This window comes from Lutra lutra, chromosome 6 (assembly GCF_902655055.1).
Source record: "Lutra lutra chromosome 6, mLutLut1.2, whole genome shotgun sequence".
Classification (NCBI taxonomy): domain Eukaryota; kingdom Metazoa; phylum Chordata; class Mammalia; order Carnivora; family Mustelidae; genus Lutra; species Lutra lutra.
Genome location: NC_062283.1, coordinates 61,714,842 through 61,786,273, shown reverse-complemented (window position 1 = coordinate 61,786,273; position 71,432 = coordinate 61,714,842). Strand labels below are relative to the sequence as shown.

The following is a 71,432-nucleotide window of genomic DNA, read 5'->3' as shown; positions in this document are numbered from 1 at the left end:
CCCTACTAGGGCTTCAACTGCTATCTGTTCTGTCTGTCCCGTCAATCTCTGTCTTCTTTATCTATGAATCCGCAGGCCAAATAATCAACTCCCAGGTATTTGGTGCGGGTTGGCTTCGAGCTCAGAAGCCTGTCACTTCCCAGATGGCCCCTTCCTGCTTTTCAAAATCAGCCCAGCTCTGGGGATAGGCCCTCCCTAGAGAGCTGAGGCTCTGTACTCCGGAGCCGGTCTTTCAGCTCTGCGCACAAAACAGCCTCTGGCCCCAGACTTCAGCACCACAAATAGGGTCAGTTCCATCCTAACCCTTCCCTTTGCTTGGACTGACCCAGACCCACTCTAATCTGCTTCCGGTGGGTCCCCCTAGCAGGGAGAGCTGGACCTTTTTCCAGCTGCAACAGAGCTAAAAGAAAGAATGCCATCCTAGCCCTTTATCCCTGAGATCCCAGCTCCTCCTGCCCAGGGTGGCTTCCCTCTCTACATGGTGAGCCATGCCCTGGTATTTGGACAAGAGCTCATCTGACCAGAGTTTGAACATGAATTTTCAAAATGCAGTTCCTTTTAACACTGTTTCCACCGTGGTGCCCACCAGCTGGTGCCCCTCTGACCTCCCCGATGGGGCCCAGCTGTGATGGTCTGGGAAGGACTCCACTTCCCAGCCTTGCACCTGTCCCAGCTCTAGATGCACTCCCGAGTGTAAAGCCATGGGTTCCTTCCTTTCCCGGAGTTCAGGATACCCAGCCGGGGGCCCACCTCCTTGGGCTCACTGCTGAGGAAGGATTCACAGTGATAAGGCCACTGTCATTTCCAGCCGATGCTCCCTGAAGCAAGGACTCCATTCAACTCTGCCAGATTGATTCAATGATCAAGTGTTGGTGCCGTTGTGGGACGGCCCCTGCCCTAGGCACTGGGAACATAGGGGATCATGCTCCAGCCTTTGCCCGGGAGGAGCCATGTAGAGAGTGGGTCACCCCTGGCCACCACGCTGGGTTGGGGATCAGGCTGCAGCACCAGCCAGGCCAGGAGGCTGGCCGCTTCCATAGGTTTTTCTCTCCTCCCGGAAATCATCCTCCTATCCCACCAGCTCTGGGTTCATAGAACTGCAGAACCTTTGTCTGATGGGGCGATGTGAGCATCACTTCTATTCTCAAACATCTTCAAGAGAGGTAGGAGCTATTAGGCAGAGCCAGGACACAAACCTGGGTCCTTAGGCCACCCAGCCCAGTTTCTGTGAATCCATGAGCAACTCGAACCCCGCTCTACTCCCCACCCCCTTGCCCACTTCTGTCCTGCTGTTCTCTGGAAGGGAGACAGGGAGGAAGAGCTAGCTGTCTATCTGGCCCTGTGCCGAACAGACTCAGACCCAAGTCCTGCTTCCCCTGGGCTTGTCTCGATTCGTGGGGGGTTAGAAAGGTGCGTTAAGGCCTATCAGTCAAGGGGAAGGTGAGCTGTGGCGAGGTAGGAGGTATGGTTCCTGGACATTCAAGTTCAGAGGAGAGTGGCCCCCCAGCTGTGAGAGGAGGTGCACTTGTGCATGACACCCATTTGCAAAGCACTTTGCTACCTGGCAGCTTTCCTGGACCTTGTCCCCTCATCTCCCCGGGGCAGGACAGGCAGGAAGGCAGCGTCCCCCACTCAGAGAGGGCGGCTTTCAGCCTCCTCCGCCAGGGCAGGAGACCTGAGTTCTGACAGGCCCAGTGGGGCCTTCCTCTGTATCTATGGGTCCCCCAGATCTGTTCTCTGCCTGCAGGAAACCCATTCGCAGATGACCAGGTAGGGGGGTGGGCCTGGCCCTGCTTATAGCTCCTCTTCCCAGTGGACCCAGCCAGCCCAGAGGGGAAGGCCAAGCAGCAAGTGCCCAGCAGACCAAAGAAGCAGCAACATGCTGGGGAGATACAAGCCCAGCCAGAGACAGGAGGGGCCCTGGCTCTCCCAGCTCCTGTGAACCTCAAGCCCAGTACCCAAGCCTTTCCTCTGAGAGGCAGTGCTGAAGTTTGTCATGCTCAGCTTGGGCCTCACAGGAGATGGGGGTGCCTTGAGCTAAACCCCTCTGCTTGGCCCACTCCAGGGTAGGGGCAGGAAGGGGCATTTCTCTCGGTCTCCTGTGACCCCCCGCCATCCAGGAAGGGCACCTGGAAGAGCCCCCAGACAAGTCCCTCAAACTTTTTTTTTTTTTTAAAGATTTTATTTATCTATTTGACAGACAGAGATCACAAGTAGGCAGAGAGGCAGGCAGAGAGAGAAGGGGAAGCAGGCTCACTGCTGAGCAGAGAGCCTGATGCAGGCCTCGATCTCAGGACCCTGAGATCATGACCTGAGCCGAAGGCAGAGGCTTTAATCCACTGAGCCACCCAGGCGCCCCAAGTCCCTTGACCTCTTAGACTCCCAGTCCCTTTGACTGGCACATGGAGGCCTCTGGAGCTAACGGAGACAATGCAGGTGGTGTGTTGAGGGCAGAGTTGGGCCCACAGTTGGTGCCTGATGAAGGTGAGCAGCTGCTTGGTTACCTTTAGTGTAATTACTGGGCTCTTAGCCACTTCCCACCACTGCCTGAGCCTGGGGTCATTTGATTGAGGCCCATGAGTGTACGGCAGCTCCCCATAAGTGGTGGCCCCTCTGATTGGGCTCAGAGAGGAAAGAGAAGGACCTCAGACTGATTTCTGGCATTAACCCCAGAGGGGCTGAGTGTCTGAGATGTGAGTGTACTGGGGTGGCCAGTGCGGGGGATAAGTGGGGGTAATTTGGCTCAGCCACAGCGACACCACCCAGGAGTTAGCAGAGACACCCCTGCAGGAGACCCCGAGGGGAAAGGGGAAAGTGAGGCCTGGTTCTCTCTGAGTGTATTGCCTTCAGCATTTGAAACACTCCAGCTGGGTCCCTGCTGCTATGGGGAATGAAGGGACAGGGCCTGTGTCCATCATTCATTCCTTCTCTCTTGTTCCCTTGTTCCTTCTCGGCATCCATGTTTACTGTATGGCTAAGGGTCTGACAATGGCCTGCCAGCCTCTACAAGATCTGGTCCCTCCTACCCCTCTGACCTCATTTGCCACGACTTTCCCTCTCACTGATTTCATGCTGGCCCTTTTGCTGTTCCTCAAACGAGCCAATTCTGTGACAGCCCCAGGGCCTTTGCAGTACCTATTCCCTCCCTTCCGTGGAATGTTTTCCCATCATAAATGTGGCTTCGCCTTTCCAATCTTTGCTTAGACATCATCTTCTCCTCGTGGCCTTCCTGATCTTTCCATTCGTATTGCATCACTCTGTTACACCTACACTCCCATCCCTCAACCTTTCCTTATTTTTCCCCAGAGCATTTATCATCACTCTCTAATATATTCATTTTGCTGACTGTTTTCACTGTCCACTAGAATGCCAAGTCCATGTGGTCAGTGACCACAGTCAGTTTAACTCACTGTTGTTTCCCTCGTGCCTTCAACAGGGCCTGGCACACAGGGAAAGGGAGGGAACACCTAGAGAGCTACATGCCCCAAGGAGACCTCAGCACGGATGGCAGGGGCAAGAGGCCAGTAAATCCTACTGGGGGCTGACCTGCAGCCAGGAGCATGTGAATGGAAAGGTTGCTAGGCAAAGTGCTCAGAGAAGTGCCAATGGGGCCATGCCCCTTGTCCCCTAAGGGCTACCTCATTCTGGCTATAGTTTGATGTGTCTGCCTTGGGGTTAAGTAGAAGCATTTCTGCAAACCTAATTCAAACATCGTCTCCAAAGGAAGCCTGCTGTGTGTGTTAATGCCACCTGCCCCTTGGCTGGCTCTCACCCTAGCACACTTCTCCCATCCCCCAGCCATTTTGCCATGACTCCAAGTGAAACAAAGAGGAATGGAGTGAGGAGAAAGCACGTTGTCCTATCTGGGCACCAACTGTGTGCCAGGCCTGGGTCATGCACTTTCCCCTCACAGCGGCCCCATTTTACAGGTAAAGAAACCGAGTCCCAGAGAGATTATATAACCTGCCTAGAGTCACAGAACTAATAGGTAAGGGAACAGAATTCACACCCAAGGGTCAGATCCCTCGCATTACTCCCTAGCCTGGGGACAAGGGGAAGGACTCCATAGGCTGAGCTGGAGGGGTGTAGAATTTGTGATTCTGCAGTGGGGTCTCTGTGGGACAGCACTGGGTGTTGGGGTGGGCTGAAGGGTCCCGGACCCCCATGTATGCCACCAACACTCCACCGCCAGACACGGGTGAATCCCCCACCCTGGGTCGGCAGCCGGAGCTCCTCAAGGCCATCTCAGGGGTCAGGGACGGCTTGTCTCAGCTCCTGCTGGCTGCCAGCTCCCTCTGCTGGACCCAGCCCTGAGGACGAGCTCAGACACAGGGACGCCGCTGTCTGTCCACACTTGGGCTCTGGGAGCCCCTCCCTACTACACGTGGGTAGTCACAAGCAGGGCACCTGCTGAGTCCTCCTGGGGTCTGGGGAAGGGATTCACCACAAGATATGTTCTGGGTGCCCTGGGAGCCTTGCACAGGAGGAGAGAATGGGGGGTGGGGAGGGAGTTTCCAACTACTGCTACGACCGCTCAGCTTGGACACAGAGGCTGTATCTGCTGATGGGACTCTGTCCTCTCCCTCAGATGGGGAGCTGCCTGTGGGCAAGGGCGGCTGCTCACCTGGATAGAAGCCCAGCTTAGCCCCCCATGTACCTTGGGACAGCTTCTCAGCAGCCTGGCCGCGCCCAGCCCCCAGACACCTGTCCCTGCCACTCTCCCCATTCCCTGGGCTCCCTTTCCTCACTGTCAGATCTGAGCTGACACTAGGCAGCACTGGCAAGTGCCACCCTGACCTCAGCAGCCCCAGAGGTGGTGCAGTGAGCTGCCGAAAGGCTGTGCCAGGGATGGGACGTGACTGCCCCCCTGAACTCAGCTGCAGGCTCGGCCATGAGGAAAGCGATACCTTGGGGAGGCGGAGGGACCAGTGACATCAGCGTACGTGACTGTCATCCCAGTTTTCCCCTCCACCCTCCACCCCTCCTACCCACAGTGCCTGCTGAACACACTGACCTTCAGCTCATGGACACAGGCCTCTCTGCATGCCCACCCCAAGGACAGGGGCAGTACCAGTAGGAAGGGGCTACTCCCTGACTCCTTGTCTTCCAGTGAGTACCCAGGGGACTGAGGAGGCCACAGGCCCCAGCCCTCTCCAGTCTGGGCTCCTTGGGACAAGAGCCAGCTGCTTCCTGGGTGACCACCCCCCCCACTGGCAATCCTGCCCTGAGGGAATCGATCATTCTCTTGGCTCTGTTAGATCTTCCTGCTGAATGCCTGGCAGGCTTCCGGTGCCTGGAAGCTAGGGTAGAGGGCACCTGGCTCCCCACCCCAAGCCTGCTGACAGAGCAGCCAGGCCTGCAACCCTGTGGGAGCAAAGGCCCAGCCAGGATGGCCAGGGCCAGCTGTCCTAGGGAGGCAAGTTCAACCACCTTGGATGACCACCACTTGCCCCTGAGGAGCCTCCTGGAGAATTGTGTTTTTGCAACAACTCTTCTCAAGTGCCCCCCAGACCCCCAAACCCAAGGGATGCCAGTCCAGAGCTCAGCATCTAGGTGCAGCTCCCAGCCGGGGCAAACCAGTCAGAGATGCCTGAAACTAGACAGGTAGGTGCCACACATGTTTTGTCATGCACCCTCATCAGAAAATATGTTGTGCACATGACTCAGTATAGATATATTTCTTTAAAATTATATACACTGAGGCCAACATCGTGGCATTAGCCTAAGATATAATATGATTTGGAGCAAGTAACAAATCAAGAGAATGGCAAAACTTTTAAAAGGGATATCCAGTAACAAGAAAGTCATAGTGAGCCTTGATAAGCTCCCACATGTCCCTAGGGGTTGTGGGGAAGGCTGTGTGCACACTAATCAGCGGCTGAAAAGGCCCTTAGCTAGCTACCGATCCCTGGCTAAGCACACAGAGAGTAGAAGTTGGGACAGATTTGTAAACTGCCTAAATCTTGAATGTGTTTCCCAACCCACACCCAGATGCATTGGCAGGGGCTAGAAGCCTAAATGGATCAAGGTATTTAAGCACACTTTCTGTCACTGGCATAGCGCTAAGTTATGCTGATCCAGGGCAATTTCTAGGACACCAAGCTTAAAAACAAAAAGAGGAATTTAAGAAATAAACGGAGCAGAGACACCAGCAGCCTCACACTGTGAGGAAGACAGACTCCACAGAAGTAGTCTAGGCAAGTCACTAAACAAACAAACAGCAAACTCAGGAACAACAGCCCTGGAATTGGTCATGAGGAATCAGAATTCAGAGTTGCCACAATGGGTTATCGAAAATGTCCAGTTTTCAACCAAAAATTACAAGACGTGCAAAGAAACAGGAAGGTGTGATCCATTCAAAGGGGGAAGAAAAGCAGTCAGTAGAAACTGCCTCAGAAATGGTCCACATGTTGTACTTAGCAAACAAAGACTTCGAAGAAGCTATTATAAATGTCTTCAAAGAACTGAAGAAAACCGTGTATAAAGAATTAATGAAAGAATCATCAGATAGGGAATATCATGGAAATAGAAACTATATATATGTGTGTGTGTGTATATGTCATATGATATATATATAAATATGTATGATATCTATGATTTATATCATATGTATGATATATATGTGTATGTGTGTGTGTGTGTGTGTGTGTATATATATATATATATATATATATATATATATATATATGTAGAATATTTTTAAAGAACCAAATGGAAATTCTGGAGTTGAAAAGTACAATAACTGAAATGAATAATTCACTAGGAGGGTTCAACAACAGCAAACTTGAAGATAGATCAATTGAGATTATCAATCTAAAGAACAAAAAGAAAAGAAAGAATGATAAAAAAGGGAACAGAGTTTCAAATACCTGTAGAATATCATCAAACATATCAATATACACTTAAGGGATTTCCAAAAAAAGAAAGAGCCAGAAAAATATATTTGAAGATACAATGGTCCAAAAGTTTCCAAATTTGATGAAAAAGATTTACACATACAAATAAAGTCAGATAGGAGAAACAGAAAAACACCCATAGACATTAGAGTAAAACCATTGAAAGAGACAGAGAAAATCTTGAAGGTAGCAGGAGAAATATGATGCATCATACAAGGGAACCACAATAAAATTAACAGCTGATTTCACATTAGAAACAATGCAGGCCAGAAGGAGTGGGGTGTCATAATCAAAGTGCTGAAAGAAAACAAAAAAGTCAAACTAGAAATCTATATCCAATAAAAATATCCTTCAAAAATGAAGGTGAACTGAAGACACTTCCAGATAAAGAGTGAGAACTTGTTGCTAACAAGCATGCCTCATAAAAAAATATTAAAGGAAGTCCTTCAGGATGAAAGGAAATGATACTAGACAGTTACTCGGATCCATATGAAGAAATAAAGAGCACCAAAAAATGTAATTATGTAGATAAGTATAAATGACATTACAAATATATTTTCTTTTCTTCTTTTAACTGATTTAAAAGACAATTGCATAAAATATTAATTATAAAGCTGTATTATTGGGCTTATAACATACAAAAAACATTATAGATAACAAATACATAATAGCACAAAGAGTGGGAGGGAACAGAGTTATACTGGAGCAAGGAAAGGACACCAGATGGTAACTTGAATCCACAGCAGAAAATGAAGAACTCCAGAAATGATAAATATGTGGATTAATATAAAAGATTCTCTAAATATGTTTTTCTCCTTTCTTCTCTTAAAAGTTTAAAAAGACATAAGATAGTAAAAAGTAATGATTAGAATACTATTATTGGATTTATAAATAAAAGGAAATGACATACACTACAATATTAACACAAAGGGTGGGGAAGAACATGAAGTTACATGGAGCAAAGTCTTGATAATTTATAGAACTGAATTAGTATTAATCTGAAGTAGACTCTGATAAATTACATACTATAATCCCTAGAACAATTACGATAATAACTCAAAAATATAACAAAGGAATGACAACAAAGGAATTAAAAGGTACATGAGAAAAATCTATATTTAACACAAAAGAAGGCAGGAAAGGAAAAACAGGAGAACAAAAAAAATAACATGAGACATATAGAAAAAATAACAAAATTGCAGTGATAAATCAAACCATATCAATAACTACATTAAATGTAAGTAAAACAGGCTTATATGATGATTTAAACATTATCAGACTGGATTAATAAAACAAGAGCCAATTATATGCTGCCTACAAGAAGCATTCTTGATCTAAAGACACAAATAGGTCAAAAGCAAAAGAATGGAAAAATATATGCCATGCAAACAAAAACATATGCCATGCAAACAATGACCATAAGAGAAATAGAATGTCTGGTAAAACAGACTTTAAGACAAAAAATTACAGTAGAGAGAGACAGTTTATGATGATAAAATGGTCAATTAATCAGAATGATTGAGTAATGAACACATATGCACCTAACAACAGAGCCCCAAAATATACAAAACAAAAACTGGCAGAATGGAAGGGAGAAAGAGAAAATTCAACAAGAAGGTTTGAACACTCCAGTATCAATAACATATAGAACAACCAGACAGGAAATCAGCAAGGATATACGAGACTTGAGCAACACGATCAAACAATTTAATCTACCATGTATAGAACAACCCACCCAACAATAGCAGGAATACACATTTTTTTCAAGTGCACTGGAAATATTAGCCAGGATAGACCATATGCTAGATTATAAAACAAGTCTCAATAAGTTGAAAAGAATAAAAATGATACAAATAATGTTCTCCAAACACAACAGAATTAAATTTGAAATCAATAACAAGAAAATCTGGGAAATCACCAAATATTTAAGAATTAAACAATCCATTTCTAAATAATTCATAGGTCAAAAAGAAATCACAAGGCAAATGTAAAAGTATTTGAATTGAGTGACCATACACAACACAGTAAAATTTATAGAATGCCATTAAAACAGTATTAGGAATAAATTTATAGCTTTAAAAATTACATTAGAGAAAGAACATGCATACCAAATCAAAAACCTTAATGTCCAAGTGAAAAATTAAAAAAAGAAGAGCAGGGGTGCTGGGGTGGCTTAGTGGGTTAAAGCCTCTGCCTTCGGTTCAGGTTGTGATCCCAGCATCCTGGGATCGAGTCCCACATTGGGCTGTCTGCTCAGCGGGGAGCCTGCTTCCTCCTCTCTCTGCCTGCCTCTCTGCCTACTTGTGATCTCTATTTGTCAAATAAATAAATAAATAAATCTTTAAAAAAAGGAAAAAAAAGAGCAAACTAAACCCAAAGCAATAAAAAAATTAAGGAAATAATAAATATTAGAGTAGAAATCAATGAAACAGGAAACAGAAGAATAATAAGGAAAAAAAAAATGAAACTAAAATGTAAAGATTAAAAAAATTGGCAAGCCTTTAGATAGACACACGAAGGGAAAAGAAAAAAAAAGAAAAAACGTGAATTACTGAAATCAAAACAGAAAAGGGAATATCACTGCCAACCTCCCAGAAATTAAAAGGATGACAAGGGAATATTATGAACAACTTTATGTCAACATATTAGAGCACTTAGATGTTTAACATCATTGATTATTAGAGAAATGTAAATTTAAACCACAAGGAGATACCACCTCAGACCCATTGGATGGCTACAATCAAAAAGACAATAACAGGGATTCCTGGGTGGCTCAGTCAGTTAAGCTTCTGCCTTCAGCTCAGGTCAGGATTGCAGGGTCCTGGGATCGAGCCCCACATCAAGCTCCCTGCTCAGTGGTAAGTTTGCTTCTCCATCTTCCCCCTGCTTGTGCTCTCTCTCTCAAATAAATAAAATCTTAAAAAAAAAAAAAAAGACAATAACAAGTGCCAACCAAGATGTGAAGAAATTGGAAACCCATACATTGCTGATGGACATGTAAAATGATGCAACAACTTTGGACAACATTTTGGCAGTTTCTTAAAAAGTCAAATGCAAACCTGCCAGATGATGCAGCCATTCTACTCCTAGGTGTATACCCAAGAGAAGTGAAACCTTCTGTCTTCACAAGACCCATGAATGTGTATAGTGGTTTTATTCACAGCAGCCAAAAAGCAGAAACCATTCAAAGGATCAGAGGCTGGTGAATGGATGGACAAAATGTGGTGTCTTCATAAAAGAGAATACTATTCTGAAGGAATGAAATACTGATATGTATTAAAACATGAGTCGCAGCGACGTCATGCCAAGTTGGGTAAACTAGACACAAACTACCACGCGTTGCATTGAGCCCATGTTTATGAAATGTCCAGGAAACATAATTCTGCAAAGAGAGAAAGTAGATGAACGGCAGCCTGGAGATGGACTACAAACGAGCAGGAAGGTGATGGAAATGTTCTGAAATTGGATTACGGTGATGATTGCACAACTACATATGTTTACTGAAAGTCACTGAATTATACATGAAAAATAGTGAATTTATGGTATGTAAATGATACTCAATAGAGCCCTTTTAAAATTATATACATGTACTGAGAGTAAAATACACATTCACCAAAAAAGAAAACCGGAAATTTTAAAGGATGAGATAAAATAAATAGAACTTAATTTCTAGTAATTTCTGCCTGAAGCCTTCCAATTTTGGAGACCACTACACTCAGTTACAAGGAGAAGCCGGTGGTCCGAGGATTAGGGACGTGGGTCCTGGCTGCCTGGGTTTAAATCTCAGCTCTGCCACCTCCTAGCTGAATAACCTTGGAGAAACAATGTAAGCTCTCTGGCGCTCCCTCTCTTTGTTTGTAAAAGGGGGATGATGAGAATAATAACTAAGCAGGATGTCCAGGGCATCTTGGGAGGGGGCCTTCGGGAGGGGCCGCTCCCAACCCATCCCTGCGGGTAACGTCGTTCACAGGTCCATTGCCCCTTAGGAGTCTTCCTCATTCCCACCTCGTAGGCAGGCTCACCAAACCACACAGCACTTGCTGTGTGCTGGAAGCTGGAAAGAACTTCGAAAAGGGAATGTCAAAGGTGCCGTGGCGTCCTGAGCAGCGCAGAGAAGAGAGAGGGTCCGAGACGATGGGAGTGGGTGGTGCACAGAGCAGGGTGTGGATGTGGAGATGGGGAGCAGCATCCTGTTGCATTGCCCACAGCCACCAGTGACCCACAGCTCCAGCGGAGCAGAGAACACAGGTGAAGGGTGGGCGCCCTAGAATTCCGGAAGATCTTGTCCTGTCGCTGCGCTCACCCACTCACCCCGGGGCACGCCCTCACTCACCCCGGGGCACGCCCTGGGCCTGAGCTCCATCCCCTACACCTGCACTGACCTCCTCAAATCCCTGCTGGCCCGGAGAGACTGTCCAATTCCAAGTTCATTGACCCCAGATTGGAGCTGTTCCTGGGCCATTTGGGCAGACCTGACTGCCTCCATCTAGAGTCCTAGCTGAGCTACGGGGGGGTGGGGGGAGGGTGGGGGGGACAGGGGGGCAGAGTCGCCCACCTTATAAGCCTGGAGAGAGTTGCAACTGCACGGACTCTGGTCTGCTACACAGACTCTGCACAGAACCAGGGAGTGGTGGGGGTGCGGGGTGGGGTTCCAACACCTGACCTCTGTCCATTCTAATTTGCAGCCCCCTCTCCAGCGAGCATTCTCAGAGTAAACTCGTGATCACCCTCTAAAAATCCCTTCTACCCCAACTTGACTTCTAGCAGCCACTCCCCTGAAAATTAGGATTCCAGTCAGAGAATTCAGGAGGTCCCCCACCCCAACCTCCATGGAGAGCTTCCTCCTTCCTCCCAGCTCGCCCATCCTCTGTTCATTGTCCCCATCTAACTCTCCCTCATCTCCCTCTCTTCTGGCCAGCTCACAGGCAGGACAGGGCAGAGGGATTCAGGAAGACGCAGGGATCACCACAGCACTAGCCTGCTCTCCTCCCAGTTCTGCCCTTTAGTACCGTATCTTTGACAAGCTATTTGACTTCCTGTGCCTCAGTTCCTCCATCTAGGAAGTGAGGATAATAGTGTCAATTTCTTATGGTCACTGGGAAGACCTGGGGTGGGGAGTGGCATCACTATGACTCCCTTCCCCCACATGCCCTACCCACTCATTCTTCATTCTCTTTCTCCCAGCACTACACAGGAACTGCACAGAGAGGTAAGACACAGATAAATAACATTTCAGTAGAACCACTGCCATTCTGAGACCTGAGGCCAGTGCTGGATTGGACCCAACTTACTCTGGCTGTGGGCATGTACACACATCTCTTCCCAACTTCTCCTCCATTGACTTCATGTTGGTAGACTGAAATCAACCATGGTGAGAGTAATAACACCAAGGATACTGACAAACGCTACAAATAAAGACCTTCCCCAGAAAGCCAGTGGTTAAGCAGCTACCAGCACACCACTTCCCCACCACCCCCAGGGTCAGGGAATCCTGAGCCCTGGATACTATAGTGAGCCCCTGGGAAAGAACCAGAGGAGCCCCAGAAGAGCTGTAGGCAGAGCTAGCCTGACTTCCCTCCTTCTTCCTCCCCTCCAGCCCCATGGAAGCCCTGTGCCTAGACCACTAAGGTTGCCTCCTGACAGTGGTGCCTGCTCCTACTCAGCCCCCTTCAGTCTCCCCTCCACTAACCTGGCATTCGACAACCCCTCAGCCCCCTGTTAGGAGGAAGGCAGCCCATCAGGCTCTGCGGGCTCCCCCCCCCCCCCCCCCCCCCCCCCGCGCGCTTCCTTCGAGCACTTTCCAGACTTATTTGCAATGCTTGTTCCTGCCTCCAGGCACCTGTTTCCTCCACCTGGGTGCTCTTCCAGCCTTCACGCCCACTTCCCAGGCCAAACTCCTAACCTGCCTTCAGATCTAAGGGGGGGTGTGTGTGTGACCCTCCCTGACCTTTCACTCCTCCCTGGGGAACAACATTCATCACCATTTTTTTTCCTTTTTGTGTGTATTGATTGTTTTGAGTCTTTCTCGCAGAGATGGGAAGCTTCAGGAAGGGGCTAGGGTCTGGCTTGCTCAGGACGAGCATGCAACACAGGACCTCGAACATAGTTAGGGGCCTGGTAAATATTTGCCAAATGGATGAATGAAAGAATGAATGATCCAGTTGGAACACTGACTTTGGGGAGTAAGGGACAGTTTTGAAATCCAGTGGCAGCGGGGCTCCCCTTGAAGCCTGAGGGCAAGAGTCTGTCCCATCTTTGAGTCACTGCGTGTGATCTGGGAGCCCCCGCTTCCTCTTCTGTAAGATGGGATAATAATGACAGTTAGGTGCTTGGCATACCGTCAAGGTGGCTGTGCGATCAGATGTTCCAGTGGACGTGAGAGACTTCTCTGAACAGGCCAGCCAAGTCAGGAGAGCACTGGGGTTTAGAGTCCAGCACTGCGGCTAGAAGGCTGGCCAGGTGGGAGCAGGCGCTCAGTCTCCCGGATTTTCTGTCTCCTCCGCTGTACGCCTCAATCCCCACTTGCCCATGCGGCAGGAGGGTTGATTGCTCAGCCCCAAGTCTGGGAGGAAGCAAGCCTGGGGCTCAGTGGGTGGTCACCGGGACTAGCCTCTTCGTTGCAAACCCATTTCATACAGAAGCTGGGTGGAATTGCTTACGGAGAAACCGAAGAATGATATTAAGAGACCATGTTTTTCTGGTACACTTGGCCCGGGAGGACAGGTGGGAGTTTGGGGGAGAGGCCTCCCGGAGCACTTTTCTGTGCCAGGCACTGTGCATGCAGGGAGCCACTGCCATCTGGGTCGGCCCTAGGCGGTTCCTTCCACGGGAGCAGCTCAGGAAGCAGGTGAGGCTGACCACAGTGGGAGCCCCTGGGCAGGACCTGGCCACAGGCAGGCAGGAGTTTGGGGCTGTCAGGATGTTCGTGCAATGTGGATAGGAAATGTACGGTGGATGCTCAGAGCTTGGCCTCAGACCGCAGGGAAATGGGGTTTCCCGCTTGGGTAGGCCGTGCTAAGCATTTGATTAGAGTTTAGGGGAGGAACGTACCATATTCTGAGCCCCTTCTACACAGGATTTCGCAAAGCATCAAAACAATCCTGCTGGGATGTGCTGCTAGCCCACTTTCCAAAGGTGGAAAGTGAGGCTCAGAGCAGAGAGGTGATTTGCCCAAGGTCGCAAAACTCAAAATGTACTCAGCTAGAATTCTGATCCTACACCAGCAACTTTCTTCTGCCCTGTTCTATCTCCCTGGGTTAGGGGCCTGGGCTGGGGGGACCTGCCCTTGGCTATCTCCTGGGAGGGGAAGAGAGCAACAGGGCCCACAGCCCTAGACACTCTCCCCCAAGTCTCTGCCACTTTTGAGGAGAGGTGGGGACCTCTGTGTGCCTCTAGCAGAATAATATTATTAGCTCTAATTTAATGAGGATCTGTTATGTGCCAGTGAGTGTTCATTAACTCATTAAATCTTCAAAACAGCCCTATGACTGAGTCTCATGATTAACCCTGTACACAGTTGAGAAACCGAAGCCCCAAAAAGCTAGGGTTAATTCCTTTGGCACCTCTTCTTTTCTCTTAGAAAGGAAAGATATATTGTTGGGCTCTTTGGAACATCAACACAGAGTCACATAAGGACAAAGGGAAGAATGAGTTGGTCGGGAAGTCCTCCCTTCTGTCTACCCTAAGTCCCCCAGGCTGCAGGGAGAGTTTGACATTCCACAGTTTCTCTGGGCCAGGTGGCAGCCACCCCCTACCGTGTGGCCTCAGCCCCTCCTCTGCTGAAGGTCTGGAGAGGGCTGGTTCTCCTTTGTTCCCCAGGCCTCTGGGGAGCATCCTAACCCCAGAGAGGCTGGCTGAGGTCATGGGTCTGTGCCCCCTCCCCTGGCCGGCCTGGCCATGCTGGCAGCCCTGTCAATCAGGTGCAGCTCTCTCAGCAGCCAGCCTTTCATTTCCTAAATTAAAAGGGCTTGTGATTCCTGATTGAATTAAAGGCGGCAAGTTCAGCTCTGAGACCAGCAGGGAGATTTCAATCACAAGAGACTCAGAGGTAGTCAGGGTGGGCAGGAGGGAGAGACACCCAACAGACAAGGCCAGGGGCAAGAGTAAGCATGCCCCCAGGACACCACTGCTTCTCTCTCAGGCTAGACCTAGGCAAAGCAGGGTGTGAGGATGGCTAAGCCTTCTGAGCATATTAGTTTGAATCAGAGAGATTTCACTTTCCCCCTTGCCTTTTGTGCAGTAGACACCTGCGCCACTGTACCAGGCAGCCCTGCTTATCCATGTATTTGTTAAATACCCTCAGAAAAGTGAATTCCATAGTGCTTCTCACTTCCTAGTGGCAGCAGTTTCCTTCTGCCTTCTCTCCCAAACTCCTCATTGGACCTGCAGGAGACAAGAAGGTTGAAAACTTTCGCTTTGGAGTCATTAAGGTCAGTTACTCAGCCTGCTTTTCCTCCACATCTGAGATGCTACAAACCCCCCAGTGCCTTCCTAGAGACGTGGAGAGACTGGAGAGAGGATAGCAATGAACATCAAGAGACGCAGTCCTGGCCGTGTGCCCTGGGGAAAATCCTTTTTTGCCCTGGGACTCAGTTCCCCAACTGTACAAATGGGAGGCATGGTCCTTATAGGGTTTGCCAGAGGTCTTGCCTCCACGGATAGCCAGGGTTAGGATGTACCTTCTTGCATGGGCCGGCAGTGAGCCCATCTTGTGTAACCGAGGGACAAGTCAGGAATGGTAAGGGTAGCTGTGGAAGCCCATGTCTTCCAAGGACAGCAAGAAGGACCAGGCTTTATCCAGGGTAGGTGGGAGTAGGGTTAGACATCAGGATGAACTGACTTCCCGAGGGAGGGTGGTGTCTGGGAATAGATCATACAAAATCCCCCACCCCCTCCAGCCACCTCCACCCCTCAGGCCCTGTAGTATCTCCATGGGGGAAGCCTCTCCCGACGCTGCAGCTGCCGGGACCAAGGTCAGCCCTGAGGAAGGACTTACAGCATGGGATAGGTAAGGCAGTGGCATGCATCATCAAAGGCGGGGTGGCATGGGGTGGGTTTAAGGATGAGGATGGGGGTCGCGGCCCCCAGTTGGGGAGGTGACAGGGAGCTCTGAGCCTGAGATCAGAGAGCAGGGTTCTCCTCTCTCACCACACTGGCCATGAGCAGGTCCTTTCCCAGTTTTGTGGAAGGGAGGCACCCACACCATCCCAGCAAACAAGACTGGCGCAGGCTGCCAGCAGGTGGCTGGGAGACAGTGTTGCTGGAGGCTTTCCCCTATGTTTGAATTTTGCATACCCTTCAACCATGGGAACATATCTTTGGGTTAAGGCCGTGGTGTAGGCCGTGCTTTTCTCTACCTGTGTGCAGCCTGGCAGGCAGCCTGGCAGGCCCTTCCCGTGTACAGGTGCTCCTGCAAATACTTTACACGCATTTCATTCCTTTAGTTTTCTCAGTGACTATCGTTATCTCCATTTAGAGAGGAAACTGAAGCACGGAGAGATCCAGTGGCCACCCCCGCCCCCGCAAGGCTTCGCAGTAGCAGAGTAGCCAGGCTCCAGAGCAGTGCTGAGTCTTGAGTTAGAACTCTCTGAGCCCGAGGAGATGTTCTGTATCTGTGCTGTCCCACATGGTAGCCGCCGATCCTGGGTGGTCTTCGAGCACTTGCTGTATGACTCATGCAACTGGGGTACTTGATTTTAATGTCACTTAATTTTACTCTAAATAGCCACGTGGGGTTGGTGGCGGCTGGATTGCACAGTGCGATGCCCAGATCTGCTGGGCCACCAGGCGGGACAAGGGCCATCCAGCTATGCCCCCTCCCCTTCCCAGTCCTGGCCACTCCCAGCCCAGATGTCTGGGAACCTTCTTTCTCCCACATTACCCTGTGAGGATGTCCATGTCTCACCTGCGTCTGCCTCCATATTCCCCGCCTGTCCTGAAGGTGTCCTAGAGTCAGGGGCAGCACCATGCGGGGGCTGGGGCTGGTCCTCGGGGTCTGAATGCACTCCCTGTGGGACCTGGCCCTCTAGCGTGACAACCTAGATTGACACCAGGGAGAAAGTGTCCTCTGGGAGACTGTGTGAACCGCCCTCCCACACCGGGGCCTCAAGCTGGTTGCTCGTCCCTGGGTCAGACCCTCTCCTGGGGCCCTGGGGCCCTGAGAGACTCTGATGGGGTGTTCCAACACACTTCCTGCTCTGCCCCCCAGGGCCCCGATACAGCATTGGGCTGGCAGCACCAGAGGGCGTCAGGCCCCAGGCCCCTGGGACTCCTGATGGGTGGGTTGTTCTGGTCCCTGCTGCTTAGAAGAGATGGGATTCCTAGTGTACCTTGAAGAAGGAAGAGTCATTGGCTAGTGGGGGCATGTAGGAGGAAGGTATCTCCTGCGGAAAGAAAAGCAGGGCCCAAGCTGTAGAGGCTCTGATACTCGGAGGCATGCCCATGCAGAAAGGAGGCAAGGGTAGGGGCAGAGGGCCTGGAGAGGGGAGGCGGTGCCTGAGAACACTACGGCCTGAGTCCTCGCAGTGTTCCCTGCAGAACAGCCTGCTTCTCCACCCACCACAGCGCCATCGTTTTTGATTTTCACAGCTGCCCTGAGCCAAGATACACCTGACAAACAGGAAGAAGTGGAGGCTTCCAGAGGGAAGGTCCCCTGCCCAGGCCTTGCAGCTGGCAGGACGCGCCGCCCCAGCACCTGCCATCAGCAACACTACACACACCCAGTCCTCCTTCCTAACACCCCTGGGCTTTCTTCTGCAAGCAGCACATTTAAAGGAAGGTCTGGCGGGTTTGTGCAGGCTGCGGAGTGGGGTGGCGGAGGACTGGTGGGAGTAGGAAGGCAGGAGGCCAGGAGCCAGGTCGGGAGGGCTGCAGTCTTTGAGAAAAAGGGGGCCCGGCTTGCAGTGCTTCAAATGCCAAGAGTCAGGAGGAAGAGGGAGGAGGCTCCAGATTGGGATGGGGGGATGGGGAGCAGGGGAGCAGAGAAGGAATGGGAAGGAGAGAGGAACAAGTTGCGTTTCGATCGTGTTAAGTCTGAGGGGCTGTGAGATCTGGAGCTCAGGGCAGAAGGCCTGAGGTAGAAAGAAGTATCTGGAGGCCAGTGTTGACAGTTGAGGCTTTAGACGGTTCAGGGACAGGGGAGGCCCTGTCACGCCATGAGGACGTCTGACCTCCCCAGCATCGGCAAAAGTGGGAGCCCTTCAAGGAGATGGAGGAGGAGCAGAGCAGCGAGCAAAGGCTCTGAGCAGGCCTGGAAGGTAAGAACGTGGATCTGGTGCCCAGGTGGTCCTAGCAGGGTCTGCAGAAGGCAGGGACCAAGTCTGGACTGTGTGGTGAGGAGGACAAGAAGGCTGGCCAGAGAGGGTGAGGCTGAGGAGAAAGCTGGTGCAGCGATTACAGGGGTGAGGGGAGTGTGGCTCTGGGGGGCCCAGGCGTGCCTACCACCACCATGGGAGTAGTCCCTGGACCTTCAGGTCTGCCTGCCCAGGCTCTCTCTGATGGGTGCGGCCTCTCGGGCTTCCTCCCCACACCCTCCCCAGAGCGCTCAGAAAAGTGCTGAACCCATTGCAGTCCCCGGGAATGGTTTGCTAATTCACTGAGGCTCCGAGCCTAGCTGTCAGGAGGTGGCAGAGCCCCAGCCCTGCCTCGGGAAGAGCTGGCATCATGGGGCCCAGACACAGGGGGTGCGGGCCGCCGGGAGGATGAAGGAGAGCCAACTACACGCTTACCATCCTACATACGTGTGCTGTGGGGGCGTAGAGGTGGGCAAGGGCCATCCTCAAGAACCAGGAAGAGAGAGACATATCCATGGGTGGATATCCCCTGAAGCAGCGGAGCAGAGAGCACCAGGACAAGTTCCCAATCACTGCCAGCCAGAGAATCAAGGAGGGCTCCATGGAGGAGGCAGCAATTAGTGCAGGGGGGGCCCATGGAGATGGGAGGGAAGGGACACTCCCAGCAGCAGGTGCACAGGCAGGAAATTGAGAGGCCTTATCGCATCTGGCAAAGAGCCTGGATTGGCTGGCTCTTCGGGCAGGCCAGCCATGAGGTGCGGAGAGACGCGAGGCCAAAAGGAAACTGGGTTCCAGGTAGAGAAAGCTTCGAATGTCCAGTTCAAGAGTTTGAAGTTTATCCTGGAGGCCATGCGGAGCTCTTGCAGCAGGACAGACACTTGGGGCAGGGGTGGCCGTGGGAAGGCAAAAAGGTCGTCACTGGGAAAGGAGGGAAGAGCATGTCCATCAGGGTCTCCGCAAGGGCAGGAAGCCCAGCCCCACAGTCCAACAGTCGAACTCTCCCACAAGCCAGGATGGCAAAAATAGCTGGGAATCCCTCTGCAATAAATATAGCAATGGGCAAGGGAGTTCACCTGCACGGACAGGTAGGAAAAGTAGGTCATGGCTGAGGGCCACCTGGGAGGCGAGCGAGAGGGAGCTGGATCTCCATTCAGAGCCGGCTGCTTTCTCCCTCATCCAAGAAGACCCAGCCCTTCTGCGGGGCCCTGAGCAAGGTCTGTCCATGGAGCCGGGTGGGAGTCAGCCCTCCCAGGCCTGCAGGCTGACAGTTATCGCTGGGGGTGCGATGGGCGGCATTCCCACCTCCCACCTGTGTCTGGGCAGGTCTGGCTTTGGGGCATCTTCTGGAATCCACTTTAGGAATCCACTTCCCAGAAGAATCTAGTGTTTGGTTTCTTGGCGACATCACTTCCTCGACTCACTGAGTTCATAATTAATCTCTCTCTTTGTTGCTGTTGTTTACGTGTTGAGCATTTATTAAGATCTATGCACTGTGCCAAGTTCACACTTCGTACATCCCTCTAAAATATGAGTCTGTTGCCCAAGAGCCAAGCATTTCTCTCTTACAGCCTTTGTCCACACTCTTAAGTTGTTTCTTAACTAGCAGTCAGTGAGAGTTTTCTTTTCCTCCTAGCGTACAGCTCCATGAAATATCATGATGTGTAGACTCATGTAATCACTACCACAATCAGGCCATAGAACGTTTCCTCATCTCCCCAAATCCCTCGTGCTATCCCCTTATAGTTACACCCTCACCACACCCATAACCCCGGCAACCACTAATCTGTTTTCCATCACTGTAATTTTGTCTTTTCGAGACTGTCAAATAAATGGAGTCGTTCCATATATAACCTTTGGACTGGCTTCTCTCATGGTGTAAATGTCTGAGATCCATCCAAGTTCTTGCCTCTATCAATGCTGTTCCTTTCACCATTGAGCAATAAGTATTTCGATGTCTGGCCATTTCATGCTTAATGAAACCGCTCACCCATGGTGGGGGTGGCATCTGGACTGTTTCCAGCCTTGGGCTATTATAGAGAAAGCCACTGGGAACATCCCCAGACAGGGTTGCACGTGAAGAACACTTCCTTTCTCTGGAGGGGGGCTTTATGCAGGAATGGGGTTGCTGGGTCCTGTGGTTAGTGGATGCGTCACTTGATGTGATTTTTCTAAGCGCCTGTGCCGCTTTACGTTCCCGCCAGCCGCGTAGGAGAGACCCTGTTCCTCAGCTGTCAATATTTTTTATTATAGTTATTCTGAGGGACGTGCGGTGGTATCTTGTTGAGGTTTCCGTCTGCATTTCCCTCATAGCTGGTGATGCTGTGTATCTTCTCACCTGTTCATTTGTCATCCTTATACCCTCTTGGATGAGGTGCCTTGCAAATCCTTTGCCCATTTTTTCTTTTAAATTGGGTTACTTGTTTTCTTGCTGTTGAATTTTGAGAGTTCTTTATATATATATTTTTTAAGATTTTTATTTATTTATTTGACAGAGAGAGATCACAAGTAGGCAGAGAGGCAGGCAGAGAGAGAGGAAGGGAAGCAGGCTCCCTGCTGAGCAGAGAGCCTGATGCAGGGCTTGATCCCAGGACCCTGGGATCATGACCTGAGCGGAAGGCAGAGGCTTAACCCATGGAGCCACCCAGGCGCCCAGTTCTTTATATATTTTAAGGTGAAGTTCTTTGTCAGATATATGGTTTAGAGATCCCAAGTCCCCCCACCCTCACCCCCCGCCCTGCCCATCTGTAGCTTGTCTCTTCATTCCCTTGACAGTGTCTTTGGCGGAACAAAAGGTTTTCATTTTCATACAGTCCAATTTAGTGATTTTCTCTTTCATGGCTCATGCTTTTGGTATCATTTAAAAGGTCCCTCACCTCACCCCAGGAGATTTTCACATATGTCATCCCTCAAAAGGTTTTATAGTTTCCTGCTTTACATTTAGATATGATGCATTTTGAATTGGTATTTGTAATTAGGTCAAGGTTTGGGTTTTTTTGCTTATGGGGGACCAATTGTTCCAACACCATTTGTAGAAAAGACTAACCTTTCACCACCACCATGTCTTTGAACCTTTGCACACATTGATCGGATTCATGTAGATCAATTTCTGCACATTCCATTCTGTTTCATTGATCTATGTTTCCATCTCTTTGCCAATACAACACTGTCTTGATTACTGTCGTTTTATAGGGACTCAAAATTGAGTAGATTCCTCCCACTTTCTTCTTTTTCTTTTTTCAAAATTGATTTAACTATTCTCATACTTTGCCCTTTTGTACAATTTTAGAATCTACTCGTTAATATCTCCCCCCCACCACCAAAATCCCACTGGGATTTTGATTGGCATTGTGTCAAATCTATAATTCACTTTGGGGAAAAGGGTATCTTGACTCTGTTGAGTCGGGTATAGTATCTTTCCATTTACGTGGGTCTTCATCGATTTCTTGCAATAGCATTTTGTGGTTTTCAGCATCCAGGTCCTGCCTCTCACACTATGGGCTCTTACTTGCCTCTGCATTAGACAGTCAGCCCCACGAGGGCAGGGAGCAGGTCTGTGTTGCACACCGCCGTGTTCAGTGAGCTCCCAGCGGCCCCCCTGGCAAGTCCAGAGCCTAACTACAGATCTCTGCACGCGTCCTCTCATTTAACATTCCCACAGTTCCTCCAGGGTATAGGTTATACTCCATACTTTGTGAAGGAGAAAAACCAAGGCTCGGAAAGGAGCTATAGTAAGCATTATTCTAAGATGGTCCTTAAGATTCCCACTCCCACGCATATACCCCCAATAAGTATGGGCAAGACCTGGGACATCATTCCTGTAATTAGATCATATTCTATGGCAGAGAGGAAGGGACTTTGCCAATGTCTTTAAGGTACCCAGTCACAGGGCATCTGGGTGGCTCAGTCGGTTAAGCCTCTGCTTTTGGCTCAGGTTATGATGCCAGGGTCCTGGGATCGAGCCCCGCATCAGGCTCCCTGCTCAGCAGGAAGACTGCTTCTCCTTCTCCCACTCCCCCTGCTTGTGTTCCCTCTCTCACTGTGTATCTCTCTGTCAAATAAATAAATAAAATCCTTTAAAAAAAAAAAAAGTCCCCAGTCATTTGACTTTGAGTTAATCATCCAGGAGATTTTCTTGGGTGGGCCTGACCTGATCAGGTGTACCTTTGAAACAAGCATCTAGGGAATCTAGAGTCTAGATGGAAGATGTCGAAGAGGTTCAAAGCAACAGAAGTGCTCTTCTGTTGACCTTGAGGCAGACTGCATGTAAAGAGAGTCCCATAGCAGGGAACAACAGTGACATCCAAGCTTCAGTCCCACAACTACAAGGAACTTGGCAAAGGAGGGCCCCAGATGAGATCATAGCCCCAACCAACACCTTGATTTCAGCCTGGTGAGACCTGGAGCAGATTATCTAGTTATGCTGGGCCCCGGCTACTGACCTACAAAAAATGAGAGATAAAAAATGGGTGTGGTGTTCGGTGAAGTTTGAGGTAATTCGTTATACAGCACTGGAAAACTAATACAGGGCCCTTTCCCAGAGGTGGGACCCATGCGTCCCTAGACTGACTAGCTCCTGCTCTTCACAACTCCAGCATATCCTAATGCCGCCATCTTTTGGGGGACATGAAGGCTTTGTTTTGTTCTTCTGTTCAGGTTTTGCTTTGTTTTGTTCTTCTGTTCAGACCTCAGGCTTGTGACCTCCGTGGCCCACAATGCTCCCCAGTGATCTCTGCACAGCCCACTTGGATTGATGTTGGTTAGTTGGTTGGTTTCAAATAATCCCTAAACCCACCACCGCAAACAATAGCTAGTTCTTGACAATAGCCACATCACACCACAGCCCCCCATGTCCCCATCCCTCCACCTGTGGTTGCTGTCATCTGAACCCCTATCCATCATTCCCTTGCTTAATGTTTTATTGAGTGGAATTGCAGCCATATGGATTCCATAAAACATGTTTTTAAAAATTGTGATGGTTTTTAACTTTATAAAGAGTATCACACGGGACGGGATCTCTTGAGAGACATTTTCATCTCGATTTCACAGTGCCAGGATTCATGCACACCGTGGCACGTTGGAGCAGGGCACAACATATTTTAACTGCTATGTAATATTCCACGCGCAACCACACGGACACTGTCCCTCTGTCCATCCCGCAGCTCCTGGGCGATGGGCAGTTTCCGGCTTCAGTGCTATTCTGAATACGCTCACCTGTCTCCCGGTCCAGCAACTCCCTTCCCAGAGTCCAATTCTGCCTAAATAGACCAAAGGGGAAGGCTTTTGTTTCTTTGACGGAGGAGAAACAGGAGCCCACCATCATGGCTAGCCTGGGGCCCACTCTGATTGCCCCCCCACCCCCACTCTCCCTCAGGCTGCTGCTTCCCCAACAGATCCATCTGAGTCGCTCTGGGGCCCTGAGCCCCTCCTGCCGCCCAGCGGGGGAGCGTCAGCAGCACGCAAGCAGCTCTGCCCCAGCCTGAGTTTCAACATCAGGAGCTGGTTCTGAGGAAGCTTGCTGACCACAGCGGCGGCTCCCCCACGGCTGTGGGCGGGGCTCTGGCCCCAAAGACGTCTCTCCGAGCGCTCAGAGTGCCATGTCCCGGAAAGCACCCCCCAGTCTCGAGCACCACCAAGCATGCGATGCCAAGGAGTGCCGTGACAAGTCGGCAAAATGGGAAGTGAAACGTGGCCCCAGGCAGGCCCCTACCGTGGAGGGGCCTCCCCAGAGCCCCCAGTTGAGTCACTGACCCCTCTTGGGCCAGAGTGTCCTCACACAGCCCGGAGGAGATGCACACCCAGTGAGATAAGAGATTTGACTTCTGGCTGGAGGGAAAGTGCGAGAGGGTGGGGAGGCTGAGTGCAAGGTCACATCTGGTATGTGGCGGGGCTCATGGTCCTCCCTGCAGAAGGAAACCTTCCCCAGGGCTGAATGCAAGGGCTACTCATGCCCAGGACCCCCGGGCCCCTGATGACCCTGTCACCATCGAATCGAAGGGGATGACAGCCCCTCTCCAGGCCTTGACCCCGTCTCAAGGTCCCTGCCTGCTCTCTCAGCAGGAGCCAATCATATTCACATGGATATCTTGAGGAATGATGGTCCCTGCTATGGGACAAGGGAGCCCAGAGGTCAGGGGCACAGCCCTTTGCAGACAGAGCCAAATGGAAATCTCGTCTCCACCCCTTACCAGCTGTGTGACGAGGCTGTCACGCCTCAGTTTTCTCATCTACAAAATGGGGATGATAAAACGCACCATAATGGGGCAGCTAAGAGCTCACCCCTTGGGCTCCCGTCTTGGCTCTGCCACTTACATCAGGAGCTGTATGATCTTGAGTGAGTTACTTAACCTTCCTGCACTTCGAGTTCCTGAACTGTTAGTGGGGTTGAAAATGCAACCCACCTTGCCAGGCGGTGAAGATTCAATGAGCTTGCAAAGAGGTCGGCACAGGGCCTGCCATGTAGTAAGTGCTCAGTAATGACAATGGGGGTGCTAGTCAATATCATGTATTTATTCCTTCATGTACCTAGTTTTACCGAAGGGGACAGGAGTATGATCAACCGTGCACTTGACACTGGGTCTAAAGCTGTGGGGACAACACGGCAGAGAGGGACAGCCCTGGAGATCATGATCTCACACCTGTACAGAGAAAAAAGCCAGAACCCTGGAACTATAAGAGGAGACCCAGGCACCAGGAGGGGTTGAGGAGCAGCGGCAGGGTAGGGGGGCTGCCTCTGTGCAGGACGCCTCCCTAGAGAGGAAGCAGGGAGGTTCTTGAGGGAGGCAATCCCTGGGGCATGGAGCCTTTAGCAGGAGCAATGTTTTACATGGAGGATGTGGGGGGCAGTGAGAAGCGCATCACCCAGACTTTACTCTAGGGCAGCATGGGGAACTGTTCCTTGGGGCACTGCTGGTCTGAGCCCTACACTGCCGCGTGGAGAAACCGAGGTCCAGAGGGTAGGAGTCACACCAGGGCCAGGAAGCGGCAGAGAGGCTGGCACTCCAGGCCAGCATCTTCCCACCACCCTCACCCCAAATGAAGTTTCCCTCGCCCCCTCTGATTACCTACTGCTGTGGAACAGACCACCCAAAATGGAGCAGCTCAAGCAAACCCTTTCACAGTGTCTCCTGGGCAAGCAGCTCAGGGGCTGGGGCAGGGCTCAGCAGGCCTGTCTGGCTCAGGCCCCATCCTGTGTCTTCTGTGTCTCTGGGTGAACTCATTTGGGCTTCCCCACAGCATGGCAGCCTCTGGGCTCCATCAGGAATATTCCAGGAGGCAGGATTTTGTTGTCTTTTCTGGCCTGGCCCTGACAATCATACCATGTCTCTTCTATTGGGTACAAGCAAGTCGCACCTGAGCCAGGTTCAAAGCCGGGGGACTGGACTCCACCTCTTGATAGGGGTGTGGCAAGGTTTGAGAAAAACATGTAGGATGGGAGATTTTATCCTGGGTATTTAGGAAAATAACATCTGTCACTCATTCCCTGCTCCCTGGTCCCTGGCCCTGCTGTCCCCTCCAGGAGGGATTGGGGGCAGCAGAGGCTAGACTGAGACTAGGTGGGTGGGGGCGGTGATAAGGTCCCAGGCATTGCGGACACGGGCAGAGGGAGGAGACACCGTGCCTGTAAACTCCTGGGATGGAGAGAGGACGCACAGTGCAGGAGAGATGGCTGGAGCGAGGGATGGGGCAGTCAAATTCGGCCTGTCCCGCTGTCTTGGAGCTGCCAGACAGCAAGAGGCTTTGGCCTGGCAAGTAGAAAGAACAATCCTGACTCTGAAACAGCTCAAGTTCAAACAGGTGCCAGGTCCCAAAGGATGCACAGCTGAGCTGCCCCGCCCTCCTCAGAAAAGGAAGCACTCAAAAGATTCTTTTTGTTAGCAGACGGATGGAAGAAGACAAATTGAGGCCAGACTCGGGGAGGGCACTCCACGGCCATGATGCGGCCGAACCGTCATTTGCCTCCAGCAGTGACATACAGATGTTTTCCTGAGGGCCAGGGCTGTGACAGGTAATGACAGAAACCAAGGGGAGCAAGAGTCCTGGCCTCCCCCGAGCAGCCCCGGGCCTGTCCCAGTGGAGGTCTGAGTGCCCACCCTGACATCATCCCGAGTGAGCCCTCTTCTAGCCTCATTCCTATCGGTCCACTTAGAGGTGGCCCGCAGCAGCCCCGACTCTCTCTGCCCATACACCTCTCTAAGGCGACAGACACCTGGTTGCCAGACTGAGGGTGGATGGGACCTGAGTAAGAGGGGACAAGTAAGGTTACAGCCCGTTTGTATCCAGGGAACAGCATACCCCAAAACAGACACTGGTCCCTCGACGCACAGCCAGCAGAGGGGGCTGGGAAACTCAGCACCCACCGCCCAGGGCCAGAAGGTGTGACCTGCATGAAGGCCTTTTATGCTCATCACCTTGGTTACTCTTCACACCACCCTGGCTTGGGGTCACATTCCACAGCTGAGGAAACAGGCTGAGAGGCCACACAGTCAATGAGTGGTAAAACTAGATTCAGATCGGCATCCTACCCACCCTGGGCCCAGATCCCACACTTTCCTTAGCTTCAGAAAAGGAGAACCTGGAGTCTTCCAGGACACCATCTTCAAACCCTGGGGATCAGCCATCAGCTCGGTCCAAACTCCTCTCTGTTATCTCCTGGAGCACACCTGGGACTCGGGAGGGCACGGGGAGACAGATCCAGGTCCTTCCAGCCTCACAGCTGCAGACAGGGGTCAGCCTGCTCAACGCCAAGGTCCTCCCCCTGCCTGGGAATCAGGTTCTACAGGAGGTTTTAGCCCAGATCAGCCCCCTGCACACACGTCCGCTCTCAGGCAGGGGCTCCTCTCTCCCCCTCCCCTTTCCTATGTTTCCATTCACTCACCACACCTTAAGAAGTGCAGCAGGTTGGAGGGTGTGGGGTTTGGGGAGCACTTAGGGCAAGTTCAATAGAAGAGTAAGAGGAAGTCAGGGTGGCGATTACGAGGCCGAAGGCGAAACTTCCCCTCATGCCCCAGACAGAAGCTGGGCACATGGGGGATGAAGACCTCTGGAGAGGAGGGAGTTCTGGTGACTCAGTGCAGGCCAGAGTTTACAGCAGGGAGAAAACCAGGGCTTCCTCAAACCCCCAGGGTCAGGAGGAGTTATGGTCTCTCCCTGGAGTATGGTCAAGGTCAAGGCCCCAGATCAATCCAGCTTCCCACCCACCACTCCTGTGTCCCTGGGTCCTAACTGCAGGTCAGCCCCGCACAATTCCCATGACACCAGCCCTGCTCTCCCAGAGGATCAGAAGAGGGAAGCAGGGAGGTCTCAGAGCCCCATCCGGAGGGGCATCCGTGGGCAGGGTCTTCACGAGCTCTTTGTACCTGCATGTGTCCTGAGCAGAACAGTTGGAGTCTCTGCTGATTGAAGGCCCTGCTGTATGCAGGAGGAACTGGATGGAGGAGGCCAGCCCTTGCCCCCCGGGGAATTATGAATCAGAGGCCAAGCCAGGCCAACTCACCACCAACAAATTCCCCAAACAGGGCCCATTGGAGAGACAATATGTTTGCACCTGCTACTGTGCAACATACACTTAATTATTGGAAGCACCGGCCATGAAGTTCTCCCACAGGCTGTCAGGGCCTGGGGAGATGCTTATGCCTGGCAAGTCTATGGGGCAGCGAGGCAAACACCAGGTCAACGTTGCTATGGACTCCTGTGCAGGGAGGGAGGCAGCCTGGAGCTATGCTTTAAAATAGTAAACTTGGGGTACCTGGGTGGCTCAGTGGATTAAAGCCTCTGCCTTCGGCTCAGTTCATGATCTCAGGATCCTGGGATCAAGCCCTGCATCGGGCTCTCTGCTCAGTGGGGAGCCTGCTTCCTCCTCTTTCTCTCTCTCTGCCTGCCTCTCTGCCTACTTGTGATCTCTGTCTGTCAAGTAAATAAATAAAATTTTTAAAAAAATAAAATAAAAGAGTAAACTTGAAAATAAAATAAAATAAAATACTAAACTCAAGGACAGCTAAATGTGGCCTCTTTCCATGGGCCGTGTTCCCACCAGCCGCCCACTCCAGCCCCCCAAAATTAGACTCTTTCAGATAGGATGCCTCTGTGCTAGCATTGTTGCCCCTAGAAGTGGAGTTGGAGTGGGCTTTGGGGTGCAGACAGTTGATATGAGAGGTGACCCCAGGGAGCAGGAGTAAGAGACGAGGGCAGGGCAGAGTGAGACAGGGAAGGGAATTGATGAATCCCAGGATGTTCTCATGCATTCACCACCCCTGTGGGTGACTGGTGACCCCACAAGGATCTACATAAGAGCCTCATGAAATGCAACTCAAAACCGTCTGCCCAGGAGGGCCAAGGGGGGACATATCTGCTGGCTTCTGTCCTCCCTTCTTGAGGTCTGCCCATGGGAGGACCTCAGAGATTCTCCAGCATCCGCAGGCTGCGGTCCACAAGTGCAGGACCTCAGAGAAGTCTCGGAGGTTCTGGGCCAAGGCAGGGCGCCACCGGATCACACCTGTACAGAACCCACAGAGCCTGCACGGACCAGAGGCCACGGCCAAGGCTGGAGGAGGCAGCCGGCTCAGAGGAACTTGGACCCAAGTGTCCAACACCCTCTTCACTTTGCTGCCTTCTTTGGGCCATCGGCCGCATCCGCAGCTTCCTGCAGAGCTTTTCAGGGTGTAAAAGATCTTTCCGTCCAGCCTTGGAGGTCCACCCAGGAGGGGATCCGCTGTAAGTACACAGCAGGGTTGGAGGGCTCCACTCTGCTTTGTCCGGCTCAAGGACTGGCCTGACTTCCCTCTGTCAGGGCTTCCCTCGCTGGGGTGGGGGGTAGAAGGGGTTTGGGGGGCTGGGGAGGTGTTAGGTATGGAAGGAGGTAGAGCCCATTCTGCCTGGAACAGCCCCTGGAGCCCTCCCCGGAGCACCTGGCAGCTTCGAGCCCCGCCCGGCCTCTTGGCACGCACTCATTTCCTGCCCAGCCAGTCACTTCATTTCTCAAGAACCTGGTTGACATCTCAGCTCTTTCTCTCTCTGCTCTACATCTCAGCTCTTTCCCTGGGCCGCTCCCCTACCCTGCACCCCAGGGCCTTTCTGCCCACGCACCAGCCCCAGACATTGACACTGGCTGCCCGGGACCCCCTGTGGCTTGGCCCTCTCCAAGCCCGTTTGGGGCCCAGCCCAAATCAGCAATCACAAGTACCCGCGTTTCCTTCTCGCTCACACAAGGTAACTATTGTCCACCGCGGAAGGGAGGACCATCGTGTTCACGGGGCCAAGGAGAAAGGGTGTTTACCCATGGTCATTGGCTCCACCTGCGTGCTGTGTCCAGCCACCACCGGTCCCTCAAGGCCCGACACATACCTTTCAGACAACCACATGGCAGGGGCAAAAATCAGACCCGCTGGCTCCTCAGGGGCACACAGGTGGCCCACCACTTGCAGAAATGAGGCCTGGACCCGCTCCGGAGCGGGTCCAGGCCTCTCTCAACTGTGGGTCCCCCAGGCCGCTGGCTTCCATTCCCCCTTCCCCTTCCTTGTGTAGTCCTCACGGCTAACTTCCACCGTGGGTATTACGATTCCCGTTTGACAGATAAGGACTACTGAGGCTTGGAGAGGTTCCTCAGCTTATATAAGGAGAGTGGAGAAGAAGGGAGGCTGGAGGGCAGGAGAGGAAGGAAGGGGAGAAGGAAGGAAGAAGGGAGGGAGATACCCATGAGTACCATCTCTGCAGAGAATCCTAGGATGGCACAGATGGCAGAGCCGGACCCCTCTTGGGAGTGGGGGCAGTGACTTCTCTCAAGGGCTCATGGAGAGTCCCCCCACTGAGCTGGGGCTTGGGGATTTGGGCCCTGAGGCAGGCTGGGCCACCGAGAGGGGTGAGAGGGCTGGGGCAGAGCATGACCTTGAGAAACACCCCCTGCAGGAAAGAAGGAAGGTGTAGGCCTGGACTTAACCTGCCAGAGGCAGGGAGAAGTGCAAGATACACAGGACACAGGGATGACGCTGCCTGCCCCTGCGGGTTTGCCACAGCACATGAGTGCCCTGGTTGGGTTCCCAGGAGGGGGAAGGGATGCTGGATAATCCAGGAGTCAGGAGCTGTTTCCTGATGTTCTCAGCAGTATCCGGAGGCCCAGAACCTCCCAGGAGGGACCACAGGGACTTTGTCTCCAGAGGCCGAAGGGTACCTCAGACAGCCTACATGGGCCTGCATGACCACCAGAGCTCAGGAGACAGGTCAGGCCCTGCATTTCTTGGGAACTCCTGCATCTGAGATCCTGTGGGTCCGAATGGACCTCTGGGGTTTTGTCCATTACCCTTGTCAAACACTCCCACGGCCCCGAGGATATGGATCAGAAGTGGGGTGCCCCCTCCCACTGTGCACCTCCCAGGACAGTTCATTAGAACAGCAAGGGGTCCAACTGAGGCCCTCACTGCCCAGCATCCCCCTCCCTTCAAACAGCCCAGGCCACTGGACACAGAACCAGCAGGCTTGGAGACGGCTACTGTCATCTGTGATGGGGGTCAAGTCAGCACTATCTTCTCTAGTAACCAAGACTCCTAGGGTCTCTGTCCCCAGCTGCCAGGCAAAGCATGGGCCATTCTGGAGCAAGACACAGCATGCCCAGCTCCCATTGTGCTCCTCCTGGCTGGGCTTGGCTGCCCTCAGTATCACTGGCTCCCCTGCCATCTCTGGGCAACAGCTGGAACAGGACATTTTACCAGCGGCCTCTCTAGCCAGCTAACCTTGGCAAAGGGCACACGGTCAGAGGGGTGGGACTGCCAGTCATTCTAGACATTTTGGGGGCCTCTCTCCCCAGGCCATAGAGGCTGGGATGGAGCTGAACCCGAGCAGAGGCCGGTGAGTGTGAAGGGAGTTCTCTGATGGCAGGTGATAGGGAGGGAAGCTGAGAAGAGGCTGAGCGCAGTCTCCCTGGACATTCACAACTCTCGAATCAGTGAAGTCCTTCCAGCTTGTGTCTACAAAGTCTGAGACGTGGGTTTTTCCACACTCACTAGGGAACCGGCTTCAAGCTAAGTTCTAAAAAATTCTCCCATGTTGGAATCAGAAGGGCCTCTGAGATACAGCACTCTAAGGGTTTTATGACTGCAAACAAACCATTCCCAAACATAGTGGCCTGAAGTAACAGTGGTTTGTGAATTTCTCATAATACTGGGGGTCATCCTGACTGTTCTGGAAGTCTCAGCTGGGGTTCAGCCACCAGCATTCAGCTGGAGGGCCAAGTGGCCTCACCCCCGGCCAGCTGGGCCTCCATTCTCCTCCGGCAGAATCCAGAATCGCCTGGACTTCTCTCCGGCATGGTGGAGGCTAGAGTGGGGTAGGGGAGGGTGGAGGTGGGGGAGCTGCCAGGCTCTTTAAGGGCTAAGCCTGAAACTGACACAGTGTCAGTCTGCTGCATTGTTCCCAATGAAGCAAGTCACAAGGCCAAGCCAAATTCAAGGGGACAGAAAGTAGACTCTACCTCTTGACAGGAGAGAGTGGCAAAGAATTTCTGGCTGTCCTTTAATCCACAAGAGAGGGGCCGGCTTCACTGCATGAAGAGAGTCAGGGACAGAGGCCCGGTCCTGATGGAGACTTGAGGACTTAGCGATGGGTGAGGCCGCACCCCTGCCCCTGGGCCTCTCTCCCATCAGCCTCCAGTTCTTCCCCAGTCCTCTGCACGCAGTGGCCCTGGAGGTCTGGCTTGCAGCAGAAAGGGCTAGGGTCGGGACGGCAGGGGGATATGGGGAGGGCTTGGGGTCCTCTCTGTGCCAACTGTTGAGGCATCCAAAGTTGGCATGGGGGGTGAGCACCGACTCCCTGCAGAGGCCCATCCTGCAGAAGTTCCAGCTGGGACCCGGCCCAGGCTAGCTGAACAGGGCAGACTCTGCTCATCATTCTACGAGCAGAAGTGAGGCCACCTGTCAGGGGAGGCTCATCCCGGGGGACTCCAGGTCTCCTTCTCTTCTTCTTCCAGGTAGCCCTTTGTGCAGGGGCTGGGTGTCTGCCACCCTGAGCTGGACTCGATGGGCCCAGGCACTGGGCAGCCCGGTCGATCCCCCGAAGGCCACCCCTCCCACTCCTGCGCTCCTTGCTCTCAACGAACTTATTTACTCGGCCATTTGACAAATATTTACTGAGCACCTGCTATGTGCCAGGCTCCGCGCTGGTTGCTGGGGATACGTCCGTGAGCAAAATAAACAAAAACCCCTGTCTTCTCTGAGTTCAGATTTGAGGAGGGGGAGTGTATTTATAGATGATAAACAAATAAATGAGTAAATGTCAGAGCATTGCTCTCATTTCCCAGGGCTGCCATAACAAGTCACCACAAACTTGGTGGCTTAGGACAACAGAAATGTATCCCCTCCAGCTTCAGAGGCTAAATGTCTGCAGTCAAGGTGTTGGCAGGGCTCAGCTCCCTCTAAAGGCTCCCGGAGGGGTGAATCATGCTTCTTCTAGTTTCCGGTGGCTTCTGGCAATTCTTGGAGTTCCTTGGCTTGCAGCCGCATCCCTCCTCTTGTTGGCTCCATCTTCACGTGGCTTTCTCCCTGTGCCTTCCCGTGTCGATCTGCATCTCTGCTTCCTTTTATTTTTTAAACTTATTTTATTTAAATTCAATTAGTTAACATAAAGCGTATCACTAGTTGCAGAGATAGTTTGGTGATTCATCTGTTGCATATAACACTCAGTGCTCATTCCATCACATGCCCTCCTTAATGCCCATCCCCCCGCTACCCCATCCCCCCATCTTCTCCCCTCCAGCAACCCTCAGTTTGTTCCCTCTAGTTACGAGTCTCTTATGGTTTACCTCCCTCTCTGATTTCGTCTTAGTTCTTTTTCTCTTCTTCCCCATGATCCTGTTTTGTTTCCCCAATTCCACGTATACCCTCCAATTCCATCCATGTCATTGTAAATGGTAAGATTTCATCCTTTTTGATGACTGAGTCATAGGCCTGTGTGTGTGTGGGTGTGGGTGTGTGCACGCGCACATGTGTACACCGCATCTGTGTCTCTGCTTCTTATAAGCACACTAGGTGTTGGATTTAGGGTTTGCCCTAAATCCAGGATGATCTCATCTCCAGAGTTTTAAACACTTCAGCAAAGACCCTATTTCCAAATAAGGTCACACTTTGAAGTTCTGGGTGGACTTAATTTTGGAAGAGGGACACATTCAACCGACTACGGTCATATTTGCAGGTACCAGCGGTTTGTACATGGATATATCATTATTGGGAGGGCCTTTTTAACCCAGTACAAATACGTTAGAAGAAATAATTTGGACATTATTGGAGAAAAATAAAGCATGGTAATATAGAAGGGGGTGGGGTGCCAGGGCTGGAGTGGGGAGGATAGGCTGTAGTTCTAAATAGGATAGTCAGGAAAAGCCTCACTGTAGAAGTGATATTTGAAGATGTCAAGGAAGTGAGGGGGCCATGTGGGTATCCTGGGGGGAAAGCATCCAGGCAGAGGGATCAGGCAGTGTAAAGGGCCTGAAGCAGAAGTGTGCCCAGCACATCGGGGGAATAAGGAAGCAGAGTGAGTGAGGGGCAGAGTGGTAGCAGGGTGGGATCACGTGGGGTCACACAGGTCATAATAAGGACTTTGGCCTTGACTTGGCACGAGATGAGAGCCTTGAGCTGAGGAGAGACAGGAATTGACTGTGTTGTCACAGCACCACTCCAGTTGCTAGGTTGGGTGTAGATCCGAGGGGGCCGTGGGCTACAGTGGTAACTCAGCCGCCCACACCCCCACCCCAATGAGGGCAGCCCATGGGCAACAGGCCCTCAATGACTCTGGAGTGGCTTCCCGGGCCTCTGCCATGGAGAGGCGCCTCCAAGCCCCTGCCACTGGACCCCCTGCCTACCCACAGGGCTCGGGTTTCCCCTTGTCAGCTGTACCCACCAGAGCATGGGAAAGTCAGCTTTCCAAGACGATTTCATCATTTTCCATTCGGAAAAGTTTGCTGCTCTGACCACTCCCTCCCCTGCTTCCAAGGCGGAGGATGAAGGACTGAGGCATTCTGGAGCTCAGGGGGCCATAGGCCGGGGCCAGCAGGGCTTCCAGACTGCACCATGGCTACCTCAGACCCCAGCTGCCCAGGCCTCCACTTGGGGACCCTCCCTGCCCCACATACCCGCTCCCTATGGCGTTCCCCAGGACTCCCCCAGTCACCGTCCTCCTGCCCTGGAGCCTACTAAGGAGCAGGCTCTGTAACTGTTAAGGGGCAGAAGCACTGAAGAGGGTTGTGCAAGTAGGGCAGAAGGACTCAGTTTCCTTCTCTATCATTTCTTCATAAAGGCAGAGCCACTGTCGGAAACCAAGCACCTGCCTTCACTTCTAAGGTAAGTAAAAACTTCCTTTAGTATCTCTGGGCCACAAGGTTTTCCCCTCTGTCATGTCCCTTACACCCATTGTCATTGTGAGGTCTGTCAACACATAGAGTTTGTCAGTGATGCAGAGCCTGTCAGCATTTGCAGAACCTACTGGGTTTGCAGAGCCTCTCTGTGTTTGCAGAACCTGCTAGGACACAGAACCTGTTGCTATTTGCTGAGATCATTTCTTTCATTCCTCCAGGCAGCCCCCACTCACTGATGGCTGGTAAAGTTCCCCCTCCTCCCTCCCTTGCAATGCCCCATAGCCCTCTCTAAGGTCTCCCCAAGTATCCACAGATTATTTTCCCAAAGGCCCCAAGAGGCACACCTCCAGAAACCTCATAGCCAATCCTCACGCTCCCCAGTGGGACTATATAAACTAAAGTTTGGGGGACTGGATGGAGCTGTCTCCACATGAACAGAAGAGCAACGCTCTCCCAAGCTGAAAAGAGCAGACAATTTGAAGCCAAGCAGAACTGGACCTCTGTCACTTCCTAGCTCTGGGGCTCCAGGCACCCTCTGAAGTTTCAGAGCCTCAGTTTCCTCAGCTGGGAAAATTAAGATGCATTATGGCATGGGGCTACGTGAGGTTCACTTGAGGCAAGTGATGGGAAAAGACTAAGTCAAATGGCTACCAATGACAAGCGCTTGTGTGGGCCAGGCATGGAACTCAACTCTTCCAGAAAAAGTCATCAAGGGCTAAAGAGGGCCCAGGCATTCCTGTTCTTAGGTCCTTGTGGTGAAAATAAGCCTGCAGGGTCTGAGCAAGGAGTTCAACTTACCTGGTCCCTGGCTGAGGCAGAAATATTTCAGGAACTTGAGAAAAGTCAATGTGGGAGCCCTTGGCCATTAACTACTCTCCTCCCTCCCCAAACTCTCAGTGTTATTTTGATAGTGAATGGGAGCTGGAAGGATAAGTTTCCCCTTAATGACTGTGAGCTCCCTGATGTAAGGGCTGTGTCTCCCCCTCAGGCTGGGACTTTCTGGGAAGTGCTGTTTCTCCCTTCAGACTGGGTTCCCTGAGGTCAGGGCTGTGTCTCCCCCTTCAGACTGTGGTTACCTTTCCCTCTCAGCCCCAAGGATACAGGGGTCTAAGCATCAGCCTGTCCTGCTGTATTCCTGCACCACTGAGTAACCACCCAAGGGAACTGAACATGATGGACAGAGATACAGGGCAGGGTGGGGCCATCCTGAGGAAGAAAGTGCTGGTAAAGGGTCCCTTCTCTGAGTACTTGGCTCAGGACCTCAGAGGGTTCAGCACAGAGTCAGTGGGCTTAAGTGCCAGCCATATGCAAAGCCCAGCGGCAGGTGCTTTGGCAGAGACCAAAAGGACCTTTCTGTAGTGTCTGGGAGACAAGCCTGGGGGCTGCGGGTGCTGAGTGCTGGGGTGGGTGCACACAGAGGTCTGGGTGAGAAAATAGGAGTGGTCTTCCCAGTTGGGTAGCCTCCACACAGGAGAACCTGATGAGACCAATCCCTGGGATCAGGTTGAAGGCCTCGGAGCTTTGGCCCTGAGAGGATCCCTGAAGGCCCCTCCTTCATCCCGCCCACCCCATCCCATCCTCACTTATCTGGCAGCCTTGGTCCTTGTTTTCCTGGAGCTCGTCCTCCCCATTCCCTTCAGCCCTACTCAAGGCTGAGCCATCTCTCATCCTGCTTCTGCACAGCACAGTCCTGGCTGGGGTTGGGGAAGCAAGGGAAGGAGCTTCAAGAGCTCACAGAGGGCCCTTTGGGATCCACCTCTGCTCCTGAACCCCCCACATCCCTCACCTTGAAGCCCGTCACAGTCCAGGAATGTCTCACAAGAGGGATACATGGGGTGTTCTAGAGAAGGAAGGAGGAACCCTGGAGGAAGCCCTTGCTTCCATCCCCTGCCTCCACACCAGGCAGTCATTCCATAACCAGCCAGGCAGAAGCTCCAACCAGGTTTTCCCACTTCTGCTCTTCTCTAGCAAAGCGAAACCAACCCATTTCTATTCTCAGCCCAGCACTGGGTTCCTGAGCGAGGAGGATCTGGGGTCCTCAGAGGGATTCCATTCTCACAGCACCCACACTTAGCATGTGTGGGCAGCGGGGTGCACATAAAGGTAGCAATGGTGAGGGAAGGTCAAGTTGACCCAGGCTCAGGGAGCCCCAGTCTAAGAGGGGAGACACAGCCATGCCCTCAAGGACTCCATGCCCAGCATGGAGCCCAATGCAGAGCTTGAGCTCATGACCCTGAGATCAAGACCTGAGCTGAAATCAAGGGTCAGATGCTTGGGCACCTGGGTGTCTCAGTCGTTAAGCGTCTGCCTTCGGCTCAGGTCATGATCCCAGGGAGGGTGGATAGAGCCCCGCGTCTCCCTGCTCAACGTGAGGCCTGCTTCTCCCTCTCCCACTCCCCCTGCTTGTGTTCCCTCTCTCACTGTGTCTTTCTCTGTCAAATAAATAAATAAAATTAAAAAAAAAAAAAAAGAGTCAGACACTTAACTGACTGAGCCACCCAGGTGTCCCAGGGAGCTTCCGACCTGATGGAAGTCGAAACTGTCTCTTCTGGAATAGCTTGCTCCAATGGGGGAAACAGAGCCCCTGCCCTCTGACAGTCCCCAGCCCGAAAAGGAAACTCAGCCACTGACCCTTCAGGGCTGGTCTGACTTGGCATTGAACACCTCAATCCCCAGTCAGAGAGCAAAGACCAAGAGGTCGCCATCTCCTGTCTTGTGTCAAGGTCCTTTCCACCTAGCCCAAGGATTAAGGATAGGACAGACACAGAGCTGGAAGAAAACAGAGACCCCTATCCTGACTGGCCACTGGCCGGCAAGCTCCTTCCCGGGCTATCCTAGAATCCTGCTAAAAAGCATTCCTCTCCAGGTAGGAGTGGACCCTAAGAGTGACCTCACCTTGTCCCATCAACCCCTTCTCTCACCCCAGACACTGATTATGGTGAAAGGCAGACCCATGGGGTGAGGGAGTAGGAGAGGCCTGATAAGCTGACCTTCCTCTAACTCCTGTTTTGGCTGAAGCAGACCAGTGGGCTGTTTGGTCTGTGGGCCCAGGGTGGACAGGAGACACTAGAGGGGAGGGGCTCCTAGGTCCAAGGCCCTACTGGGTGGGGACAGCCCATACTCTGGCAGAGCGCCAGGACATACATTGCCCTGCTGAGGTCCCCTACCATCAGGACATGGCTCTACTCGGGCCCTCGGGATGGCCACCCACTTCACTCTATGGTCCCCACCTCAAGCAACAAGGGTCTCCCCTGGGCCTCCCCCACAGCTTCACCATTCACCACAGGTCACTGGTACTCTCCTGTCTAGCAGCCTATCCCCTCAAGGGGTAAAAGAGAAGGAAAGCATTTTCTCCCTAAGGGAAACTGGGGACAGAGGCTGACGAAGACCTGTCCCAAACCCTGTCCATTCACTCCTCAGCAGCAGTGCGGTGGGGCTGTAAGAAGAATCCAGGGAAGACCACGTTCAGTCTGGGGCAGTCGAACGTAATCCATGTGTTAGATGACAGCAGAGAATTGTTTTGTTCCGTTTGGGAGTGGCTGTTGCTTTATACGGAAAAGTGGGTTTCTTTTTCCAGAGATGAGTTCTGAAGTGATGAGGAGTGATATGCCATAATGTCTAGAATTTACTTTGAAATGCTTAAACATAAAAAAAGAAGCGAATCTGGCAAAATGTTCATTGTTCTATCTTTGTAATGGAAATTTGCGAGTTTGTTGTTTTATTCTAGGTGACTGAATGTTTAGTTTTTCATAATAAAATGTAAAAAAAAAAAAAGGGAAAGAAACACCAAATGTTGTACTCATGTGAGTTTGAAAACCAACTCTACCACTTCCCTGCTGTGTGGCCTTAGGCAAGTCACTTAACTTCTCTGGGCCTTATTCCCTCAGTTAAATGGTACAACTACACACCCTCTCAGTAGGGTATTGTGAGGATGAAACATAGTAGCTAATGGGGAATGCCTAGCTCCACGCCTTGGACATAGTAAGTACACACTTAAAAATGGTTGTTTGTGGGCCGCCTGGGTGGCTCAGTTGGTTAAACATCTGACTCTCAGTTTCAGCTCAGGTCATGATCTCAGGGTCGTGGGATCAAGCCCCATGTTGGGCTCCCACTCAGTGGGGAGTCTGCTTGGGAGTCTCCCTCTCCCTTCCCCTCTCCCTTTCCCTCTGCCTTTCCTGCCCTCTAAAATAAATAAATAAATGGTAAAACAACAACAACTTTAAAAATGGTTGTTTGTGAAATGAATGGAGAGAAGGCTGTGTGTGGAAGGAGTGTCTTCTCAACGCCCGAGCCTCGGTTATCTCAGCCTTCAATAAGCAGCCATTAATGGTATCACCTAGGTCAACAGCCACCCCCCACCCCATACTCCATGCCAGTGTTGGAAGCTGGGGAGGAAAGAAGGCTGGTGGGTAGCAGAGCCCCTCTTCGCAGGACCTGGGGACGCTGGTTCCTCACAAGGAATCCTGGTTAGCGGGCGCCCTCCTCATTTGGTATCCAGACCGGGGAAAGAGCAACCCGGCTCTGGTCATGTCTCATTATCCAGCTCCGAAGACAGTCGGGGCTGGGGATTGACCCCCTCCTCACCATCCTCCCCTATCCTCCCCTGAGGAGCAGGGCAGGAAGGCATGAGAACCCCATCCCAAGGACAAGGGCAGTGGGGTGTGCAGGCGGTAAGGAGAGAAGACCAACACTTTCCTATTTTGGGAGGTAGGAAGCAGCAGGTGGCTGGCTGGTGTGGGACATGTGAAGGCTCCTGCCAGGGGCCATGTGACCAGCGGCAGGGCATGGCACAGCACGGCCTAGGCCCTTCCTGAGCCTACAAGCCAGATGCACTTGCGACCACAGGGGAGGGAGCCCTGGTTTCTCTACCACAAGAGCATCCTCCCTAAAGGAGCGCGTAAGAACACCTGGAACCCACCGCCCCCCTAAATCCTGCAAGGGCACCGGCTCCAGGACCCAAATGTCCTGAGGAGCTCCCTGTCTGCATGGAAATATACCACATTTGTACTCCAGGAGCTCCTAAGATGAGAGACAACGCCTTCACCCTGAGGAGGACCCCAGTCTAAGGAGGGAGACACAGCCCCTGCCTGAGAAAGCATGAGTTTGAGAGGGGAGGCCCATCTGCGGGAAAAGGCTGGCCATAGTAGGGGTGCTGGGGCTGGGTGGGGGGCTCCATTCACCTGGCGGTGGCCCAGTGTGGCGGATTCCTTTGGGAGCCAGGTTATTTTGGGGTGGACAGAGGAGCAGGCAACTTCCCAGATGAAAATAGCCTTCCCGGGGTGTCATTCCAGAGATGTGCGTACGTCCCAGATGAATGCTTGTCACACGGCTGTGCTCCTCTGGCACCTCCCAGGCAGGCCAGGCAGAGCCAGACTGGCTCCGTCCAAGAAGAGCCTTGTTTCCTAATCAGGGCAGTGTGGGAACATGGCTCTGGCCTCCAGGGGGGCCACCCAAAGCTGCCCGCTACTTGCCCAACTCCTTCTTCAAGGGGCCGCCAGCCACCTCCTTGAGGAAGCCTCCCCGTACCAGCACCAGCAGTGGGAAGCCCTCTGCCTCCCCAGTGGGGGGCCCAGTTTGCCATTTCCTGCAGTCTGGGGCTCCCCTTCCAACGGGGGCTCCCTGACAGCAGAGCTATGTTCTGCTCTCAGACTGGGGGCTTCCAGAGGGCAGGGCTGGTTCTACTCACCACCTTGTTTCCAGTACAGAGGGAAGAAAGCAGACCCAGGACTTGAGAGCCCTGGGTTCTCATGGTGACTTTGGGGTCACTTGGCCCTCAAGGGCAATGGACTGCCTGGCTTGCCTCCTAAGAGCAGAGATGCTCTGGTCACAGATCCAGGTTCCAGCTCCAGCCTGGGCACTTCCAGGCCCCACCCCCTTACCCCACTGACCTTCCACAGGGTCCTAAGGAGAGCAGCAGCTCCCGCCCTGGGCGGGTGGGGGACTTGAACGAGATAACACGCACAAGAGATTTGGCCCGGTGCCTGGCCAAGGGTAGTGGAAAGGTAAACCAAAGAAAGACCCAGTGGGCCAGTTCTCAGGCCAGCTGTGGGCTGGGCAGAGATCTAGTCTCCATGACCCCAGAGTCCGGGGCCAAGGCTGGCCCTAGAAGGCCACAGGTCCCTGGCAAGCCCAGGGATAGGCTAAGGCCCTAAGCTACAGTTCCAGGAACAGGGCACAGTCTGAGCATTTGGGGTGGCACTTGCTCTCCCTTCCTCCTTTGCAACTCTCCCTCTGGCCCCCCCACTTCCAGCTGTCTTTGGTCCTTGTCCCCCACCATGCCCACCCTGCTTTTCCTGCCCCCCCACCACCACCACGTGGAAGAATCCAGCTACTCTGCACATGTGACATTTGGCATGGCGTGACCCCTCAGAGCTGGGCAGGGGCTGGGGACAGACCCAGACAACATAAACACATCCCCGGAGTTTACATTGCAGGGACCAGGAGTACACACCAGTCGGCTGGCTGCTGCCCCTGTTTATTCCCTGAAGGTTCACAGCCAGGGCGCCACTGGAGGAGGAGGGCGGAGGCAGTCTTCAGGTGGCTGCAGCTGTCTGGGTGTCCATGTGATAGGGACCCCAGGAAAACCTGTAGGCCGCCGAGGCCACCCTCTCCTGCCTCATCCCAGCTGCCCTACCCATCTCCCGGGACCATATGCTGGTACCTGTGGGAGTCTGGACCCAGATGGCCGCCCTGTGCCTGCACTTTGGGGCCCCTAGGCCCTTCTACCCTTTGGCTCCTGCCCTGCTCCAGGACCCTAGCTCAGACCTCAAGGCACTTTCTCATGTCAGGTGGAGCCAAGCCTTGCTCGAGGCAATCATTGTTCATGCTCTCCCTTGAATTTTCCCTGGGGAAGGGGGTGGTTTACTTTTCTATGCACGTCCTATCACTCACCACCTTCTCCACCTACTCTGGGAAGCAGGCTGGGCTGGCTGGGGCAATCCATTGTCCACACGGGAAGGTTGAGGCCCAAAGGGAACACCAGCCCCAGGTCCCACCCACGGCTACCTGTGGTATCTGCATTCAAGATAGACGGAAATGAGAGCCTTCCTTGCAGCAGCCCCACGAAGTGAGTCACTTTACAGGTGAAAAGACGGAGGCTTGGGGTGGTGAAGTGAGGACCCACCCATGGTTGCCCAGGTGGTGAAGTCAGGATTCAAACTCAGCGCTGCCTGTTTCCAAATGGCTTGTGCGCTCCTTCCCAGCCCACTGCCCAGCCTTCACCCTGAGAGTCCAGGCACCTTTTGAGAATGTGCAGAAGTCCACGCGGTTCTCGAAAGGGCTCAACCCTTCTTTCTTCCTCTTTCCTCCTAAGATGCTTATATTGGAACACCGGAGTGTGTCCATTAACGAGTTTACCCTCAGGCACAGTGCAAAGCCCCGAGTCCCGCACGGAGAGTCGGTAGGACTAGCACTAATAATAATAAAAATAATAACAATCCTCCATGCTCCTTGGGCACTTGCTGTGGGCCTGCTTCTGCTAGTCCTAGTGCTAGAAGTGCTAGAGATACAATATCTCCGGCGACGCACACAACTCTCTGAGCCTATTAGTAACTCGATTATGCACCCAATTTACAGTCCCCAAGACTGAGACACAAAGAGGAGAAGCTAGTTGTCCAAGGTAACAGCTAGAAAATGCCAGAGCCAGAGCCAGGTCTGGGATCCACAGCCAGCATGCTAAACACAGGAGGTCTGGATGGAGGCTGATGTTACAGACCAGTGTAAACCGTATAGGTGTGAGTGTGCGCACATGCATGTACACACACACAGCACCCAGCGAGGGGGTAGGCGAAGCTGAGCCCCCGGGTGCAGAAGGAATCGGAATGGGGCAGGGTAGCTGGAGGAAGGGCTCCTGGAAGTGGTGGGTTGTGTGTCAGGGCATAAAAGACGGGAGAGATACGGACCATTCCCAGGGTGTCAGACCTCGGGCAGGACTCCTCTCCAAAGGCCACTCCCACGACCTAGAACGTGGTAGGGTTGAATAGTGTCCTCAGAATGACCGAACAGTGCTAACATGGTGGTAGAAGTCCCAACAACAGTGTGGTGGAGCTGAGCAGAAGTTGGGGGCAGGCGGTGGCGGGGTGATGGTGGAGGGGCCGGCGATGAGGAAGTCGGGGATGGAGTGAGTGATAGAAGTGAGGACATAGATACCTTTCCTCTACCCTCTAGGACAGCCCTTTCCAGGGCACACCGGACATCACATGCTCCTAATCCTCACAGCTGCCTTCGGGGAGGCATTTTTAGCCTCATTTTATAAAGGATGACAATGAGCCATGGACAAGTCCCATTCTGCTCGCCCAAGGTCACAAGGCCAGGAAGCTGGCCTGGGCTCACTGCCTTCGGAGCAGGGCACCAGGCCAGCGTCCAGATGCCATGGGTGGGTGGCCCGGAGGCCATTCTGCACTCCCAACACAGCGGGCTCAGTCCTCCTCCGTTTGGGGGAGCAGGGAGTCGCAGAACTAGGTGACAGGGGAAGCAGTCCTAAGCCCAGCCTCACCACGGACACGCCATAACCTTTGCTGGGCAGTGGCCAAGGCAGATGTCAGCTGCCAAGTGTCAGCGGGCCGGTGGGGGCAGAGCCAGTGGAGCCTGGCGGGAGCCCCACACACCAGGCGGATGAAGTCAGGGGTGGGAAATAATCTTGGAATCAGAGGAAGGCTCGCTTTGGGGTAACATTCCTGGAAAGCTCTGCTCTGATTGGCTTGAGGTTGGGGTTTCTGCCCAGGCCTTTCCAGTCAGGAGCAAGTTTATTAATAATCTCTGTCCTGACTCCTGGTCTCACCCTGGGGAGAAGGCAGGGCTTCCTGGGATTTCTGTCCCCTCACCCCAGGGGCGGTGAGTCCCACTGTGGAGGGGTTGGGGGCGGGGGGGAGACAGAGACCTAGCCCTTAGATCTAGGCAAGGAGTGCAAACGCCCTACACCCCCAGACTAAGTTCCCCACCCCCTGCAGCCCCAGGGATCACTCTGCTTTAGTCACGGGTGAGGGGAACAGGTGAGCCTGTTCTGTGAGTGCCCTCGTGAGCCCCAGGTGCGCGTGGGCGGCAGCGCGGGGACAACTGAGCATGAGGGTTGTGCTAAGGCCTCAGGAGCAGGCGGCCTCCCTCTGCAACTCATCAGCACCCAAGGCCTAAATTTACTGCCTCCACTCCCCCGCCCGCTGGCTCTGACCTCATTAGGCTCCTGTCCCTTTCCCAGGATGGGGAAGAGAAGGAATGACTCCTTAGTTCGAAGAGCAAGATCCCTTGTGGGAGGAGGGAAAGTCCTGAGGGTGGGGGAAGGGGAGATGGGGCACAGAGCTTAATATAGTCACAGGGCAGGAGGAAGATGTCAGCTCCTATTACACCTGCCACCTCGCCCCCATCATATGACCCAGCTCCCTCTGGCGAGGCGTGGGCAGGGTGAGAAGTCCTTTGGTCCTGGGAAGGGCTGGGGGCTGCTCCCCCTCCACACTGCCCCGCTCAGCTGGGTGGTCCTGACTTGAAGGGAGGGGAGGGAAGAGAAGGAGTCTCCAGCACTGATCCCAGCATGGATCCCAAAGGGACCGGTCTCTCTGATCCACACGGTCCCCCACCTCCCTCCTTCACCCCCAGATTCATGGTCCCAAATGACGGCACACCTGTGGGCAGAGCCCCAAACCAGATTAAGGGGCTTGAGAGTCAGGATGCAAAGTTGCTGTGAAAATAGGGTTCAAGACAAGCCCTTCTTGCATTGAAGTCTGAGCCCTGTCCCCCACTGCCCACACGGAGGGGGAGACACAGTGCTGCCCTGGGGGAGGCCCAGTGTGATGAAACACTCAGGGACAATCCCCTCTGCTGCGCTTCCTGTGTGACCTTGGGCGTTCACCTTGACATTTCAGAGCCCAAGCCTTCTTGTCCGTGAAGGGGCCAACTCTGCCACATCCCTCAGAGGTGCTCGGTGCTTGCCTGGCAGGGAGCAGAAGCTGAATAAAGGGTCATTATTCCTCTGTAGTGGGGGCTTTTGGTGGAAAAAAATCATCGCCTTTGGTCTTTAACAGGGGATTACATTAGCATCCCGGACACGCACTATTCCCACCTGAAGACGGGTCATCTATGGAAGGTCTGGCTGCCCTGACACGCCTCCACAGTCTCCCCTGGCAGCCCCAGGCTTGGCATTTATAGTCAACGAATATCTGGAAAGTCAGCCACACAAGTGGCCCCAGGCCTGAGGACACAGGTGCACCATGGGACAAGGCATCCACCCTAGAAGACGCTCTCCTATGGCTGGCTTCTGGTCATGGACTGCCTGGAAACCAGTTTTTCAAATTTACTTTTTATCGAGGTGTAAGATTTGTGGAACAAATCGCACAAATCTTAAGGGTAGAGCTTGGCGAATTTGTTCATATGTACATGCCTGTGTAGACCTGGCCCATATTAAGCACGCAGTATTTACAGCACCCCAGGAAGCTTCCTCAAGCCCCAACCAGTCGATCCCTTGCCCCAGAGGTAACCCCTATTCTAACTGGTGTCCCCACAGATTGGCTTTGCCTGTCCTTGAACCCCATACAAATGGACTCCAAGGGCATGCCCTCTGTGTCTGACCCAGTCTGTTCAGCCTGAGGTCTATGCACGTTCCTGTGAGTGTTCCTGCAGGTTTTTTTCTTCCTTTTTCATGGCCAAGTAGCCTTCCATCGAATCCCTCACAGCTCATTTATCTGTTCTTTTGATGGAATTTGGGTTGTTTTGGGTTGTAGAGAGAGAAAAAAAGAGAGAGAGAGAGCACATCCATGTGCACCAACAGGGGTGGGTGGGCAGAGGGACAGGGAGAGAACCTTCAGCCGACTCTGAGCTGAGCGCGGAGTCTGATGCAGGGCTCGATCTCACGACGCTGAGATCACGACCCGAGCCAAAATCAAGAGTCTGACACTTAACCAACCGAGCCATCCAGGCGCCCCTCCACTTCTGATGTAATATGATTACGGCAGCCATAGCATTCTTAGACACGTCTTTTGGTGGCATAAACACGGCGACTCATTCTGGAGAGCACGATTTGGGGATCGATGCGTCATTAAGAACTCCAGGGAGGCATGGAGAGATTAAATGTTACTCTGAGTTCCCCAGAGGGTATACGCAGAGGGTATTCCACTAAGTGAACTAAGTCAGGCAGAGAAAGACAAATACCATATGATTTCACTTATATGTGGAATCTAAAAAAACAAAACAAAGGCGCAAACAAACCAAAACGGATGCATAAATACAGAGACCAAATGGGGAGGAAGAGGAGCGGAAAAGGTGAAAGGGATTAAGAGGTACAAACTTTCAGTTATAAACTAAGTAAGTCACGAGGATGAAAAGTACAGCAGAGCGAATATAGCTAGTAGTCAATGATATTGCAGTAAAGTTATATGGTGACAAATGGTGACTACCATCTTACATATCATCTTCTTATCTTGGGGAGTACTGGAGCGCTCAGTCACTATGCGGGACACACAAATAGAACATTGTCACTCAACTGTACTTCAGTGTTTAAAAATTTAAAAGTAAAAACTTATTGAGCTCCTATCTTAGACCATGAGCTTTTTTGGGTCCACTGGCCACTCACAGGGGAAGGAGGACAGACACAGAGGCACACCCAAAAGGAACTCCACCAACCTCATCACTGAACTCAGAGCCAGTCATGTGTGTGAGTTTGTGTGTGTGTGAGTGTGATTATATTCATTTCCTAGGGCTGCCATAACAAACTGTCGCAGACTTGGTGGCTTAAAACAACAGGAATTTAATCTCTCATAGTTGAGGAGGCCAGAGTCTGAAATCCAGGCGTTGGCAGGCTTTCTTTATTCTGGACGCTCCGAGGGAGGGTCTTGCATGTCTCTCCACTGGCTTCTGGTGGTGGCGGGCAGTCCTTGGGGTTCCCTGGCTTCGAGCTGCCTCTCTACCATTTCTGCCTCCTCTGTCTCTGACCTTCTTCCCTGTATGTCTCCGTGTCTCTGTGTCTCCAATTTTCTCTCTCCCTAAGAAAACAGTAGTCACTAGATTTAGGGTTCTCCCCTAATCCACTGAGATATCATTTCAACCTAAATACATCTACCCAGACTCTTTTTCCAATGAAGGTCAAGTTCCCAGATACTGGGGGTTAGGACTTCAACCTCTCTCTGGAGGGACACATTCTCCCAACAAGTGATTATGACTCAGCACGTTTGTATGTGAGTGTACCTGAGTGTTTGTGTGGGTGTATACAGCGAGAGGGAGCACAGTGTGTGTGTGCACGTGCTTGCCAGGGCATGTCCACATTGGTGTCCCCGGCTGTGCTTTCGTGGCCGTGGGCACGTGGACGTGAGCAGGTGTGCCTGTGTGCCCCTGTGCGCAGGGCTTTAGGGACCCCGCTGGCCCTGCTGAGGAGGGTGGTAAGGCAGCATGGCCGCCCAGCGGCCCAGCTCCTTGCTGTGGCCGAGGACGTGCTTGGGGCTATCAGGGGTGGGCAAGTGGGGCCTTGCCTCACAACTCCCGAGAGTGAGCTGGGCCAAGCAAGGACAAGGCTATTTGCTTAGCTGGGCCAGGGCTGGTAGGCTGAGGAAGTGGCTCTGGGTGGCAACGCCTATTCCCCGGTCCTTTTCCAGTAATGTTCCTAGAAAGCCCCTCCACCCAAGCTCCCATCCCCTGCTCCTACCTGGATGGGGAGGCTCTGACTGACTCACACCCTCTCCGGGCTGGAAGCCAGTCCTCACCTCCCGCCCTGCCAGGCAGGTAGGGGTGGGGCAGGTAGCCAGCCCCTCCCAGGCCCCACCCCCAGGCCCCACTACCACCGAGTCAGCCACCATGTCCAGCCTAAGGCCCCCGCAAGGGGGTGGGGGAGAGAGAGAAAGAGGCAAGTGCACGTTCAGGTTAAGGCCCAGAATGAGGGCTGCTAATCTCCCAGGACAGTTCTTTTAGGCAAACCCCCCACCCAGAGACAGGACATGGCAGCGTCTCCTCCATAGTTGGCTTAAGGCCCGCTCAGAGCCACTCATCTCATTTCACCCTCCCAACCAAGTTTAAATGGGGTTCTCCTCATCCCCATTTTACAGATGTTATTGCGGGGTCCTAAGGAGTTAAACGGCCTGTCTAAAATTACACACGTGTGTTTACGTCTGTCGGCATTTTTTTATTCTCCCTGGAAATCCACACCCTACCCGCTCCTCCTCGCTCAGACCACAGCTGCTCTCACGGCAGCCCACCTGCCCACCACGCACGCCCCCTTGAAGTGTGGTCTTGTTCCCACTCTGCCCCAGGAAGACCCCCTGGCCCGTGGGGTGGCCAGACAAATTAGGGGGTGGTCTATCCTTCTCCTCCCACCCTCCTGGACTTCTCTGCAGTGTTCTGGTTTGGGGTTTGGTGTGGCTGTGAGTTTACTGCCTCTCTGAGAATGCTGGAGGGTCTGTGTGCGCACGTCTGGAGGGTGGGGCTGTCTGGGCTCGCAGGTGTAGCTCCAGCTGGGCACACAGGAGGGCAGAGGGCAGAGCTGCAGTGGGATATGCATTGCACAGGTTGTATCTGTGAGTGTGCCTAGGCACAGATGTGTCAGCCCCTGCGGGTGTTCATGTTTGGGTGCCTATGGCATGACTCCTCCCTTCTCTCCCCTTACCATAGAATGGCCACCATCCTCTGTTTCCAGACTCCTGGCCCCCAGGTAAGAGCCTGGTAAAAGCAGCCGACATCTGGGGACAGAGACACCTGAGTGTGAGGCCCTGCCTGCTCTGGCCACCCGAGCCCTTGAGCTGGCCCCACCCAGGCAGCGGGAGTGTCCTCATCCAATGGGATGGGGTGACACGGAGGAGGAGGAGGCAGCCCTGCAGCTTCTCCCGCCCCCAGGAATACAGGGAGCACCCGGCTCCCTACATGGGAGGCTCATTACCCCAGCACTCAGTGGTTTGGAGCAGGGGCGGGGGGGAGGGGTCATGCCAGGACTTGGCACATACTACAAAGTGTGGGGGGCACCCCCAGCACTCCCGCCCGCCGCTGGCCGGGGGAGGGGCTGTGACGTTCGGTGGCCTCATGCTGCTGAGAGGAAGTAGCTAATTGCCGACCTGATGACTGGGCAGACTGAGGAATGGGGTGATGATGCCACTCACGGAAGCGGGCGCCCCAGCACAAGGAGGGGGCCCAGCAGGGATGGGGTGGGCCAGGCCAGCCTCTGCAGAGGCTGAGGTGGTTGTGGCCAAAGGAGCAGGGGGTGGGGGGTTGTTGAGGCTGGGATCGTGGGAAAGGACTTCTCCCCAGCTTCCCTCAGCTTTAAGGGAAAAGAGTTGAGAGGCCCCAGGGGATGAAGGGATTTGGGAAGGGGCTACAGGGGGTGGACAGGGAGGAGATGGTGGCAGAGGCTTCTTTACTCCCCTCCCACCAACACTCCCCAACCTTCCCAAGTTTCCCACCCTTGCCCTTGGCCACTCTCTGGCCCCTGTGGCCCTAGGCTGGTGAGGAAGGAGGGAATAGGTGGAGGGCTCTTTTCACCATAAGACCCCCACCGCCGGCACTGGGGTATAAACAGTATACCTGGTGGTACCCAGTCTGCTGAAGATCAGGGCATCCAGAAGGGGTGAGACGTCACGTGTCCTTGAGGATCGGAAGAGCAGGTGCTTTGGACAGAGAGAATGGAACAGGCAAAGGCTGGGCAGTTGGCTTTAGTGAGGCTAATGGAGGATGGGGGCTTGGCTGCCATGGTTATGGGGGGGGGGACAGGGCCCTTCTGTACTGAGAGCCACACTGTCCCTTCCTGGCACAAACTGAGTAATCAGACTTAGAGCTTCTCCCACAATGCTGGCCACAGACTCTGGCCCCCGCAGGCCTTTTGCCTCGACTGCCAGAGGAAGGACCAAGTCAGGAGCTACACAGGATTGGGGGCCCCACCCCCCAAATCCCCAGGTGCATCCACCTGAGAGAACCTGCCCGCCCTGAGCGCCAAAAACCAGGACCCATCCATCTGTAGGTCAGTGCTCCGGGCCCTTAGCGCCCCCTGTGGGCAGGGAACTATACTAATGGGGGGAGGCCATCCACCTGCCTGAGGGAGGAGACAGACACGCCCCCCACCAAAGCACACAGGCCTTGCCTGAGGGTAAGCCCGGTGGTGCTGCGATGAAGGGGACTCAGACATTGACCTACTAGCTCCAGTCTGAAATTCGGCTCGTCCTCGGGAAGATCCCACTCCGATGGAGACGTGTTCTATCATCAAAGCTCCATTCTGAAGGGAGAAAGAGTACGGGGCTTCAAGAAAATTAGTCTGAGGGTAGAGACACGCGGCCACATAGAATCCTTCTGGAGCCCTCAATCTGTTGCAGACATGGATTAGACATTTCAGTGACTTCAGTACTGCTAGAAAAAATTACAAGATGTCCAGTTAAATTTGAAATTCAGATAAACGACGAATAATGTTTTAGTATAAGTATAGCCCATACAACATATGGGGCGTACTTATACTAAAAAAAGTATCCATTGCTTATTTGGGATTCAAATTTAACCGGACATCCTGTGTTTTTACTTGTCAAAGCTGACAACTCTAGATGCGTCCAATCTAAGGGAAGAAGGAAGGGGAAGGACCCCCAGAAACCAAAATGCAGGTAAACATTACAGCGTGCTCCAGCTCAGGAGAGTGGTGGTGGGGCGAGAGGGGAGTCCTGGGGCGCTGGCTCGCAGCAGTTTAAAATTCCTTCCAGGCCAGATCCCTAATCCCTTGGTGCACAATGGCCGCCTTCTCCCCCACCGCCTGCGCCCACGCCCTCCCCCGCGGGGCCGTGGCAGTGCCACCACGGGCCTCTTTAAGCCCCTTTGAAGCAGGCAGAGCCCCGCGCCGCGGGAGGCCCCGCCGCTATGCCAGCTATGCCAGCTATGTCCCTGCCGCCGCCGGCCACCACTGCTCCCCATTAATGCTGGCTAATCTGGCTAATAAATAAACTCCCCTCCCAGCCTCAGCCCCCCACTGGCTCCTCCCCGCCCCCCAAGAATTGATTTCAGGGCTCAGGTAAAACATGCGTCCCCATTCCCTTCTGCTGTCTTTCTCTGTCTCCTTTTTTTTTTCCTTTCGCCCTCCTAGACCTATTGCCCAACTCTGACTGAATTTGGGGAGTCTTTGCCTCGAGCTTTGCATCTTCATCTCTTTCAGTCCACCTGCGCGCGGGGAGCGGGCCACATGGCTAGGTGCTGGGACACCACTCAATGCCCCGGGAAGATCCGCGGGACGGAAGAGCGCCCCCTGGAAGCCAGGGGAGGTGCGGGTCACGCCTCCTCCTGGCCACGCCCTCCCGCCCCCGCGGAAGTGGGGCGCCTGGCGAGCAGCCCCGGGACAGGTGACTCCGCGCCAGGGGAAGGCGATGGCGCCTCCCGCGGCAGGAGTCTTTTCTCCACGGCCTCTGCCGCCCCCTGCGTCCCCACCCAGGCTTCGGAGAGTCTGACTCAGAGCCGAGCTCGCATCGCTTCACCTCCTACCACGCACCCGGAGCGCGCGGAGAAATTACAGGATTGCAGGGGCACGGCTAATGCGCTCTAATTACCCACCGCCGCTCTCCTCCGCGGCGCTCTGCTGCGCTGGGCCAACGCGCCCTAATTAGGCCGCCCCTCCCCGGTCCCAGAACCCGTCCCCAGTCCCCAGTCCCCAGGAGCGCGCGCGTTGGCTTTGCCCGCCGACGCCTGCTGTCGCCTTCCTAGACTGCCCCAGAAGAGAACCCTGACACGCCACCTGTGATGGAGAGAGGGAAGGAGCAGGACTTGGAGATCCGAGCCTCAAGGGTCAAAAAGCGGCCTTGCCCCTCCCTCCCGTGAGCCGATAGCCCTGAGTTGTATGTCCGTAAGGGACAGGGGACTCCGAGAGTGGGGAGGAGGCAGGACCCGTTTCGTTGACAAGGACACTGAGGCCCGTGGAAAGTAACTGCCCAAATAAGGGCACCACGGCAAAGAGTATCCCCATTTTGGACTTGAGGTACAGAAAATTGAAGGCTGTCGCTGGGAAGGCCACCCAGCCAGAACTCCCAGCACGGCTTATTTCAGGGCTTACGACCCACCCCACAGGCTCCTTCCTCTGACAGGGAAATTACCCTCCCACCAGGAAAGGTGATACCCCCATCGCAGACCTGGAACCCCCCTGGGAGGCCAGAAGGCCCACCAGCTGTGGCCTGTGGGTCAGAAGGGAGCTAGTGAGGAGGGGCTAAAAAGTCTTGCATCCCTGGAAGGGTGGGAGAGGCCCTGAGACCCAGAAGCCAGGCCCTGTGGCGGGCCGCAGGAGGAGCAACTTGGCTGTCAGCTTCTTTATCCAAACCAGGCTCCATTTCCTCTATCAGGAATTCTTTCCTGATGTCCAGGGGGTTGCCGACGCGTGGCCTTGGGCCAGGTTTAATCTTTAGTGAGGTTTTGTTTGGCCTGCAATGAGTATGTGTTTTGGTTGTTGTTTTTTTTTTTTTTTTTTTAATTGAATATGAGAGCTGACAGTGTGAGCTGTCTGATTGCCCTCCCCATTGACAAAGGTCAGTGCGGTTAGACTAGTCCCCAAAGGCATTTGGGTTTGAGACCCCTGATTGAGACCAGTCCACTTGGCCTTGCCTTTAACCTTTCCTCAGGAGCCAGGATTTTTGTCTGCACTAATGCCACCCCCTGGAAGTCTGCACATTTCTTGGTAAGCCTGCCCAGGTGAGTGACCCTGGGAGTCCTTCTTTAGACTTCCCACATGCGGTGGTTGGGGAGCTGCACATGCCTCTGGAAAACCCTCTTGTACCCCATTTTTTTTTTCATCTTCAGTTTCAATTTGCGCCTTGGGTGTGCCTTCCTCAGCAGGAATGACAATTGCTTTTCTGCCATGAAACTAAAGTTTCCTTGAGGGCAGGATATTAGATCTCTCCCTTTAGTCTAGGATCTTACTGAGGGCTAGGGAACTGGGGTGTGGAGGTAGTACCCTCCATTACAGGGAGCTCCCCTAGGGCAGGGTGGTCTCCCCCCTCAGACTAGGGCTCCCTGAGGGCAGGGCTGTGTCTCCCCTCAGACTGGGGCTCTCTGAGGGCAGGGCTGTGTTTCCCCCCTCAAACTGGGGCTCCCTGAGAGCAAGGCTGTGTCTCCCCCTCAGTCTGGAGCTCCTTGAAGGCATTGGGTTCTCTCCTGAGATGGGGCCTTTGCACCCAACTCCAGCCCTCTGGCTCTGGCAACACCCAGGCATTCCTCCCAGGACACCGTTTGTCACGCTTTGATGAATGAAACCTACTAAGAATAACTCAGTTCTTGTAGTTTCTAAAGGACAGAGGTGTGGAGTGAGGGAGGAGCTGGTGACTTTGGGGGTAGGGCGGGGAGATGGATGCACTCATTCATCCAACAGCATTTTCCCAGGTGCCCATCTGGACCCTGAGGGGAGACACGGTGAGTGCCACAGGGCCCCCTACTGTGCTCTTTCTGCTGTTGTCAGTAGGGGGGTGTCCACAGGACCTCTGAAACTGAAATCCCCACTCTCTTCTTCACAGCTTTCCACCCCAGAAGTCATCATCTGAAAGCCACCCAGCCCAGTCCATGCCTGGCACAAACTCCCTCTGCTTGGAACTCAGGTGTTTGGAGACAGGGTCTGCTTCCAGCGGGTCACGGGCTGTGGGGTGGGGGAGGACCACTGAAGCAGGCTTCCTCCTCCTATGGACACCTGTCAGAGTGACCATGGGAGAATGTAGAAGCAGTCTCAACCTGGCAGGAGTGCCTTTGGTGCTCTGAGTGGGGAAGCGGGTGCGAGTGACCCAAAGGATGAATCCCTGTCCCTTGCTCCCTCTCCGCACTTCCTCCCTCATCCTGCCCCTTCCCACTTCAAGACCTCAAGCCTCCAGTTAAGAACCAAACCACCTTTCCAGGGGCACCTGGGCAGCTCAGTTGGTTAAGCATCTGCCTTTGGCTTGGGTCATGATTCCAGGGTCCTGGGATTAAGCCCCACATCGGGCTCCCTGCTCGGTGGAGAGTCTGCTTCTCCCTCTCCCTCTGCCTGCTATTCTAGTACTTGGGCTTTTTCTCTATCTCTCTGTCAAATAAATAAATAAAATCTTTAAAAAAAAAAAAAAGGAAGAGTTGAGCCACCTTTCCAATGCAACTCTTCTAACAGGCCCTTCATAGGGGGCCCGTGGAGTGGGGAGGCTGTGACCTTAACCCACTTCTCTGGATGGGCCTTCCTGGCAGCCCTCCCCCAACTGCCACCTCCTGAGATGGATATTTCAGCCTGGTCTTGGCAAGAACGTCAGCCTAGGAGCCAGGTGGCCTTGTATGGTACCAGCTCTGCCACTGATCCCATCCATTCTTCATCCTTGAGAAGCCCTGTGCTCCTCTGGGCCTAGTTTCCCCATATGTAAAAGGACTTTTGTCCAGTTTCCATGGTTTTTAAACCTTTCTTTTTCCACCCTAAATAATGGATCCTTCTGTTTAAATAGTAACTTAAGTGGCATCTCCACTAGTAACACAGAAAATGTTTGGGGTTCTATGGTCAAAATAGGAGTGGGGGCCCAGAACCCCAGTCCATCTCTCTCTCTCTCTCACACACACACACACACACAGATCAGCTCCAGAGCACTCCAGAGATCATACCTCATAAACCTCTGAACCCTGAAATCCTTCCCTTGCAAGCATTCTGGGGTCCTCCCATGGCTGAGAGCTCTCAAACTGGGCTCTGAGCATGAAGCAGTGATTGTGGGCCTTCCGGGTGTAGGGAGCAGGGCCCCGGGGTAACAGGGCAAGGAGCTCTAACAGATAGGGAGTGTTCTATCAACACTGGGTAAGTCCAGTGAGGCTAGACTGACTGACTTACTTACTTACTTACTGGACTCCAGTGAGCACACCACCCTCCTTAGCCACCCCTGCCACACCACAGCCAGAAGTCAGGGGGCTTCTCTGGTGCTGGGCCCCTCAGCTGGAGGGAGGGCGGGATGAGTGGAGACAGAGAGGGTCCCTTCCCCAGTAGGATGGGCAGCACTACGACAGGAGCCTCTGCAGCTATTTTCTGGAATCCCTCTCACTATATCTAGGACGAGGAGAATGGCAGGGGTTGGGGGACTGGTAAGGGCCCCAAAGTGGCTGAGCCGTAGGGGGCTGGGCACCAGAAAACCCAACTGGGATTTTGTACTCCACTGCAGGAGACCCAGGGAATCCCCCAGCACCACTGAGGCTGCGAGTGCGAGAATTTGGTGCCAACGGGGGAAGGCAGGTGGGAGGGGGCCCATCAGGCACTGGTAAGAGGAAGGCCAGGGGCACCTGGGTGGCTCAGTGGGTTAAAGCCTCTGCCTTTGGCTCGGGTCATGATCTTAGGGTCTTGGAATCGAGCCCCACATCAGGCTCTCTTCTCATCGGGGAGCCTGCTTTCTCCTTTCTCTCTGCCTGCCTCTCTGCCTACTTGTGATCTTTGTCTGTCAAAAAAATAAATAAAATCTTTAAAAAGAAAAAAAAAAGAGGAAGGCCAGATGAGGAGGGGAGCGGGTACCATAGAGGGAAGAAAGATGGCGCCAAAAAGAGGCAGGACTGGGCCTGGGGTCCCAGCACAGGGCAGCAGGGCCGGTCCCTCCAGAATGGGAGAACTGCCAAAGTACCCAGCCCCTCCTCGCCAATAGATAGACCATGCTCAGCAGTGCTGAGAAAGGCTTGTGTTCAGCCCAGCCACCCAGGGTCACCAGGCAAAGGAATGCAGTCCCCTCACTGACACCCTCAGGCACACCTGCCCAGCCCCGGAGAGACCAATTTTCCCAATTTAGGGAACCTTACCATCCTCTATCCCAAACACCCACACACTGACATTTGTTCCCTGGAGACTTCACTGCCTTGGCCTTGGAAACTCCTGGATCTCTGTTCTGCGCCAGACACAGCTCCGGGCACTGGGGCTTCAGGAGCGGAAAAATCAGCCAGTCTCTGCCCTCATGGTACTCACATTCTAAGGGAGGGATGACCGCTGAGCAACAAGTCAGAAAAGACGAATGTTCAAGGCACCTGGGTGGCTCAATTGGTTAAGCGACTGCCTTTGGCTCAGGTCATGATTGCGGGGTCCTGGGATCGAGTCCCATATTGGGCTCCCCCTGCTCTGTGGGGAACCTGTTTCTCCCTCTTCTGCCTGCTACTCCTCATCTTGTGCTCTGTGTGTGTGTGTGTTAAATAAGCAAATAAAATCTTAAGAAAAAGAAAGAAAGAAAGGAAAAGGAAGGAAGGAAGGAAGAAAGGAAGGAAGAAAGAAAAGACAAAAGTTCAGGTTGTGGTAAGACTACAGGAGGGGAGAGTGTTGGGGTGGCTGGGGCACCATCAAAGACCATCTTCAGGGGGAGGTGACATTTGAGGGGTGACCTGAACTGAGAAGCCAGTCAGGCTTTGGAACCAAAAGGAGTCCAAAAATGTACAATATTTTTAAATAGAAAAGAACAGGAATCCACAAACATTGAAGGGCAGGGAAGTGAGGGATGTTTTGGGGCCTCTGCTGTGTGTCGGGCCTGTCAGTAGGATAATCATGTACGCCGTCTCCCACCGCCTGCTTCAGAACCCTGTGTGTTAAACAGTATTATTTTCATTTTACAGATAAGAAATATGAAGCCCAGAGAAGTTACTGTTTCATTTGTCTAATAGGATATATTGAGTTTTAGCCTCTAACACCATAATAAATACCACAGGGGCCCTGCCCTGTCAGGGCCTCCAGTCTGTGAGAACACAGAGGTGGAACGGGGAGGGCTTCCTAAAGGATACCATGTCTCAGCTGAGTCTGAAAAGATGAGGAAGTGAGGAGAGGGGCCAGGGGGGCTAGCACCAGTGGCAGGGTGACCTGTGGACAGAAGTAAAGGACTGGAGTGGTGGGGGTCCTGCCCACTTGCCGGGTCAACTCCCCAAGGGTCTAGGGTGGTGAGTGAGGAACCTGTAGGCAGACAAGGGAGGAGGGCAGATGGGACCGCCTGGCAGGGCTATTAGGCAAGGCAGGTCTGGTGGGACCTCTTTCAAGGCTGTGATGACCTGGCTACCCCCCAAGGGACACAATTACTAATGGCAAAAGACGGCTGTGAGCCAACAGCAAGGCCTGGTTGGACAGGCACACATGTTCACACACTCCACACCCACAGACCCAGACGGATGTGGGCATGCCACACGTGTGCGCACATGCAGCTTGCCCATTCCTTGGGCTGTATTGACAAGGGCTGCAGAAAGGCACAGGACAGGGGGTCAGAGATCACGGGACAGTGTGGCTCCATCCTAGTGTAGGCCTCAGGCCCTAGGCACCTCTTTCTGGAGCCCCAGGGTAGATGATGCTCCAAACCCTCCCTCCCAAGCTCTCAAGCCCCTTGCCTTCCCTGTCACCCCCTCCCCCATACACTCTGAGATCTCACCTGCCAGTACCTTGTCCAGGATGGGCCGACAGGACGTTCGAACTCCCTGCTGGTCACATTCACGGGGAATACAGCCTTGCACACCACAGCCAGCAGCAGAATCTAGACTCAGAACAGACTCTGCTGGACTGGAACAAACAGGCCACGTCAGAGATGAGCGTTTGTACCCCAACACAAGGTCTCCAACACAAGGTCAGATGCCAAACAGCTCAGACACAAGCTGCGGGGGGGCCCACAAGTAAGATCAATTTGGGGGAGCATTCCTGGGAGGCGACTTGTCCCTTAGGGAGCTATGAATATACAGATCTGAGCTGTGCTAATGGAAGGAGAGCAACCAGCTAGAAGAGAGGGGGGCAGCCCCCAGACTCCGAGCTGGCCAGACCGTTCAGGAGCTGTGGGTCCAGACCTGGAGATCTCCCCCTGAAGGGGACACTGACAGAGTGACAGGGTGGGGAGGGATCTAGAAACCCCATCATAGGAGGAACTACCACAAGGATGTTTAGCCCCCAAAACAAAAGACTCTGGCATCTGGGAGGTCCCCGCTCTAGCCACAGCCTTTGCCTACTGGCAACTTTCTTGCGCCTAGTTAAGCTACAGCTCCACTTCCTTGGGGAAGCCTTTTCTGACCTCTCTGGCAATTATGTCCCGTGGTTATATGCTCTGTCTGCCACCCATCCCTGGTCTCGGCGTAGCACTTACCAGAAGCAGCTTTACCTATGTGAGTGTTCTCTTTGTGCTGTCTCTCTAAGAAACTGTAAGCAGCGTGAGGTTAAGGGCCCTATGTGCTATTGCTTACTATTGTTTTCCTCGTATCTGGCCCATCGTAGGCGCTCCATAAACATCCACAGAGGGAGGAAAGAAGTACCTTGAACCGTCCGAGGGCTGCCATATGTAGGTTCTCCAGGGCCAGAGGGAGCAGGAGCACCAGCAGAAGGTCAGCCTAGGGAGTCAGATTTCAGATCATCAATAGTAAGGTTTTAGAAGTCAGATGGTCACAATGTGGACCAGGCTGCCTCAGAAGACGGTGAGTTTCTCTGGATGAGTTTAAGCAGAACCAAGAGGAGCACTTGTCAGAGGTGTTGTTATGTGAATGAATGAATGAATGAATGAGGATGATTACTACCGAGTATTCATACATGAGTAGGAGGTTGCTGACAGCTGACCTGTGTCTCAGAATTGCATCGGAGTTGAACAGGAGGACAAAGAGCCATGGACCCCGAGACATCCGCCACACACACACTTAACAGAAAAGCACACTTCTAATCCATCCAGCAATGCCAGATGTGTCGTGCTGGATAACATTTACAGCAGGGCGAGGACGGAGGTGTCTCGGGAGCAGCTCCATCCTGATTCCCCTCTCACTCTTCCCAAAAAGATCACCCACTTTGGGCTACTTTCCCTGGGGTTGACCCCTTGGCATCAATCTGTCCTGAGGTCAATGCTCCTGTGGCAGCTTCCTCCTCGGGGCTGGGGATGGGATTGAGAAGGAAGAACTTGGCACCTGGTGTCACCTCTGGCCTGCAAAGGGTGGTGTGGGCGGGGCTGGTGCCCCTGCTCTGAGCTCCCCCCAGCATGTTTGGAAGCCTGAGATGTAGGTCCAGCTCATGCTCATGATCCTTCCCCTCCCTCACCCCGCTTCCCTGGCCACTGCTCTGTGAGCTTCCCGCCGAGGAATTGTAGTGTTACCTGCCTCTATCCCACCCCTGGCTCAGAGAAGGGATGGTGAGCAACACAGGGGCCAGGGCTAACAGAGCTGAGATAGAAAGTGGTGTTCTGCTCAGGGAGACAGAGATGGAGTACGTTCTAGCCAGACTGTGGTAGCATCTAGACAGGGACTGGGAAGAACGCGCCCTGGGGCCCCTGAGGCTGGGACCAGGTTGGACTTGTCTTCTGTCCGTGCTCTGGGCCTGCCCTGTCTCCAGCAGCCCTGCTGTGGCCAGTGACCCGTCAGTGACTCACAGCCAGCTGTGGACACAGAGGGGAGAAAGTGGCCCCCAGCTGAGCTCATGCACTCGCAATTAGCCCTCTATGCTTCCTCACCAGGGAGAGCCTCCCGGCTTCCGCGCACGCACGTCCCAGGCTCCCTTTCGCAACCGCAACGTGCCTCTTGCTGCTTATTTTAGTCTGATGAAGCCTCTTGAAATGTCAGAGCTGGAACCAAGTTGGGATTATGCATGTCAATCCTTCCATTCAACCAGGAGGAAAACGGATATTCAGGAGAGTAAGGGATGTGTTTCAGGGCACATAGCTAATTCGCTGAAATTCCACGGCAGGCTTTGGGGACCCAAATCCAGGTGTCCTTAACTCAGAGGGAGCAGTGCCCTTCAGCCAGCCCCTGACCACACTTCTGGAACCTCGGAGCCAGCATGCCCGGATTTGAACTCTGATTTGCCCTTTATCAACTGTGCGACTACAGGCAAGTTAGCCTCTCCATAAGTCTGCCTCCTCATCTGTAAAATGAAGCTTACAGTGGTACCTACCTCCCAGACTGGTGTGAGGAGCCAATGCGTTAACCTAGCTGAATTGCTGAGACCAGTGCCAGACACCGGACATGAACTCATGTTAAAGCATGTTAGCTAGCATGCTTAGGTGCACAGTGGAGTTACAGGACCTCTGTCCTTGGTGTGGAAAGTTCAAAGATTAGGGTTTATTGGTTTGCCTGAGAGCGAGCAGATTCCAGGAGGCTAGCCGTATAACCAGGTTTGTGTCAAAACCATGTATGGTTTCCTGCTGAGGCCAGGTGTTGCTGTCAGAAGGAGCAGACGGGGGCCCAGAAGCTGCTGGCCTTCCGCTCTGGCAGCCGCCACCTGAGATCCCAAGATTGCAGACATCACAGCAAGGGCCAGTGGAGATTCTCAGGGCAGCTCAAGCTGGAAGAACGTGGAGAAATGCCCTTTTGAAGGCAAGAATGAGCCTCTGCTCATCTGCAAAACAGGGGAAAGCGGAGCCTCTAATGTGCAGGGTGGTAGCGGGCATGAGCTCGGGGGGACGGGGGCACTCTATCCAGCATTATCCTCTCCCGCCCTCCTCCTTCCTGCCCCTCACCTGCTTGAGACCAGTCGTCTCAACTCAGAGCAGCGTCTCCTGGACCGCGCTGAATAAATATTAACAAATTCTTCTCCTGCCACGTTCCTCCTTTGCTAGTCACCAAGGCTCTGGCACCTCACACCAGAGGAACTATGGTCCCAGGACATGTACAAGATCCGGGTGGTCTCATTCCAGCCGCGGAGATGCTTGTGGGATGGATGACTCGGTGAATTAGTGAGTGGAGCAATTCCCAGAACCTCCCAAAAACTCACCCTGAGCTTTCAACATTGGGCAACATTCTGGTTGCCCCAGAGCCCCAGCCACAAACAACCTCTAAGGAATGGCTGCTCTTCAGTTGTGTCATCCCTCATCAGCACTCATCTCTCCTGAACACAATCTTTCTTGGCCCCCTCCCTCCACCACCGGCAAGACTGGACAACCAGGTGTGTTTGCAACCTGTTTGCTCCACTGTTGCTGGAGGTCACAACCATCCTATTGCCCATAACCACTGACCACAAGCCTGGTGATCAGTCTTGAGCCCTGTCCTGCTCTCCGAGTCACAGCAGTCCCCCATCCACCTCACCAGCCTCCTGGGACAGCCTGCATAAGAAAACTGACTTTTCAGCTTGCTCTTGCAACTCCTCTGATCGCTCATGGTGCTCTCCAAGTCCTAGCCCTTGCTCTTCTGGCCCCAGCTTGTCCCTACCCATAGAGTCCTGCTGTGGGTGGCCCTCTCCTCACCAGGAACATCACCTACTGTCTGGCCTCCTCTCCATCAGGGCAGATTGAAACTCCACAGGTTGGGAAGCCAGCCAGAACCAGCTGGGAGTTTGTGCCCTTTTGAAGACTGGGACACTGAACACTCGTTCTGTCCTCAGATGCCAGGTGATGGTTTGGTTCCAGCTTTTCCCCCATCACCTACCATTCAGGCCTCTGGATGGTACAGAAAGCTGTAGGGCCACTACAACCAACCAGAGGATTCCAAGAATATCCAAAATGGCAGATCCTGAAGCATCACCCAGTCTAGTGGAGATACTCCTAGAGCATTTGAAAATGTGTTAGTCTTTTTTATTGTAACAATGATGAGAGGTGGTCTGGCACTGGATGCCATGGGCCAGGGATGCTAAATATCCCACAAAGCACAAGGCAGTTTGCACAATGAAGAATTACACTCCTCTGTCCATTGATAGATGAATGGATAAAGAATGCATGAGACATGAATGTAAATGGGCTAAACGTCCCACTCAAAAGACAAAGGGTATCAGATTGGATAAAAAAGCAAGAACCATCAATATGCTGTCTGCAACAGGCTCATTTTAGACCCAAAGACACCTCCAGATGTAAAGTGAGGGGATAGAAAACCATTTATCATGTTAATGGACATCAAAAGAAAGCTGGGGTGCTCACTTCAGCAGCACATATACTAAAAAAAGAAAGCTGGGGTGTCAATCCTTATGTCAGACAAATTAGATTTTAAACCAAAGACTGTAATAAGAGAGGAGGAAGGACACTATATCATAATTATAGGGTCTATACAACAAGAAGATCTAACAATTATAAACATTTATGCCCCTAACATGGGAGCAGCCAATTATATAAGCCAATTAATAACAAAATCAAAGAAACACTTCAATAATGCTACAATAATAGTGGGGAACTTAAACACCCTCTGCACTGCAATGGACAGATCATCTAAGCAGAAGACCAACAAGGAAATAAGGGCTTTGAATGACACACTAGACCAGATGGACTTCACAGATATATTCAGAACATTCCATCTCAAAGCAACAGAATACATATTCTTCTCGAGGGCACATGGAACATTCTCCAGAACAGATCACATCCTGGGTCACAAATCAGGTCTCTACAGGTACCAGAAGATTGGGTCATTCCCTGCATATTTTCAGACCACAATGCTTTGAAACTGGAACTCAATCACAAGAGGAAAACTGGAAAGAACTCAAATACATGGAACTAAAAGTGCCCTACTGAAGAATGAATGGGTCAACCAGAAAATTAAAGAAGAATTTTAAAAATTCATGGAAACAAATGAAAATGAAAACACAACTCTTCAAAATCTTTGGGATGCAGCAAAGACAGTCCTAAGAGGGAAGTATATAGCACTATAAGCCTTTCTCAAGGAACAAGAAAGGTCTCAAATACACAACCTAGCCCTACACCTAAAGGTGCTGGAGAAAGAGCAGCAGATAAAGCCTAAACCCAGCAGGAGAAGAGATCAGAAATCAATGAAATATAAACCAAAGGCACAGTAGAACAGATCAATGAAACTAGGAGCTGGTTCTTTGAAAGAATAAGATTGATAAACCCCTGGCCAGACTTCTCAAAAAGAAAAGAGAAAGGACTCAAGTCAAGAGGACTCAAAGATCAAGAATAAAAAAGGAGAGATCACAACCAACACTGAAAAAATACAAGCAATTATAAGAATGAATTATGAGCAACTGTATGCCGACAAATTAGGCAATCTGGAAGGAAAGGATGCATTCCAAGAGACGTATAAACTACCAAAACTGAAACAGGAAACAATAGAAAACCCAAACAAACCCATAACCAGCAAGGAAATGGAAGCAGTAGTCAAAAATCTCCAAAGAAACAAGAGCCCAGGGCCAGCTGACTTCCCAGAGGAATTCTACCAAACATTTAAAGAAGGATTAATACCTATTTTTCTGAAGTTGTTTCAAAATTATCAGAATGGAAGGAAAACTTCCAAACTCTTTTTATGAGACCAGCATTACCTTGATCCCAAAACCAGACAAAAACCCCACCACAAAGAATTACAAACCAATATCACTGAGGAACATGGATGCGAAAATTCTCACCAAAATACTAGCCAATAGGATCCGACAGTACATTAAAAGGATTATTCACCATGACAAGTGGGATTTATTCCTGAACTGCAAGGTTGGTTCAACATACACGAATCAATCAATGTGATACATAAATAAAAGAAAGGACAAGAACCATATGATCCTCTCAAGAGATGCAGAAAAAGCATTGACAAAGTATAGCATCCTTTCTTGATTAAAACTCCCCACAGTGTAGGGATGGAGGGTACATACTTCAATATCATAAAGGCATCTATGAAAAACCCACAATGAATATCATTCTCAATGGGGAAAAACTGAGAACTTATCCCCTAAGGTCAGGAACATGGTAGGGCTGTCCACTATTACCACTGCTGTTCAACATAGTACTAAAAGTCCTAGCCTCAGCAATCAGAGAACAGAAAGAAACAAAAGGCACCCGAATTGGTAAAGAAGAACTTGAACTCTCACTCTTTGCAGATGACATGACACTCTATGTGGAAAACCCAAAAAACTCCACCCAATATTGTTAGAACTCATACAGGAATTCAGCAAAGTGGCAGGATATAAAAACAAATGCACAGAAATCAGTTGCAGTTCTATACACCAACAGCAAGACAGAAGAAAGAAATTAAGGAGTCTATCCCATTTATAATTGCACCCCAAACCATAAGATACCTAGGAATAAACCTAACCAAAGAGGTAAAGGACATGTATTCAGAAAATATAGAATACTCATGAAAGAAATTGAGGAAGACCCAAAGAAATGGAAAAATGTTCCATGCTCATGGGTTGGAAGACCAAATATTGTGAAAACGTCTATGCTACCTAGAGTAATCTATACATCCCATGCAATCTCTATCAAAATACCATCAACTTTTTTCACAGAACTGGAACAAATAATCCCAAAATTTGTATGGAACCAGAAAAGACCCCTAATGGCCAGAGGATGTTGAAAGAGAAAATCAAAGCTGGTGGCATCACAATTTGAGACTTCAAATTCTATTACAAAGCTGTAATCATCAAGACTGTATGGTGCTAGCACAAAAACAGACACATAGATCAATGGAACAAAATAGAGAACCCAGAAATGGATCCTCAACTCCATGGTCAGCTAATCTTCCACAAAGCAGGAAAGAATGTCCAATGGAAAAGAGACAGTCTCTTCAACAAATGATGTTCGAAAAATTGGACATCCACATGCAGAAGAATGAAACTGGACCACTTCCTTACACCATACACAAAAATAGACTCAAAATGGATGAAAGACCTATATGTGAGACAGGAACCCATCAAAATCCTAGAGAACACAGGCAGCAACCTCTTCGACCTCAGCCACAGCAACTTCTTCCTAGACACTCCAAAGGCAAGGGAAACAAAGGCAAAATGAGCTACTGGGACTTCATCAAGATCAAAAGCTTTTGCACAGCAAAGGAAACTGAGGATAAAACCAAAAGACAACCAACAGAATGGGAGAAGATATTTGCAAATGACATGTCAGATAAAGGGCTAGTATCCAAAATCTATAAAGAACTTATCAAACTCAACACCCAAAGAACAAATAATCCAATCAAGAAATGAGCAGAGGACATGAACAGACATTTTGCAAAGAAGACATCCAGATGGCCAACAGACACATGAAAAAGTGCTCCACATCACTTGGCATCAGGGAAATACAAATCAAAACCACAGTGAGATACCACCTCACACCAGTCAGAATGGCTAAAATTAACAAGTCAGGAAATGACAGGTGTTGGCGAGGATGCAGAGAAAGGGGACCCCTCCTACACTGTTGGTGGGAATGCAAGCTGGTGCAGCCACTCTGGAAAACAGTATGGAGGCTCCTCAAAAAGTTGAAAATAGAGCTACCCTATGACCCAGCAATCGCACTACTGGGTATTTACCCCAAAGATATAAATGTAGTGATCTGAAGGGGCACCTGCACCCCAATGTTTATAGCAGCAATGTTCACAATAGCCAAGCTTTGGAAAGAGTGTGTATATATATATATATATATATATATATATATATATTCATTCACTCATATATATATGAATATGTATATATATGAATGAATATATATTCATTCATATATATATATATATATTCATTCATATATATATATGAAAGAATATTATGCAGCCATAAAAAACCAAAATCTTGCCATTTGCAATGAGGTGAATGGAGGGTATTATGCTAAGCGAAATAAGTCAATCAGAGAAAGACAATTATCATATCATCTCACTGATATGTGGAATTTAAGAAACAAAACAGGATTATAGAGGAAGAGACCTAAATAAATAAATAAAACAAGACAAAACCAGAGAGGGCGACAAACTGAGAGATTCTTAATCATAGGAAACAAACTAGGGGTTGCTGGAGGGGTGGGGGGAGGGGTGGGAGGATAGGGTAAATGGGTGATGGACATTGGGGAGGGTATGTGTTGTAATGAGTTCTGGTATCATATAAGACTGATGAATCACAGACCTGTACCCCTGAAGCAAATAATACATTATATGTTAATTAATTGAATTTAAATAAGAAAAATAAATCTCATACAAGAAAAAAAAGATATATATAAAAAGAACACTATATATATTCCAATATATATATATATTGGAATATTATTCAGCCATAAAAAAGAATGAAATTTTGCCATCTGCCATGACATGGATGGAGCTAGCGAATGTAATACCAAAAGAAATAAGTCAGTCAGGAAAAGACAAATACCATACAATTTTACTCATCTGTGGAATTTAAGAAACAAAAATTGAACTTGAACTCTCACTCTTTGCAGATGACATGACACTCTATGTGGAAAACCCAAAAAACTCAGAATGAGCAAAGAAAAGAGAAGAGAGATAAGCCAAGAACTCTTAACTATAGAGAACAAACTGATGGTTACCAGAGGGGAGGTGGGATGGGGGAAATAGATAATGGGGATGAAGGAGAGCACTTGTGATAAGCACCATGTGTTGTATGGAAGTGTTGAATCACTACATTGTATACCTGAAACTAATATAACTCTGTTTGTTAACTCTATTGGAAATAAATAAAGAATTGGACCCCATTCTTCCTTGGAGAGACACAGATTCTAGTTGGAAGTACTTACTGTGCAGTTGTAGTAACTATGAGCCAAACATATAATAATATAATTTTTATATTTGGGCTTAAATCTACCATCTTACTAAGTGCTTTCTATATGTCCTACCTAATCTATATTGCTTCCTCTCTCCTTTCTTTGCCTCCTGCTAGAATTATTTTATTCAGCTATCCTCCTCTATTAATTTAGAAGTTATTCACCCTTTTACACTTTTTAGAAGTTACTCAAAGATTACAGCATGCCTTCTTAACAAATCCTAATATTAAATGATTTTTTTTACTCTCTTTCCCCAAAATATAGGGAAGGACCTTAGGACCTTAACTCCCCTTAAGCACTATTATATTATTATTTTTCTACACAGCCAATATTATTTTACATGTATCCACATGTTTACCATTTTCAATGGTCTACATTCCTTTCTGTATCTCTAACTTTTCATTTGGGATTATTTCCTTCTGCTCAAAAAATATCCTATTAATGTGGATCTGCTGGTGATTAATTCCCTCAGTTTTTATTAGTCTAAAAATGTATATATTTCATTTCCCTCTTGAATAATCCAGAAGGGTATTGAATAATAAGTTGGCTGTTGTTTTCTTTCAGCCCTCTGAAGAATTCTATTGTCTTCTGGCTTCCCTTGTTTCCACTGAGAAATTGACTCTATATCTAATTGTTGCCCCCTTGAAGCTAATCTGTGTTTTTGTCTGTTTTCAAGTTCTCCTCCTTATCTTGGATTTTCAGCTTTTATTTCTGCTCTAATAGAAAACATATGCTTTTTAGTCTTACTCTAATAGGTGTAGATTTCTTTTGACTTATTCTGATTTAGATGATTAAGGGTAGAGCCTAGGGCTTATTGAATATATGGATTGATGTCTTTCATCAGTTTTTTGAAAGATCTCAGCCATCATCCCCTTGTATATTGCTTCTGCTCCATTCTTTTAAACTTTTAAATTTTCTATTTCCTGTGGTCTTTTAGACTGTCCTCTATATTTTCCATCCTTTTACCTTTCTGTGGTTCATTCTGGATATTTTCTTTTCTCATCCAGCTTCTAATTAACTAATTCTTCATTCAGTTTTGTCTAACCTGCTGCTAAACCTATCTTTGGAATTCTCAGTGTCAGGTGTTTTAATTTTCAATCTAGAGTCTCCATTGAGAAAAAAACAGTTTCAATTCTCAGCCAAAATTCTGAATCCTGTCTTTTATTTCCTTAGTCATGCTAAGAACTGTATTTTTTTTTTTAATTTAAATCTGCATGCATAACTTCAACTTCTAGAGAGGAGGTTATATACTTTTTTTATATACTTGCTCATGTGTCCTGTCTCATTATGTGTCTGATTTTTCTATTTTAGTTCTGTTTTTATGGGTTGTTTTGTTTTGTTTTGTTTAACCAGTATACCCTGGACACTGTAGGTGCAAAATCATTTGTAGAAATGATCTAACACCAGGATGGTATCTTCTTCCGGAGAGGATTTACAGTAGCCTGAAGGCACTGGCAACACTGGATCACCTTAATCCAATTTCAGGAACTGAGATGAGTCAAAGCAGATCTTCAGCCCCTGGGAGAACCTGTCTACTTCTGGTTCATCCTAAGTCTTCAAGTGCAGTCCTTTGGGGTCCCAGTCCAAAGCAAGAGAGTTCAGCAAATACTCTTCTTGATAAGCCTTATCTCTTTCCCCGGGACACCCTCAAGAGTCCCGATCATTCTTTCTACCTCAGTCCCCTCCAAATCCTAGCCCAACAATTCCCCACTACCTTATTTATATTATCAGCCTCAGATGCTTCAGTTTGTTGTTGTTTTGTTTTCATTTTGTTTTTTAATATACAGCATTTCTAGTCACCCTCAGCAGGAAAGTGAATCTGTGGTACCTGGTCTGCTGTTTCTGAAAGCAGGCACAATGATGTGTTTCTACGACATTGCAACAATGTTAAGAAGGTGTTTGTTTTGGTTTAAGCCAACAGCTTCTTCAAACAGACTAACTTGTTATGGACTATCATAACAGAGTTTATTTTTCTGAATTTAAAAAAAAAAAAGATCCAAGATCTATACAGTTGATTGGCTTTAAGACCAAAGAGGGTTAATCAAGAACAAAGTTAAATGATGAGCTGGTTTCAGGTTTTGGAAATAAAATGAGATTTGGTGTTCATGTTTAAAGAGCCACGTTGAGGGAAACGACTGGACTGGTGGATGGGTGTAAATTTGTACAAAGGGATAAAGAGTCAAAAGCTTGATCTGGGGTGATAGACTGGGGAGAGAGCAGATAGACTGGTAAGAGCAGAATGAGTTCAGCACTGAATGGCCTTCTTCTAACGTGCTCACGAGATCCCAGTAGAAAAGGCCAGTCCGTGGCCAGAGGTGGGATTCTAGCTGGATGACCTGAGAGACCAGAGAAATGGACTTAGGAGGTACTTGTGCTCGACTGGACTTGGAACAAGGGGGGCTAACTGAGCCCAGGGAGTGTACAGAGAGGGGCATCTAAAGCCCAGCATGTAGGGCAGAGGGAGGCAGAATGAATTCTAGGAGGTGGGGAGATCTACACTCTGTGGGTCCTGAAGGCCCTGGCAAGAGGCTCTCTTGAAGCCTGGGGGTTATAGGGCTCATTTTCTCTGAAAGATTGAGGCTGAGATGTGGGGCAGTCTCTGCTGACTGTGAGAGCCGTTTTCGTAGAGTGTCGGGAACCCAGAGGCTACTGGGAAGGGGTTAGGGAGCGAGTGGGAGGCCAGGAAGCAGAGGCAGTGTGTATAAACTTCTTTTTTAGAATGTGTGTCACTCTGAAGGAAGAATTGTGATGGTGATTAAGGGAGGAGCCAGTGGGAACTAGTGGAGGAAATCTGTGGGCAGAAAGGAAAGAGCCAGGGCAGATGGACACCAAAGAATCCCCGGAGAAGGGGGGGACACACCCCCCAGCAAGCCCTGAACTCCACCAATAGTTCTCATTATTCCCATTTTCCAGATGAGGAAAGTGAGCCGCAGAGAAGCTTGACTTGCCCACATGCCTGCTAGAGAGAGACAGGCCTGGGGTGGGCCCAGTGTGCCGGGTTAATAAGCCCACCCCTCAGCCCACCTCTCCCCACCCCATCATGATTTCAGGGCATCCATGACCATGACCACCCCCGTCACCACCACACTGCCACCGTCATCACACCCACCACGGCCTCCACCGCCATGACCACCACCGTCACTGTCCATCCCACCACAATAATTATGCTCACCCATACAAGATTTTCTGGGCTGGACACATGCAGTTTCGGTCTTTGGGGTCTCCTATTCTGAGAACATGCAAACAAGAAAATAAACTAGACAAGACAGTCAGCCAAAGTCTTTTGATCATATGGCCGCTCCAGGCTATGCCAGTCCTGTAATCAGATAGCCTGCATTCCCGGCTTCTTCCTGGAGGAGAGGGCATGTCAAAAACTGGTTTTCCGCTTGTTCATCTTTTCCTAGGGCAAGGCCTGTGGGCCTCCTCCATCACCCATTCTCACCCTACCCCAAATCCTCCATTCATTGTCTCTGAGCTGGGAGGATTAAACAGATTTTTCTGAGGAAAAGTCCTTAGGGACGGGAGTGTGTGCAGAGGGATTAGGGCTGGGCTGAGGCCCAGTTATTTTTGGTCCTCCTCCGAGACTCTTGGCTTCCTGCAGGAACATGTTCCCCACTTATTAGGGCCCCCATCACTCCCCCAACTCACCACATCCATCCTTGGTAAAACCAGGGATGGGAAGCCTGGGTTTTACCACGGGTCCCAGACCCTCCCCAGCCCTGCCCACAGTCCCTCTTCCCCAGGCCCCTGGGCCTCAGGCCTGGAGAACTGGAGGCTGGGGATGGAAAGGGAGACAAAGTGGGGAGGAGGCAGGCCTGGGGATCCTCAGAGAAAGGTTCCAGTGCTGAATGTCTTGTTCTGAGCTGTTCTGCCGATTCCCAGTCCTCACTAATCCCAGGATTAGAGCAAGTAGATTCCGGGAATACAGAAGCCAGAGTCTGGGAACCGGGCGCAGTGCGGTGAAGGGAAGAAGGCAGGCTCGTGTTGAAACTCCTGCTCAGCTCATCACCACCCGCTGTGCGGTCCCTGCAGGCCATTGACCTCTGTAAACTCTACTTCCCCACTTGTCAAATGAGGATCATCAAACTTGACCAGGATTAGAGAGGATGTGTGTCTCTAACACGGGGTGTTCAGTAAGCAGTGGCTAACTGCCTGGTGCCATCGTGGGAGGAGCTCGGAGTGGCAGCAGGAGTGGGAAAGAACGGGGGTTTCTTGCTCCTGACTCTCAAGCCCTGGGAGGGAGTGTGGTTGAGCAGAGAGAACACGACATTGGCCTGAGTTAGGCTGGGTTGGACCTCTGCTCCTGTGTGTGAGCTGGCAATGGCTCCTCCTCACAGGGCTGCCACTTCCACACTGACTCCCCAGGTGCCTTTTAGGCCTGCTTCAAGGACTGAGGGAGATTTAACACAGATGTGGGGCTGGCACAGTGTCTGTTGCATCTGCCTGTTTCCCTTTGGCCTCTGTCCGAAACCAGTGAGTCCAGGCCCCTGGTTTTATCCCCTGCCCTCCTCAGAGGGGCAGACAAAGGGTCCCAACCATCCCAGTCTCACCTAATTCTTCCCCCTCCTCTCCAAAACCATATTCACCTGTCACTTCCCTTGCTCAAGAGCCTACCATAGCTCCCTATGATGAACCACAGGTAAACCAGCCCTCTCAGCCTGGCATTTGAGGCCCCTACACCCCATCTTCTGACCCCATCTTCTCTCCCTTGTGTCACCAGACACCCTTGCCCTGTGCTTACTTGGCCCCGGCTGACCTCCGGCTCCCCAACCTGTGCTCACAGGTCTCATCTCCCCCTGCCTCCCTCCCCTCTCCTCCCTAGACTTCTGAGCAGGGCCCCAGCTCATCCGTCTCTGAACTTCAGCGGATATAACAGGTCCCAGACAAACCAAATTTCAAGCAGCAGCCAAGAGGAAGCCTATCAATAACGGGCCGTAACATGGTTACAGGGCGGATCAGCTTTGGGAAGAAGCAGGTAATCGAATCTTCCTCTGGTTGCCATCTGTCTCCATCACCCCTGCCTCACCCACGTGACGCCTGCCCCAGACAAGTGGGTCCTGGACCATAATACAATTCCATTAAAGAGAGCTTAGGTACTCTGGGGACAAGCAGAAGGTTTTCAGGAGGGTGAGGAGGAGAGGAAAAGACCAGAGTCCAAGGGGACGAGTATGAGAATAGCACCCATCCCAAGACTGATCTGGAAAAGGTAGTGTGGAAAAATCTTGTCATCTTCAATATTCTTGTTTCTTTTTCTTCCTTTTAAACTTCTCTAATGGCAGCTTTGCCCATAAGAGGCGCTTTGATACAGAACTCTCATACAACAGGGTAGAGGGCCTCAGCCCCTCATCCTGCCCACGGCTGCCTGGGGTGATATTTCCACACTGTCCCTGGCCAGGTACATGACCTGGGAGGGGCTAGTGAACCTGTCTGTGTCTAAGCTGGCTGTCTGTGCAATGCAGGTGGTAGTAGTAATACTTAGCTCCCAGCTGACTCTGAGGACTAAGTGAATGGATCCAGGTAAAGCCTTAGAGCAGAGTGCCCTGTGGGAAGTCTCCCATCATCTTAACTCTTATGGTTAGGGATGGCTGCTCCTCAGGGGCTGCCTTCAGGAGCCTACTTGTTTACTCATTTACTACCACCCAGAGCC

The 71,432-nt window shown here is 51.5% G+C and overlaps 1 protein-coding gene across 1 annotated transcript; it reads left to right on the top strand.

Moving 5' to 3' along the window:
* Positions 1–48,102: 48,102 nt before the first annotated feature.
* LOC125101604 (uncharacterized protein C6orf223-like) lies at positions 48,103–51,174 on the top strand. The gene is given in 6 exon segments (XM_047731994.1): positions 48,103–48,141; positions 48,922–48,925; positions 49,000–49,084; positions 50,608–50,760; positions 50,807–50,900; positions 50,903–51,174. Coding segments are annotated over 6 exon segments (525 nt in total). The 3' UTR covers positions 51,053–51,174.
* Positions 51,175–71,432: the final 20,258 nt, after the last annotated feature.